Source organism: Miscanthus floridulus, chromosome 15 (assembly GCF_019320115.1).
Source record: "Miscanthus floridulus cultivar M001 chromosome 15, ASM1932011v1, whole genome shotgun sequence".
Lineage (NCBI taxonomy): Eukaryota > Viridiplantae > Streptophyta > Magnoliopsida > Poales > Poaceae > Miscanthus > Miscanthus floridulus.
Genome location: NC_089594.1, coordinates 3,171,281 through 3,243,369, shown reverse-complemented (window position 1 = coordinate 3,243,369; position 72,089 = coordinate 3,171,281). Strand labels below are relative to the sequence as shown.

Genomic DNA, 72,089 nt, shown 5'->3' with positions numbered 1-72,089 from the left:
AACTTGACTCCACCTACGTCCAACCTATCAGCGAGGGGCTTCACCAACTACTTTGGTATCGTCAACTATGCCTTCACCAACATATCGACAAGGGGCTTCGCCATCGAATTTGGCAATAAACAACACTGCTTCCTCCAACATTTTGGCAAGGGGTTTCGCCACCGACTTCGAGGTCATCGACTAAGCCTTCGCTAACATTTCGATGAGGGGCTTTACCAATGACTACGACGTCATCAACAATGCCTTCATCAACATTATTTTGGAGCAGGGGGGTCATCATCGGCATCTTAAGATAGTGTCACAGAGGTTCGAGAGAGGGTTGCCACTGAAGTCTAGGTAAAGATAAAATCAACCATAGACTATCTTTGTATAGACGTGAGTTGTGTGCTAGGGTCTAAGTTGTAATTGGGCCACACTTAGTTGCATTTGGCTATTAGGTCTTGTGCTCTTGAGCAAAACTGAATAGCTGAGGGGTTACTATTGGGGGTGTGTCATATGTTAAGGACCCCCATTTAGCGTGTTTGGGGCCCAATTATATCGCCAAGGGGTTTGTAGATAATGTTTAGTGCCCATTTGTAGTCCCTAGAGGTTTTTTTAACACAAGCCCAGCCATGGGAAATAATAAAAACCTCCCCTCCCACCTCTCCTATAAAAGGGAGAGAGGGGGAAGGTGGAGGGGGACCTTGGGCCATGACTCATATGGCTCCACTTCTCATTCTTCACTCCCTCTCTCTATGTTCAGTTGTAAAACCAACCATGTCTATCTACGTGCTTTAGAAGATATTCTCGATCTTCAATTTGTAATCCTGATATAAATAAAGAAACAAGTAATGTTTCTTTTTAGAGAAGTAAGAATGCCAAAGAAAACATTAATCATATATAGATGTGATAAGTTATTCCTCAACCATGATGTGTTCATGATCAAAAATAAAATAAAAGTCATATTAATGCAGTAGCTATTAACATTCACAACCAACCTATAATGTACATACTTACCAGGTTGAGCATAATAAATAGTACTAATAGAAATCATTCTCAAGTGATCTGCTAGTAGGCGATATGTCGTATCAACTTGGCAAGTATCATCATTACTAACTTTACCATAGTAGTGATCAACTCCATCACCAACGCCCTGCATTCACATATGCATTTAAGTCATTATAACATGTTATTCACATAGTACCATGGGAAACAACAGAAAAACATAACCAGAGATATCATAAGAATATAATGGCTTGTTTTGCTCTAAAGGATAGAAGCTAAACATTCAACATTCATCCCTATTATAACATGCCTCATATGCAAAGGTTCTAAAACACTATCTTCCTACCAATTGAACTAAAAATTAAAAAAATACATATGTCAGTACAACAAGAACATTGTGTAGCTATAAAACTTAACAATTGATTATACATAAGAAGTTCATTTATGTATGCAAAAGATCATAATCATTAGCAAAAAATAAGAGGATAACCTACACAAACACAAGAGACCAAATCTCAACAATCTATCATCATTTATGTTTGGAACAGAAGCGGTATTGTCTTCGCTGTCAGAAAAATAAAAAAGAATTCTAACACTTGGCCCACATGGACCAATGTCACCAGACATCCAAAAATCAGTCTATTCAACAACGAAATATAGAACATGGTAGTTCAATTTCCACATAAATTAAAAATTAAGATTAAAATTTGTCTGTTCGCTTGAATTGGTTCAAGCAGGTATGAATAAGTGGCACTGTAGAGTTGTCGGCGTCGATCAATAGACTAGGTGACAACGGTGTGTAGTGATTTATTTTGAAATGGGAGAAAAAAGTCTCATGAATACGTTTCACCAACCAATCCAATGACGACGCCATCGCTTGAGAGTTGGAGGATGGGAGGCGTATGGAGGGCAGATCGGAGGCACAGGGGAGGTTGGTGATGTAGGATGGCCGGAGGCGGTGGTCCTGAGAGACGCAGACAGTGGTAAGGCAGGCGTGACTGCGCAGGGGGCCTAAGGACTTCCACAGTGTACTATTGAACCGATGTTCGAAATGACTTTTGGGGTTTCAAAGATCACTTCTACCTGTGCAAGAACACTACAACCACCGATGCTTGAAAAATATTCCTGGCTTATTAAACAATTTGTTGCAGGTGTTGAAAAACTGGAGTAGTACAAGTAGACCAGTGAGTGGAAAAGTTTTAATCATATATTGTGGGTCCCACTACAGGGGAGAGTGATGTTTCACACTATAGCATTTACTAGCGAAGCTTTTTCTAACATAAGTCAATTGTAGTGAGGCTACACGCTGTGGAGGGCCTAAGAAGCAGATCCAAATAGGGCTAGTGGCGAAAAGGCGGATGGAAAAAGGCAACCCTAGTTCGGGAACAAGGCCGCATGCACACTTGTTCGCATTGTTTTAGGGCTTTTTCCATTTATTTTAGGTGGGTAGCTTTGTTCCTTTGTCTCACTCAGATTATTGGACCAATAGAAACGTGCGATAAGCAATAGAGCGGCTAGGGAATTTAAGGGCATGTTTGAATTCATTATGATTATAATAATCAATTAAAATAATCTAATTATGATACAAAAGACTAGATTATGAGGTAGATTATTATATTCACACCGGATTACAATAGTCCTATAATCCACCTGAGATCCACTTTTTAGAGATTATTATAGATATTTCTCAGTTGAACTAACACTTTGATTATTATAATCCATAATCCATATAATCATATCTAGAATATAGATTTTAGTAATGCAGTTGTAATCCAAACATACCCTAAATTAGTCCATCACTAAAAATGATTCAGTAAACCAATTGGTAGTAGCAATTGTGTGTAAGTGTATTGACATGAGCAGTAATTTAGTAGCAATAACAGTCTGTCTATACTGCTACTACTGTAATTAGCTATCCCTTAGTCTTATTTTTCCTTAGTTGTAGCAGTCTGCTTGTTGTATGTTGGTTTCAGTAATTGTTCTCGAGTTAGTTAGCTTGTAATAGTGTGCATGTTAACTCTAGCTTGCTGATAGTTTTTCATTTATTAGCCTTGCCTTATTTTCTTTTCTCGAGTAAGTTAGTAGTCTGCTTGTAGCAGTCATTCTGTCCCGCTACTTATTTTCTTTTGTGTTTTGTTCATTTGCAGGTTGCAGCTTTGCAGCGAGCAAGACAAGTGAGGGACATGGTAGCTTGGCCCTTGCTGACAGATTTTTTCGCGAGGTGCAGTTCTGCTTTGTGTTGGAAATTAGGATGAGACAAGCAACTAGAAGAGATGGTGATTTTGATACCACTGATGAGATCAATACCCTTCGTCCTTTGCTTTTTAATGAAGGAGTAGGTCATTCCTTAACTGTAGTTACCTTCAGAATGATTAGGTATTTTGGCTTCAGACCATATGTTATTATGACCTGTGATTTAGTCGTGTGAGTACTTCATGTAGAGTATCCAATGGTACTATGTTGATTCTATCATGAATGTAAACCGTATGTGTTATGTGCGTGGCCTATAATCTACATTGTATTTGTCCGAGATGTTGCTTAATGTAAAAATTGTATGTGTTATGTGGGCTGAAACAGGATGTAAATGGGCTGAAAATATATTGCAAATGGGCTGAAAATAGATTGAAAATGGGCTGAATACAGGTTGAAAATGGCCCGAAAATAGGCTAAAAATGGTCCATCTTTGATGTTGGACTGTTAATAAATGGGCCAGGGTGCCCACGACATCATCCACATAAGCATCCATGTAAGCATCCATGATGATGTGTCAATTCATCCATAATGGTTATTTTTTGTCATAGGAAATGGTTTTGGGCTGGGCTAACTAGGCCTCGGGATCTACCGTGACTGATTTGAGACCGTAACCGATTCCATTAATCCGTGATGGTTTTTGGTAAACCGTCACGGGGTTTAATCCATGACGCTCAATCCATGATGATTTTGAAACCATCATAGATGTTGTATAGTGACGGTTTTTTTGTGATCTGTGACAGAAATTTTCCATCATGGATTAACAACTGTAGTGAGAACTCTAATTTTACATTTTCTCACTTGGTGATAAATAAAATAGATTGTAATAGTAATTGCTTAAAGTAAAATAACGAAAACAAGTTAGCCCTGTTCGCTTAGGCTGATAAGCCATAGCTGAAAGTACTGTTGGCTGATTTGTTGCGAGAGAAAAATACATTGTTCCGGCTGAAAACAAACAAGCTAAAAAGTACAGGATTATAAGACAATCGAACAAGGCCTATAATCCTCGAAGTCCTACGAAAAAGATATAAGAGCTATACCAGAACTCACATAGGCTTCTTTCGGAACTCCAAGACTAGCTTGACTCGACTAAAACTCCCAACTAATCTATCCTAAGAGAATGTCCACCAGGATCTCTTATCCTACATCTCCTAAAACAAGATATACGAGATTTTTAATCCGCCATCTATCCTATTTCATTCACCCACCATCCAAACTATTTTACTAGTCTCCTCCAACATATCTCTTACCCACCTCTCCTAAAAGACCTCCTCTCATACATGGTCCACATGGTAGCTGAGTGAAGTCTTTTTTTTCCATGGCACGTAGGAACCAGTACTAGAGTGAAGCGAGCAGTAACTGAGGGTGCCCTCGAGAAACAGAAGTAGTTGGTCAAAGGATCTATAGATGGTTAGAGAGGGTGAATAGCCTACTAAAATTTCTTTCGATGACACAATACTTGCCAAGTTTATTAGAATAAGAGATGATCCTAAAAGCAACCACATGCCTAGCATATTCACTTCAAAACAAGCCTTTATTACACAATTCTAGTAGCAAGGTTTTCTTCTACAATTAAGCACATAAGCTACTAGAGGCTAACAACTACAACTAGTGAGCTACACAAGTAAAGCTACTAAACTACTCTACTCACTGGGAGAGCTACTACTAAAACTACTCAAGCAATTACACAAGCACAAGTATGAATGTAAAGCACAAGTGTAGGAGTGATGAAAGGTCCTAAATGGCTATAGGGGATGAATAGCCTAATTAAAAAATCTACAAATTCACTAGAGCAAAATGGTTAGTGAGACAAATAGCGATAAATACGGTTTTGCTCTAGCTCTAATTGAAAAGGCAAGCTACCTACCAAATATCTAGTTAGCTTCAATCTCTATGGCACACAATCAAGTAACTAGGCTAAGTTGCTACTTCTAACACTAGTGAGCTAGCAAGAATTAATTTTACAACTAATTATACTAAGCTACTCAACTAACAAGGCTACCAACAAGCTCTACACAAAATATGAACTAGACAACGTAAAAAGCAAGTGTACAAGTGTGCAAACCGAGCCAGGCAAGCGTCAATCAAATGAATACCAATTGACACAATGATTTATCCCAAGGTTCACTTGCTTGCCCGCAAGCTAGTCTCCATTGTGATGGCCTATTCACTTGGTGGTTCACGCGCTTATAGGCATGACGCCTAGCCCAACACTTGGCCGCCGTAAGAACCAACACAAATGAGGGCACTCAACGTCACGAGCAATCCACTAGAGTACCTTTTGCGATCTTCCGTGGGGATAAGGTCAAGAATCACTCACAATCACCATGATCGGAGCTAGCCGCAATCATTAATAGCCACTCAATGATCCCACAAACTCTGGGCCAGTTAGGTGTCGGCAAACACCAAGAGTAACAAAAATTCCACCGGCCCAATACGCTCTTCTAGTGCCACAAGATGCAAGAACACTAAACAATACACTAGAGGCTCTCCAATCTCATTCAAATTATGAAATCAAGTGTCAAAGTGAGTGGAGTGAGTTTTCAGCTCTCAAAGGGTTTGGACAAATGTAAGGCCGGCCACACCACACCATCTATTTATAGCACAGACTCCAAATAGAGTCGTTACACCCTTGGAGCAACTTTCTGTGTGGTCACCGGACAAGACGGTGTCACACTAGACAAGATGGTATCACATCAGACAGCCTCTCTGGTGACCCTAATGGTCGAATTTCAACAGCTAGTTGCGCCAGTGACACCGGACAACTTATCCGGTGCACTGGACAACCTTAGTGGTGATCCTAGTCTAAAAAACCAAGCCTCTAGAAATTTAGGGCAGTGCCCTTGGCGGTGCTCATGAAGTCCCCGAAAACACATCTCTCTAGATTTTTATGGTGGTGCACCGGACAGCCTATCCGGTAAACACCGGTCATGGCGGTGACTAGGCCGGAACTTGGGCTCACTTGGTAGCGCTATCCGGTCCCACCAAATAGCTTGTCCAGTGCCACTCAGGTGGCGACACCGACAACCCAAAACCCCTTTTGCAAGCGTCGCTAACTCTAAAATGTTTTCACAAACATGTTTAGAGCCACGTTAGCATTTCCAAAATATTTTTCATAAATATTTTCACTTCCGACATGCACTAGGCCTATATGCAATGCATAATATTCCAACACCTAGTGGCACTAGATGACTGAATTGTCTAATGGAGCTCCCCTCTTAATAGTACAGACATCTTTTCTAAATCCAATCACGCACTCTATTGCGTCTTGATTGGCAAAATAAAATCCCTATTTATAACCTTTACCTTGATCTCCATAGGATTTTGTTTTTCTCTTTCCTCTTTTCCAAGTTGGAGCACTTGATTATCATCATCACATGTGGCCATCTCCATCATCCTTGAGTGCCACCGAGCTCCATCACTTGGTGTGAACCAACCTATCTCATGTCACTTAGAGCAAAGGATTAGTTCACTTAGGTTTCATCGATTATTGAAAACAAAACTAGGGCTTTCAGGTGTGCAAGCCGACGAGGACAAGTGACACAAGATTTTCCTCAAGGTTTGGTTGCTTGCCGGTAACGTACTCCCTATTGAGGCAAGTCCTTTAGACTACCGCTTAAGCCTCGTGAGCACCCAAGCTCGGCCATTCGACGTGGGCACTTGTGTAGAAGCTGGCTCGTCGATGTAACACCCCAATGTTAAGCATGTGCAAATTTGAAATAAATCAAATAAAAAATAAAAAATAGGAAATCCAATTTTGTTGAACTCCTCAAGAACAGCTCTACATAGTGAACATATAAAATCACATGCTTTTGTATAGAGTTATAGGTGTACTAATAAATCTAGGGTTTACTATGTTTAATTAGTAGAACATGTTTTATTAGTCCAAATGATGTGAATTTTTTTGGTAGCCTACTCTTGGTGTGTATGGTCTGTAGTAAAAACTTCATGTTCAATTGATGTCATATGACTAAGTTATGATTTATCTTACAAAATGCTTGTTTAAAGCTTTATACATAATTAAAACTAAAAATGGAAAACATGTGTCCTAAGGGTAGAATTACCGTTGTAGTACACTATGAACACATAATATCATTGTAGTGTTACAGAAAATGTTGAGATTATGATTATCAAGTGTCACATATTTACTTACCAATTAAATATTAACTAAATATTCGTGATTAATTGGCTTATCTAGAAATTATGAAATTCAAACAATAGCTTTAATTTGTTGATATTTTTCACTCGTAAAATTTCTAGCTCCAAAAGAGATATTTGGATAGGATCTTTTAATTAGGGTTTATATTAAATAAACTAATTAGGATAATAGATGATTATGGTAAACATGGGTTTAGGTTTAATATGAACAAATGCCTAGTTGCATGTTCAGTGCTGCTACCAAGGCTGCATGTCTAAGATCAGGATAACATGTTATAAGAGAGTGAGATATCACCATTATGCCTCAAATTAAACCAAATGTCTTCCATAGATATGTAGATCAATGTCCACACATGAGCCTGGTGTGATGCCTATATGTGTATATAACATACATGTAACATGTTAATGGTTTGTGTATGAGTGATTGAAGGACTGAGTAGGTAACCGGAGGGTGGGGTGAATGGGCACCAATTAAAATTCTTTCGCAAGAACTTGGCCTATGTCCCAAACCGAACCCAAAGCACTTTTCTCTTCCCTTGCAGGTCACACAAGTCAACTAGTGACAAGATGAACCTAGAGGTGACCAGCGTAAACCTAGAGAAGCATCGGAAGCAAAGCTGGAGAGAAACAAGCCATAGTCCCAGAAAAACTCCAGACCGCGGAAGTTTCCGGCATGGAGGTTCTTCCCAAGAGTGCGGAAGTTCTCCGTTCTACCTGAATGAAAACAACAGCGCTGAAAAACATGGAAAACTTCAAAAACTCATCCAAAACAAATCCGATCACTCCCAAATTTTGCACACATCTCTACTAGGATACTACGAACTTATCCCCAAAGATCTCCACAACAAGCTCAAAGCTTGGGCTGGAAATACGAATGTTTATATTCAAATGGGGTTTTAAAATATTGTAGAGAGGTTTTGGGGATACTCGTTGGAAATTAATAGAGACATGGCCTAATCATGTTCCCAAAGATTCATAGCACCCAAGACACAATTGAAACAAGTTCCAAAAGCTCAGTTCAAAGATTTCTCAAGAAACTCACCAAAAAGCAAGAATTAAGAAGTTTTGGGGCCTGGAACCAAGAGCTTTGAAGATGGGCTTCAAGAGATGATTTAGAAATGTTCCAAGGGTCCCAAAGACTCCTAAAAACATGCTCAACAATCAGTCAAAAGAGCCGGATGAAAGTCATCAAAAAAATGACCACAAAAAACATCACAACGAGAGAAAAAACTAGAGAAGGGAAAGGATGAACTCGAGATTTTAGAGAACAACTTGATTGAATTACTAAGAGATCATCTTTACAAGATCAGATCTAGCCTCCTCCCTTCATTCTCCTTCTAAGAATGGAAAACTAGAGCAACAGGTGCTTAATACTCTCTCTACTTCTAATCGCATCTAAACAAGATGCACTTGACTAGCCTAAGGAAATGAAATGGGGTGAGAGAGATGGTTGTGGGCAGCTACTACCCTATTTATAGGGCTATTAACCAATTCCAAGAGTGCCCCTAGGTTTAGACTTGAACCACTTAAGATAACCACGGGGTGAACTGGTCCAAATTGGTTTTCAAGCCGCAAACGACCATGGGCCCTTCAGGTGATCTCTTGGCCTCGATGCAAGCTCTCCGATGATGCCACGTGCTGCCCCAAGATCCTTCCCAAGGTTTTTAGGCCCAAACCTAGCAAACCAGTAGTCTACAGTTTTTGTTGTCCCAATGAGGTTGCTTGTTACCTTGCAGTTGCGGCTGTTGCTTGAATTGATTTTGCTGTTCGACTCTCCTGCGGAGGTCGTTGTCTGATCTGTAATATTTCTCGAACACGTTATAGAGGTCTTCGATAGACGAGGGATTTACTCTTGCTAGATGACCTACGAAGGGTCCTATGCGAAGACCTTTTATGGCTGCTTTGATAGTGACTTCTTCTGGTTTGTTTGGTGCCTTTGCTTTAAGATGTACAAATCTTTGGTAGTATTGCTTGAGTGATTCTTTGGGTTGTTGCTTGCACTAAAAGAGGTCAGAGGATGTTAGGGATTCGTTTGCGAAGCCTTGGAAGTTTGCCATTATCTTGTCCTAGAGGTTTTCCCATGAGTATATGGACTTGGGCTTTTGCATCGGGTACCATGCAAGAGCATCTCCTTTGGCTACGATGATGAAGGATTTGGTCAAGACTATCGCTGCCTGCTTGCGGAGGCTATTGCAGCTTCATAGCTCATGAGAAATTGACGGGGGTCGGTTTGGCCATTGTACTTTGGTAGGGATATGAGTTTGTAAGTGGATGGCCACGATGAAGTTTGCAGGCCTTCGGATAATGGGGATTTGTTGTCTATTGGTTTGGAGGGTGGTGTCGGGTTATGCAAGGTTTCGGAGGCTTGTTGAATTTGCGGGTTCGGCTGCATGGCGGTTTGGTTCTGTATGCTTGGCAGAGGATTGTTTGGGGTATTGGTAGACAAAGGTTGATTTGCTTGAATTGGGATCAGAGTTTGGATTTCTGCTTGCAGGACCGCAAGCTGTTATTTAACTTTCGGTTGCTTGCTGCGTTGCGAGGGTTGCTCTCTCTCATGGCTGCTGCTGCGGCCAGTCTGTCTCTTTTCTACTTTGCTCTTTGCAACTCAGCCTACAGCTGCTGGAGTTGCTGCTCTGGTGTGGGATCGGGGGCTGATTGCGCTACTGCGCTTCGAGCGAGCGGAGGCTCATTGCTCGGAGGCTAGGCCTTCGCACGACCGAGCATGATTACCAATGCACAGTTCTCTTGGTAATCGAGCCAAAAAGTGTTCGTCTTATTGATGCAAGAGCTCCCTTTTTATAGGGTATACATGCAATTCCTTATACATTAATACCCTCCGCCTTCTCCAGAATATGCTGGAATATTCCCGATTGTATTACATCCACGGTCACAAGGGCTGAACAGTCATTCTCTCTCACAACTGCCTCGCCAAATGGGCCCTTGTCGAGCCACCGTTGGGCCTGCTGGGTCGTCAGTTCTATCTATAGGATCCTTAACGCGAAGGCCTCCCGCGCCCAGTTATCGAAGGTCCCTCAAGGCCCCTTCAAGCCGAGGGAAGAAAGCCTGGGGTTCCGCAAATCAAATACACCGCTGCCCTCGCCTGCGCACTTGCCCTCGCCTTCGGCAGTCGTCCTCCTCCTCGCGCCCCACACTTGGCTGGCCTCCGTCGTCGCTATCGCCCTTGCAGTCCTGCTCGGAGCGCGGGCTACTGATGGGCCTCGACGACGATGGCAGCGGTCAAGGCAACGCCGCGCCCGCGCCGGAATCCCACGCCTTCATCGTCGTCTTCCACCGCGCCGCCGAGCCCTCGACTTGCCCACGCGGAGGCCGCCGCCGCCGCCCTTCGCCATGCCGACCTCAACACCCACAAGCAGCCGCAGCCAGGACCACCCTCGCCGCGCCGGACGGATCTGCCCCAACCGTGCCTCCTGCTCTGCCTGCCGGAGGCAGCGGTCAAGGCAGCGCCGCGCCCGTGCCGGAAGCCCACGCCTTCATTGCCGTCCTGCACCGACCCGCCGAGCCCTTGACTCGCCGACGCCAAGGCCGCCGCCGGCGCCCTTTGCCACGCCGACCCTAACAACGACCAGCGCCGCGGCTAGGACCACCATCGCCGCGCCAGACGGATCTGCCCTGGCTACGCCTCCTGTTCCTCTTCACCGCCTCCACAACGCTGAGCCGGTGCTAACAAACTTTGAGGTAGTTGACAGCCCAATCACCAGATTTTCGATGCATCTGCATACAGCACAGCACATCTTCTCCCAGCCAGCATTGCCGCTATTCAGAACTTGATTTTGTTTGCCCCTTCCAAAAAAATATTTGTAGCAGAAAAGGCTCCAACAACGTGAAGAACAATAAAGGTATTAAGACACATGAACTTGCATAAATTTCAGTTATTTCAAATAGTGCTGGTTTAGTTCCCAAAAAGTTTCCCAAAAAGTGCTACAGTAGCCATCACATCGAATCTTACGATACGTGTATGGAGCAGTAAATATAGACGAAAAAAAACTAATTGCACAGTTTGGTTGGAAATTGCGAGACGAACGTTTTGAGCCTAATTAGTCCATGATTGAACACTGATTGCCAAATAAAAACGAAAGTGCTACAGTAGACTAAACACGCACCTAGACCTAGGTAACAAATGCTTCTTGTTCTGTTAGGTCCTGTAGCACATAGCAGCTCAGAGTTACGGTTTGGACCAGGGTCTGCAGAAAGAAGACCGGAACATCCAAACTCTTCTAGGCGAAGTACTATTGCTGCACATTTGCTCCCTAAATTTATCTGAATTTTGGACATCCTCTGTACCTTTGCAAGAAATAATTTAGATAATATTTTGGACCATGGAGCACTAGAGATATGCACTTGATACCTAGCATGTAGTCAGTGTGGTTGAGCCATTTGCGCATCTGAATTTAATTTGCATCATGATAGGTGAAGATTAACTTTTCTAGGATCTGAAAACTTATAACTGTTATCACACATTTGTCGTATGTACATGGGCCTTACAGGATTCGTTTCATGATCTGACTAAAATATTATTGGGCATTAAACTGATTGGATTTATATTTAGAGATTCCTCATGTTTAGAGACTCGGAGATTAAGAGAATTGTGTGTCATTTGCCTTGGAGTCACGAAAATATGATAACAACTATGAATTATGTCAATTTACATGAAAAATATTATTGAGCGAGGTTTATTGGGCAGTAAAACAGGATAATTTTAGGTGATATGGTTGTGTTAATTACTGTTAACTTTTCTTCTATTTGAAGCCTTGCTTCAGGTCAGTTAAGACCTTCCCATCACATTGTTAGCAGCAGCAGAGAGGCAGGGGCCGTTGGGCAACGACGACAGCAGGACCCCGCTGGCCGCTGCACGCCTGCAGCCGTCCGCTGGCCGCACTGTGGCACAGTAGCGACGCTACATGATTTCTATAGAAGTTTAAGGCATGCATACTGGAGTTTTTGTGAACACAAGTGGAAAGGCCAGTGCATATTTGTGTTGGGCACGAGTAGATAACTTAGTTAACTACAAATTTGCAGTGTCATTTAGATATGTTTTGGCACATGTGCAATAAGTGAATAGTGAGCTGACTATTGTTAGAATTGATCTCATCCGTCTTGACCCAACGGTCAAGACGGACCCCTTGACCGCGTCCTGATCGGGGACGTCGAGCCAACTACTGACTGGTGGGCCCCCGTCGCACAGTGCCTATAAAGAGGAGGTGGGGCAAACGGCTCAGGGTACGAGGTTCACCGCCGCCACAGCCCCACTGTCCTAACCCTAATCCGATCCAGAGGGTGGCACTGCCAGCGGCGGGAAGCACCACCGGACCGCCGAAGCTCCACGCCGCCGGGACTCCGCCACCTCTACACCGCCACTGACACCGACGCCATGGACTCCTCGAGCTCGTCCACCAAGCCCGACGGCCTGTACCTCTCCCTTTCTCCTTTCTCACTCTCTCTGGATCCATGTGTACTAGAACGGTTTCATACCGAATGGAAGTCAAAATACCCACTGATCTACTCCTAGTCGACCCAAAAAGTTAACAATGGTATCAGAGCTGGTTTGCAAGGTGTAGGTCACTGCACTGGGCAAAGAAAAGAAAAGTACGGAGCTAGATCCGGTTCAGATCGAAAGAAAAGAAATACAGAGGGTTCATCGAACCCTAAACCCTAATCGGATGATAGAAAGAAAAAGTAAGAAGGGGATTCGAATTCGATTCGGATTACCCTAAAGAACCCTAAATCCGTGAAAACTCATGGGGAAGAAGAACAGTGAATCGAATCGGCCCTAACCCTAACTTGCCGAAACCCTAACCCTAATTCCAATCCCCGTCCCCAAATCGGATCAGATCCGAGTAGAAAAGAAGAAATACAGAAGGGGAAAAGGGGAAGAAGGAAACCCAGAAGGACTACCTCGCCGTTGTGTAGAACGGCGCGCGGGGAAAAGAGGGCCGGGCCGGGGGCTCTCCTCGCTGGGCTCCGGCCAAAGGGGCACCGCGGCCAGGCCACTCGACGGCGGCGCGCTCACCCGCTGGGGAGCGCGCACACCGGCGAGGGGGCCGGCGACGGCGCCGTTGCTCCAAAGCTTCGCCTACTCCTCACTCGGTGGCTGGCTCCGCTGCGCTGCGAAGAGAGAGAGAGGGCCGAAGAGAGTGAGGTTAGGGTTTCTCCAGGGGCGAGCGGCGTCGGGTTTTTAGTCTCCCGAAAATGAAGCTCGGCCGTTGGATCCTGATTGACGGCCAGTATTGTTTCGGGCCGAATAAAGCCCAGGCGGGCAAGAGGAATCCCGGCCCAGGCCCAGGTTGCGGCCTGGGCGCGGGGGAGAGGCGCCGCGAGCGGTGCTGCTGCTGGGCCGCACGCGTGGGCAGGCCTTCGGGCCGAGCAGGCTTCAGGCAGGCCGGATTACTGCTGCTGCAAGCCGGGCCAGAATGAATAGTAAATGATGTTTTGAAGTGTATTTATTTTCAGAAGCATATTTGAATGAATTTTGATCAATTTGAAGATGTAAATTTCTGGTAAAATTGCACCAACGTGTTAGATTTTCCAGAAAGTAGAAAAGTACAGTAAAATGCTTCTGAAAAGTATATAAAGAAATTTTGTCAAGTTTCCGCTGCAAAATTAAAGATGTTGTCTTCTTATTAAATTCGAACCAACGGGATAATTTAATTTGAAGAGCAGTTATAGGTATTCAGTAAATGATGAAAGGTTTATCCTCCAGTTAAAATTAGAATCAGCTGGAAAATTTTAATTGGAGGAATAGTCGGTTGATAGTTAAGATAAATTATAATATTGTTATTTTCTGACCAACGTTGATGATAACAATATTATAAGTTTATTTATGAGTTTAAGTTTAAAGTTAAATTATGGTATTGTTATTTTCTGACCAACGTTGATGATAACAATATTATAATGAGTTTTATGATTAAAGTTTAAATCTCTGATGAATTTTGCATCAAAGTGACCAATTTTCAGAGAATATATAAAGATCAAGGAATGCTCTTAAACTAGAGAAATGTATTTTCATGTTTCCGCTGCAATGAAGTTGATTGTCTTCTAATTAAATTCGAACCAACGGGAGAATTTAATTTTGAGGAGCAGTTCTATGTTTTCAAGATTATTGAATTTCTATACGTTAATTCTATTTCTGCCCAACGGTGATGTGGAATTAATGTAGAAGAATGATGTTTTATTCTATTTCTGTCCAACGGTGATATAGAATAGAACATAAAGTTTTCAAAGTTTAATGAGCATTATTGTTGAATATTTTTCAGACAAAAGACCTCCATGCTTTCATTCTTGAAGGCAGAAAGAGAAATGAGCTGGGTACTTGTGACTCAGATGATGAAATGCCTAAGGGCAAGTTATGTATGAAAGAATGCCATTGGTTAAGGGGCTGTGTTCTCTTTAAAGAATGGTTTCAAAAGAAAAGAATTTTAGGATATTGATCTAAGAAAAGAGATAGATTAATGAGAGTCTTCATTGAGAAATGTCTTTTATGTACTCTTTGTGAAGAAAAATTTATTTTCAGTTTCACTTATGAGAGTTGTAAAAGTCATATATATGTTTAATTTGACTAACATTGGATTACACATGTGTGTTAAAGAATATTAGGATTTATTTCTGAATTTGATGATTGAACACGAGCCAATCCTGGCAATTATGTCTGTTCAAGAGAACTATCTCGCATGGCGGGAAAAAGTTTGTGATAGTACCCGTATGGCGGGAAAAGTTTGAGAAAATACCCGCATGACAGGGTAAAGTTGGCTTAGTATATATGTTAACCAATCCTGCATGGCGGGAGAGTTTGGCATAGTACTTATCCCGCATGGCGGGAGGAGGATGTGATGATTCATATGCTCTAAAGAAATATCCCGCACATGGAGAGAAGTTCGGGATAGCTCTTATGCTATTCTAGTATTTACCGTACACTCTGATTGTGTCATGGTCATAAGTACTCAATGAGTTTGTGAACCAAAAGATAAGAATGATATGCAAGTGTGACTTGCAGAAGTATCGACAATAATAGACTATGTTGAGTTTTGAAGTGTAATGAGGAAAATATACTCCTATACGAATTTTGTTTGCATGATGTAATCATGTGGATGAAGTAAGTAATCAAAGTTTTCTCATTCACAAGAGTTCTGAATGTTTCGAAATTGTGGTAGAAAAGTTCATACCATATTTCGAGGGGGAGAAATGTAAGACAATTAAGAAAGATACTTTCCCCATACTTCAGATAATGCAATGCATACTATGCATTGAAGGTAAAAGTGATCTATAAAAGATGAATGTGATCGTTGAGGGAGTAAGACGGTCATAATAATGATACCCCTAAAGTAAAGAAATAGCTAAATTCCTGGACTTTTTATAGTTCCGATGGGAAGATAGCATAGTCGGCTAGTATTCATACTGGACGAGTTCAGAGTTATCAAGGCGGTGCTAAACGCGCCGTATGAGTTTTTTTTATAGATTAAACCCAAAATAAGAAATTTGAAGATACACCATCTTTACAGAAGATGGAGTAATCTGGGGGAGCATGGTATGTAGATACCTAAGGCTTGAATAGAAGTGGGATTACATATCCACTACAGTGTTTTTTAGAGCAACAAATTGCTTTATACATGCTGATGTTGTATGACATATACAACACCAGATGTTAGCTCTTAAAGAGGATGAATAAGTAAACAAGGATCTTGTGATACAGGAGGCTATAGAACAATTGCCTTTTGGCAATGAAGAGTAACAATAGCCCCATATTAAAGAAGTGCCACGAGGCCCTAGAAGGTCTCAAAGAATAAGAAAATCAGATATTTCTGGTGACTAAGAAGTAAAAGTTAAGAAAGAAATTCAAATAGAGAGTGATTCCACCTCATTTGAAGAAGCCATAAGAGACGTTCACTCGTCTAAATGGCAAGAAGCAAAGGAACATGAAGTGAAATCGATAAATACCAACGATGTTTGGGACTTAGAAGAAATTCCTAATGGAGCCAAAACAGTAGGCTATAATGGGTCTACAAGACAAAGGTGACTCCAAAGGGAATATAGAAAGATATCGAAAGGGAATATGGAAAGCTATAAAGCGCCACTTGTGGTGAAATGATTTACATAAAGAGAAGGAATAGATTATAATGAACATGCAAGGATTCTTTAAGAATCATAATGGTATTAGTGGCACATTACGATTTACAGTTACATCAGAAGGATGTAATTTGTATGGAAAAGTTTACATGGCATAACTCAAAAGGTTTTGTCGTGGAAGGAAAAGAACGTAAAGGGATGTTGCCTAAAGAAATCCATTTATGGATTAAAGTAAGCTTCAAGATAGTGGTTCTTGAAGTTTGACAGTACAATAAGAAAGTTTGGGTTTAAAGGGAATATAGAGGACAATTGTATTTATGCAAAGTTTAAACATGGGAAATTTATTTTCCTAATCCTGCATGTGGGTAGCACCTTACTCGATAGTAGTGGTGTTAATCTACTGTTGGAGAAGAAGCAGTTCTTGTCCTCAAGTTTCAATGAGAATGGTCTTGGTAAAGCATCATTCGTTCCAGGAATTAGAACTTACCGAGATAAAAGGAAAAGGGGTATTAGAACTATCTCAAGTGTATACTTAGAGAAGATTCCAAAGAAATAAAGTATATATGTGAATGCACCTGCGCCTGTTCCTATAGTCAAGGGTAATAGTTTTTGGAACTTTCAGTGTTCCAAGAATAAATGTGAGATCGATCAAATGGACGTCCTATATGCTTCAGCTGTTGGAAGCTTACTGAATGCTTATAAGCAAGAACTTACCCTTACACAGTTTATGTATCCGGGATGTTTTTGGCAGAAGTCCAGTCCAGATATAGATCACTGGAATGGAGTTGAGAATATTTTGCAATTGTGCAAAGATTTATAGGTCTCATGGTGAGTAAGAAAGAATAAGTACTCTCAAATAGTTGTGGGTACAAATGTTAAATTTTGGCGAGATGTTTAGTGAAACCCACATAGTAGCTAACACTCGCAGTTGGAGTTTTATTGTGGAAAAGCTCCAAAGAAACAGTTGTGGTGTCATCAAAGATGCATACCCATGGTATAGCTTGTTATGAGGCTTAAGGACAGGCGAAGTGGTTAAAAGAACTTACACCCGGAATTGATAATGGTATTCAACAGCAATAACCATTTAAGTAGCTCGCTCCTATAACAACGGTCAAGTGTGCTGCCAAACACATTGACGTTAAAGTTATACGTTGTGAAGGAGAAAGTCCGGAATCATACTAAAAGTATTGAACATAAAAGTAACAAGCAAGTGCTTGCGGATCCGCGTACAAAAGGCTTACCACCCAGTGTGTTTAGAGAACACACAGTCGACATGGGTTTATGGTATAGCCTATGATTTCCGGACAATAAAGGGCCCAAAAGATGAAGAATCTGTTTCAGAACAGAGACGTGCATTGTAGCTATTAAGTCTATCGGCGATTGACCGTGACGATGAAGCATGCTCTATGCACTAATCCGTGATGGAACAAATAAAAGTGAAAGGGATTAAAGTCAAAATTTAAAGTTAAAGTATGAGTTGAGATCAAGGGGAAGAATGTTAGAATTGATCTCATCCGTCTTGACCCAACGGTCAAGACGGACCCCTTGACCGCGTCCTGATCGGGGACGTCCAGCCAACTACTGACTGGTGGGCCCCCGTCGCACAGTGCCTATAAAGAGGAGGTGGGGCAAACGGCTCAGGGTATGAGGTTCACCGCCGCCACAGCCCCACTGTCCTAACCCTAATCCGATCCAGAGGGTGGCACTGCCAGCGGCGGGAAGCACCACCGGACCGCCGAAGCTCCACGCCGCCGGGACTCCGCCACCTCTACACCGCCACTGACACCGACGCCATGGACTCCTCGAGCTCGTCCACCAAGCCCGACGGTCTGTACCTCTCCCTTTCTCCTCTCTCACTCTCTCTGGATCCATGTGTACTAGAACGGTTTCATACCGAATGGAAGTCAAAATACCCACTGATCTACTCCTAGTCGACCCAAAAAGTTAACAACTATGACTAAGGGAAAGCATTTCAACGAGTTCATGTTGAGGGGCAGCAACATGAATAACACACAGCAGGTTTGTTACTATGTCTTGGTCTTATTTGTCAAAGTTCAGTTGAAATAAGTTCTTGGCCACACATATTCTTGGGGTAGGGCAAACCGCTTCCTTGTATTGTCGGTCTTTTGTGCCATCTTTGATGCAATGCGCATCGATGGTTCAGGAGCAACAGAGTATAAGCATTGAAAGGAGCCTGAGTGCTATATTTGATGCAATCCGCATCGATGGTGCAGGAGAAACAGAGTATGCGCATTGCAGAGAGGAGCCTGAGACGATGTGACAACAGGAGGGTCATTGCATCGATGGTGTGCATCCATTGACCTCTCACAGGAACAAAAATTTTCATGATCCTATTGCCTTGAAATTTTGTCGATCACAGTACATGTTATCCCATGACAATTATGTTATCCTATAACAATCCTTCCTGGTGCAACGCACGGCACTTACCTAGTATAATACTCCCTCCGTTCCTTAATATAAGCCATATAGTTTTTAGCACCAATATTAATACACGGCTTGAGGAAGGATGTGAGACCGAGGAAAAAAGAAAAATCAGGTCATCTTCTCTCTCCCAATCAGATTGCTTCCTAAATCTAAAGGATTGGTTGGGGCATGTGCTATGTACGGTGGAAAAGTTTCCAAACTAATCGGCGTGGGAGCTGATACGCACCTATATTTTGGAATTTTCTTTAGAAATCTGTATGGCTTATATTAAGGAACTGAGGGAGTATAAATCTAGATGTATAACAAAAATAATATATCTAGAAAAGTGATAATAACTTCTTACAATTTAGTAAGTAGAACGCACACACGCCCTCTTCCTGGCATGTGGGCCATTTGCTACTTTTTTAATTACAGTGATTAGGGTGATGTTTATTAACACGTACATGCAAAAACAGCTCACACAGACGTGCATAAGTTCATTCTCCTCTCTTCTCACTAATTATTTTTTCTTCCCCTTTGCATTGATCTAAGGCTCTAAGCCACCAACTATAATGCTTCTTTGCTTGAATTGTTCTAACAGAGTTGTTCCGTTTGTGAATAATTTTCAGTTGAATCATCATGGGAGCAGAAATTGCTTTGCACTTTTCCGTGTTGCTTTCTTGAGCAGATCAATTGCATAACGTCTTTGTGACAATAGAGAATCCCACCTTTCTCCTGCTTAACCTGAATGTCCAAAAAATATTGAAGTACCATCAATTTTAAGGGCGCTCAGTCCTCATTTTTTGTGTTGACACGATGTCACTGGCCACTGGGCACCAGTAAAAAAGTAAAAAACTGAGCATGCGTAACAACGTCAGAACCCAATCAAAACTCCCTGTACGTCCCAATCAGGCAGTTTGTGCTGCAACCCATAAAAGTTAGTCCAATTAAACAACAGAGAACACGAAACCTACAGCTTCTTTACCTCTTACAACAGACGAAACAAGCGATGAAAACTATGTGACTGAAAGAGACATATAGCTGTTATATACTAGCATAATTCCTCTTCTCTTCGACACATTATCAATCAAATATAATACAAAAACGCCAAGAGCGATACACACAAGACACCATTAAAGTATTGATGTGCCAGATGCTACTGAGGAGAATATCCAGCGAAGTTTGCTAAGGAAGAGGGGCAAATAAAAGGTTGGCTATAGGGGCCATGGCAGAGAGTTCTTTGGACCTCTGTAACTCGATCGATTTGGAAGCTTCAAAGAGAAAAGCATGGAGAGAGGGTTGTTTCGGCTGATTCTGGTTTTGGTGATGGCTGTACTTGGCTGCAAGGCTGATTGTGATTTTGTGGCAGGTTCGCTACGGTTCACTTAATTATCGAATACTCTTTCAGGCATCAAATAAATCATGTTTTGTAGTTGTGATCAACTGTCCCAAACTTGTACATTGAGTTTGAATGTAATGAAATCTCTCTTAACCTTGCAGATGGTGAATACATCAAGGTCAGACGTAAGTCGATCCAAGCCCTTGTTTTATGCATCCACGCTGCGCACCTCAACAACATTCATCGACATTAAAAAGTCTTCACTATACATTACGTGTTCACAAATTATATTTCAGGTAGCACATTTGCAGTCCTGATAGTTTTTGCGTTCCTAGTAGTCGGCATCGCCATCATGATCACCAAATGCCTGAGGAACAAGAAGAAAGAAAACGAAACCACTATAGAATCATCACTAAAATCATCACAAGGCAACTACAGGGTACATAAAGTTGAGGTGAACAGCAAGTGGTCAGGCTTGTACAAATTCACCAAGGAGGAGATCGAGAGGGCGATCAACTACGCGAGCAGCAGGATCTACCTCGGCTCCGGTAGCGCAGGTCTGGTGTACCAGGGGGTGCTACCCAGTGGCCAGCTTGTCGCGATAAAGCACATCCACAAGACGGCGATGTCGGGATCCTTCATGAGGGAGGTGGAGCAGCTGTCCAAGGTGAGGCACCCCAACCTGGTGTGCCTCTTCGGCTACTGTGATGAGGAGGGAGATCAGTACCTGGTGTATGAGTACTGTGCCAATGGAAACCTTGCCCAGAACCTACTGAGTAAGGGAAATAGATATATTAGGTTATCATCTAGTATAGCGCTCTCAATCGGTTCATTCTGAAACTAACTCATACAACAATGTTCTGTTCATGATGATTGGCATGCAGGAACTGACTCTGTGCTACCATGGGAAACAAGAGTGAAGATCCTGAGGGATTGTGCATCTGTCCTGAGGTTTCTTCACACACACCCTGATGGATGCATTGTCCATAGAGACATCAAGGTGAAATAATGCTGGTTGAAATTTGCAGGCATAACAAACTGAGGTTGCTTCTGAACCATAACGTGCTATTGCTATTGGAATTGTTGCAGCTCACAAACATCTTGCTGACAGAGAACAAGGCGCCAAAGCTGGCTGATTTCGGGCTGGCAAAAATGCTAGAAATGGAGGAGACCAAGGTGTTCACAGATGTGAGGGGAACCATTGGGTACATGGATCCCGAGTACATCACACACTCCAAGCTCACTTGCGCCAGTGACATATATAGTTTTGGTGTTGTCGCTCTGCAGCTTCTGTCAGGACGGAAGGTCATAGAACTTGACATTGTTGCGCGTGATTCACTTACGAAGAAGGTAAACATATATGATCTTTTATTTCTCAGATGGTATATATGCCAAGCATGTGGAAATGATTCTACAACTTCAGAAGCAACATCTGTTTTTTTCTTCTTCCTTTGTTCATGTTTACTGAGCAAGACCCGGTTATGTTGACGGTATTATGATCCCTTGTATTATCAACACATTTCCTATTTCCATTAAATATTTGACAATATTAAGTTTTCATTTTTTTTGTCTGAAGGCCAAGGATGTAGTGAGTGGGAAAAAGCCACTGGAGGAATTCATAGATCCACGTGTTAGGGATGATGTTATCATAGAAGATTTCGTGTTAATACTGAAAATCGCAGTCCTTTGCGTTGCGAGTTCAAGTGTAGGGCGCCCCACCATAAAGGATGTGTTCGAGGAGATGGACAAAGCCTTGAGAAATACAACCATAAAGGTTCAAATTTTATCATCTATTGCACACTCTTTTAAACTGGTCTGTGGTGGATCGATACTCTTAACTAATGTATATCCTTTTTATTTTAATAACCAATCAATTTACAAACTCAATGAATTTTCTTTGGAAACAACACTACTCTAACCTTTGACCACACAAATCTCATATTACTCCCACTGGAGTTACACTGTTGACTACAAAATCCTTGCATTCTAGCTACGATGGGCCGTATTAATATTGTCATTTTGCAGACTAAAGCAAGGAAGGAGATGAATGCAGCAAATTTGATCGGCCAATATGCAAAAGTGTTGGATGTATAGATCGCATTATGCCTTCAGATATTACAACAACCGCATGGAAGTTCCAAGGCCATACTTTCGTCACATGGGTAAAAGGTTCTGACGAAGATGCTCGGCGGTGAACAGATTTGACAAAGGTGTGGTTGCACTGTGGTGACTGATGTACCTGCAACACTATTAGTTCTATGATAACAACTGCCTTGCGCGGTTGCCCACATGTTGATACTTAAGGTTCTGTATAAGCACTTGTAATTAAATGAAGTGAAGAACCTATATGTAAAATTCAGTCAAATTTGGGCTAGGTGGGTGGAAGTTAGTATTAACAGTTTTTTATAGTTACTTTTAATGATTAATAGAAGAGATTCCAGGAACATTAGATTGTGTGTAGTGTGCATGTGCTCACTCGAATTGTGATTATTTGCGAATGCCAGCCGTTTCTTTTTCTCAGAGGAGAATTGCAAATGTATCGTTTATTCATGAGAGAGATCTCTCTTTAGTTAGCAACGGCAATATACACGGAGAATATGGGGAACAAGTGCCATAAAAATCTAAAATGAAGTACACTACAGTCCAGGGCGATAGATGTATTCAATGCATATTATATTTGGCATCATCAGAGTTCATTCTTCGTTACCAGAAAGTGTACAACCACTACTTGCCTTTGCAGCTTCCTGAAGCGCACTTGATTATTCTCTTGCACATGGCTCTATATATATCTCAGACAAGGTGACAAGAACGTACCTGCAGTATTGTAAATCTCCATAGCCGTTGGACTGACTCTCCTTGGACTTCCAGGAAGTAGGGAGCCATGTGGAGCAGCAAGCATTAGGTTAACTGTTATGAGGTACCAATAATCCATCCAAGTTAGCCACTGCTGTTTGCTACAAAAAATATGATAAAATGTTGCCAACAAATTAATACAAGTGGAACTCTGCAACCAAGCCAGACCATGCACTGCACCTCCATGAGAAATAGACCCCCAATGGTTTTGACAGGATATTATATATAGCAAAATCAAGCACAGCAAGCAGCACCATCAAACCCTGTATTTGGTCTTTGGAGTCAATGATCTAGCCATATGCTGTAACAGGACAACTATTTAACACCTAAGAGGGCATCATCTAAGATTCACAACCAAACCAGTTTGATGCATGCTAGAATATGGTGATTTGTATATGATCTCCCACTAAACTTTACACTTTATCCATCATCATGTTAAAAAAGATGCATTTCTCTGAACTAAACCATTAACGAATATTGGATTTCACACTAAATTAATTAGAAAAATGTCACGTGATGGTATAGGTTTCTGCACCTTTACATACTAAACAACCAGAAATTGCCTCCCAGGGTTAGTGTTCAGCTCATTGCTTGATTACAAACAAATCTGAGCACTTATCCATGTGCAAAAGTGGTGCTCCCATTGTTAATATATAAGGAGGTGCACAATAAAAGAGGGAGCCATGCACTGCACCATGGTTTTCTGAAGAAGAAGCATAGCCCAATCTCCCCACCACCACCTACACACACAGAGATGACGAATCTCAATTCTCAAGTTGGAGTACTGAGGAGAGGCGTCATCAACACCCTAATCGCCTTCTCTGTCATTGTCAGCTTCATCATCTTGTTCTACAAAGGCCAGGAAGTACATGTGGCAATCGGGGTCAAGCATGAACACCAAGAAATGCAGGCCAAGATGGCAGCTTAGCACCATGAACAACTGAGAGGAAAGCTCCCAGTCCCAGACGCCGGCAGGGAGGAGTGCAATTGGTCCACAGGACGGTGGGTCTACGACAACGTGTCCCAGCCATTGTACTCTGGACTCAAGTGCACCTTCATGTTCCCCGAGGTTGCTTGTGACAAATATGGCAGGAAGGATGTCATGTACCAGCAGTGGAGATGGCAGCCTCATGGATGCGACCTTCCAAGGTATGATAATCATAAACTTTCCTAGTAGAGTTGGAGTATTTGTAGCTCAATTTTGTTCTTCTAAATCCAAAAGTTCCACCAAATATAAAGTTGCAGAACTAGAGAAGCTGTGTCAGTGTCAGGATTTTTAAATAGTAACCTTTTTTTTTTGTTGAAGCAGAGAAACATTCAGATGCTCTATAACTGGAACAGAAAACAAAGGATAGTATTGCAGAGGGAAAAAATCTGTAATGGTTATTTCTTTCAAAAAAAATCTGTGCTAGTTAAGATTGGAAGTTTTATCTAATTGCGGTGGATAGCTGGGTGGCCAACCAGAAACCAACTGCCATGAACATACTTTAGCTGGCCATCACATAAGGATACTAATTGGCAGTGAAATACCAAAGACGAGGAAAACTACATCTCTTCTTATTTTATGATTAATTACATTTGGTAACCCTGGAAAGCTAGAAAGGGGATCAAATCAAGCATAAAATCCAGTCGTTGACCAAATTAAAGAGTGCGTCCAAAGTTTTGAAAAAAAAGGATATGATGCATGGTATTTATGACACATCACCTGGATTTGGGTTTGAACAGATTTGATGCCATCAGGCTACTTGAAAAACTGAGGAACAAGAGGTTGGAGTTCGTGGGTGACTCTCTCAATAGGAACCAATGGGCTTCCCTGGTGTGCATGGTGGAGTCCTCTATACCTGATGCTAGGCACAAGATGCACAGCATCAATGGCTCACTCCTTTCCTTCAAGGCATCAGTATGTTTTCCTTGATAAACCTACAGGTTACAGAAATCAACAATTTCGATTAGCATATTATAAAACACTATTAATTTATCATTTTTATAAAAGGGAATATATTAATATCCCAGTTTCTGCATCGACTAATGCATATGGTTGTTCATTATTACAAACAGGCATAAAATGGTCCAGGGAATCTCAAAAACAAAGTTTTGAGCCATAAAGACAACAAAGTTTTTAGAAGGAAAAACTAAAGAGCAATTCTGTTGCTAAAACTTCAGCCGTGTCTTGCGAACACCTCCATCGTGGCTGTCTCAATAGTTCTGCAACCCATCTTCATCGTATGGCGATCCTCCTCCTTCTGAAGTAGGGACCAGTACTTGGTCCAATAAGTCCCCTTGAAGATAACTTGCAAATAGGATGGTGCTGGGGCCTTGTCAAACACAATACCATTCTGGGTTAACCAAAGCGCCCAGCAAATAGCACTTGCACCCACAAGAATTTGAGATTTTATTTTCCTGTTTAACCCTTCCAACCAACTTGTAAACAAATTGTGTACACTATTTGGAGGTTTTAGGTTAAAAGAAACATGAACAATTCTCCACAAGAATTTAGCATAATAACAGTCAAAGAATAGATGTTGTATGGACTCGTTGGAGGAACAAAAACAACACTTCCTATCTCCTTGCCACTGCCGCCTAGCTAAATTATCTTTCGTTAAAATTACATCCTTGTACAAGTACCACATAAAGACTTTAATTTTGAGAGGTAGTTTAAGTTTCCAAATTAAAGTGTTATATGATAAAGCCTGTACACCTAACAAAGCTATGTACATGGAATTGACTGAGAACAACTCATTCTGATGCATCCCCTACACAAAGCAATCTCTTTGGTTTCTTAGATGTACATCTGCAACCATGGCCACCACATTGTGCCACGCTTGCAAATTAACCCCCATCAGAGGTCTCCTGAAAGCTACATTTAACGGTGTTGTAGACAGTACATTCCTAACATACGCACTTTTCTTTCTCACAATGTTGTATAGTGCCGGCAGAGCGTTTTCAATGGGCGTGGCGTTATCCACGAATCCTCCCAAAAACGCACCTAGGACCCGTCACCTAGATCAAACCTACCCATCGAAAGGAACTCATCCTTGACCTTCATGAGGCCAGTCCAAAACTGAGTCCCCGGGCATATATTGAACCTATGTCAAACTTTTATCCCTTAAATATTTATTCTTAAGCAATTGTTGCGAAACCCCATCTCCATTTAACAATTTGAAAAGCCACTTGCTTAGGAGGCACTTATTATGAACATCTAGATTTAGGACTCCCAATCCTCCTTGGTCTTTAGGTGTACATACTACCTCTCACTTTGTCAGTCTATATTTTTTCTTGTGTTCATCACTCTGCCGAAAAAACCAAGATCTAAAATAATCCAACTTCTTCAAACCCCTCTAGATATTTCAAAAAAAGACATCATGAACATGGGAAGACTACTTAGAACCGAGTTAATGAGAACCAGTCTCCCTCCTACCGACGGCATCTTACTCCTCCAACCGCTCAATCTCTTTTGAAATCTTTCTTCAACATGTTTCCTATCCTTATTCACGAGCTTTCTATGGTGCATAGCAATTCTTAGGTATCTAAATGGGAATGATCCTGCATTACACCCAAAAATTTGTGCATATTCATTTTGATTATTTTTGGCTGCTCCATAACAAAACAATTCACTCTTATGGAAATTAATCTTAAGTCCTGATAGTTGTTCAAAAGCACAAAGTAGGAGCTTCATGTTTTTGGCCCTCTGTAGATCATTGTCCATAAAGATAATAGTGTCATCTGCGTACTGAAGGACTGAGAGTCCTTCATCTACCAAATGCGGAACCACTCCTTGGATTTGTTAGGCCTCATTTGCTCGTGAAATAAGAATTGCCAGCATGTCAACCACTATATTAAGCAAGATTGGAGATAGCAGAACCCCTTGGCGCACTCCTTTTCTTGTTTGGAAGTAATGGCCTAAATTTTTGTTCCCTGTCAGTTGTCACCAAGATACGGTCTAACTTTTCATAAGTTGGAATTTTAGCATAATTAGCCCATGTGAATTTTCTACCCGTCACCTCTAGTTCCCTTAAATTCAAAGTTTCAATAATGGCATTGAAGAGAAGTGGCCACTTTGTATTATATCTTGAATTTTTTTTCTGACGGGTTCCTAACTATAGTGAAATCCCCCCTACTAGGAAAGGTAGATCCCCGCAGCTGATACATGCTCGTACTAAGTCTGATAAAAAGTTCTCTTTGTGCTCTTCTTGTGCTGCTCCATATACAGACAAAAGGGCCCATCAAAAACCGTCTATCTTATTTCTTAAGACAAACTGGATATGGTAGTCACCATCGACAATATTTTCTACTTCGAAACAATCTTGATTTATTCCCATTAGCATCCCCCTGGACATAACCCGAGGACACCACAAATACCAAACGAAATCAACCCCTGCACAGAAATTTTCCAGACACTGAGTCGAGAAACTATTTCTGTGATAAAGCTATAAAATCAAGTCTATTATCTTCGGCCACATCATGTAAAAAGTATGTTTAGCAAGGTCACGCAGACCTCTACAATTCCAAAATATCCCTTTCATTAGAACAATTTTTTCTTTGCATGTACCTTCCTATTGAGGAGCTTCTTTATCTTCCTATTTTTGCCACCTTGATGGGTATGTCAACAAGTACTCCATCAAGGACTGCAATATTATCGTCCATCACCTCCTCCGTTAAGTCGCCACAGAGTCGACTGATAGTGGAAAGGAATACAATGCAACCATAGACTTCTACTGGTCACCACTGTTGTTGGAGTCCAATGGCAACAGCCCTACCATCCACTGGTTGGAGTACAAGATCATATGGGCAGACAGGATTGAGAAGCATGCTAGCGCTTGGAGAGATGCTGACATCATAATCTTCAATTCTTATGTGTGGTGGAGGAAGCATAAGGCTGACATGAGGATGAAGGTTATGTAAGTTCCAACAAACTCAGAGTTTTTGCTTGGCTTCTTCTCATGGATAGGCTAAATACAAGGATCATTCTCAAAAGGAAAAAAACACAAGCTAGAAGGCAACATCTACAATTGTATCCTATGCAATAACAATGTTGAAGAGACGACTTTTCACCTGTTCTTTAGCTGTTCTTTCAGTTAGGCTTGCTGGAGATTCCTACATATTCATTTATCTCTTGGAAAACCAATTGTTTGTGTTAACACAAGAGACGGCTTTCCACCTGTTCTCTTGCTGTTCATTGGAACCTTACAAGTGATTTTTTTCCAAATGATGATGCAAGCAAAGCTACAGCTTCGAAACCTATCGACAAAAGATGCTCGACAGTCCTTCGAGGGGTATCCCACGAAGATAGATTGATCGACAGAGGTGCGCGTAATCAAGAACAAGAAGGCAACAGAGACACAAGAGTTAGACAGATTCGGACTGTCGGCGCGACGTACTACCCTACTCCTATGATCTGTTGGTTTGTATTGACAATCGTATGATATTGTGTGTGATCAGATGCCTTAGGCTAAGCCTAGGATCCGTATAGGGATATCCACTAGGGGACCCCCTGTCCCTCCTTATATGCTCTGGAAGGGTAGGGTTATAAGGAAAGTATCATATTTGGTATTATGATAGGATTACAATATTTGTAGGAGTCCTAATAAATCATATCTTGCGGTGTACGTCGACCAGTGCCGTGCGTCGCAAGTCTTGATGTCGTGGGCTGGACCGTCCTTGATGGTGCGGCCCATGTCCATCGTCGTGGGTACCTAGGGTTATACCCCCACTACTAGTCCTCGAGCGCCTTGTATCCTTTGAGCAGCGTCGTCTTGAACAAGTCCGACCAGTTTGTTGTGAAGCCGACCAGTTTAACTAGTGATCCGAGCAGTGGAAGTCAAAGCCGACCAGTTTAACTGGTGACCTGGGCAGTGAAAATCAAAGCCGACCAGTTTAACTGGTGACCTGGGTGGTGAAAGTCAATGTCGACCAGTTTAACCGGTGACCTTGGCGGTGAAAGTCAATACCGACTAGTTTAACTGGTGACCTGGGCGGTGAAAGTCAATGCCGACCAGTTTAACTGGCTAGGAGACCTCGGACTTAGCCAAGTAAGGCTTGCCAGAAGGATGTAAGAGGCTCAAGATAAAATTTAAAAAAATTTCTCCTTAGGAGAAGTGTAGCCACTTAGACTCCATGAATAAGGAGGGCAAATCAAGAAAAGAGCACTACATTCACCGCTAGATGAAGTGTGGCCACTTAGTTCCCGAGCCTGCTGGAAGATGAAGAATGAATCTTGTAGCAGGATCCAAGAAAAAAGTCTGAAAGCTTGCCGACGTCATCTGACATGCGCGTATCAAGACCCCAGACGTGCTGCCCAAGATCAGCACCCTGATCCGAACAACATGGAGCAACTTGATAGCACACCAATGAGACGTAGCAAGACTCGGCCGCCAAGAGAGTCTCCAGCCTTAGTTGGCAACTCTTGCACGAAGAATCCGAACGCGGAGTCCCCAGCTTAGCTGGCGATGAAGCGACGAACAATCCAAACGCCGAGGAGTCCCCAACTTAGCTGGAGAGCCCCAACATAGCGGACGATGAAGCGACGAACAATCCAAACGCCGAGGAGTCCCCAGCTTAGCTGACGAGCCCCAGCATAGCGGACGATGAAGCGATGGACAATCCGACCAGTTAGTTGGTAAAGAATCGAGCACCGAGCAGCCCCAACCAACTGGTCGGCGGCGAAGTGAGCGCCAAGTAGAAGTGAGCGCCGAACAGTCCGACCAACTGGTCGGCAACGAAGTCCATGAACCTAGCGGTCCGACCAGTTGATCGGCGGAGAAGTCCGAAGGACAGGTGGTGCGACCACCCGGATGATGATCCTATAATAAATATGTAGAATGAGTAGTACATGATGTAAAAAGAAAATATATGAACTCCGGAGAAGAATCAACAATGGTGATAAAATAGCGTATGCAGCTTGGTGATCAGTTGGTGTGAACACTTAATGTTATTCTAAAGATGTGTTTATATTTAATATAAACCGTCCCACTAGTTAGTGTGTAGCTGAGTCTCCAGCTCTAGCTAGTCTGTTAACCATAACGCGTAGCGCGGGGCCTGTGTGCGTGTAGGAAGAACAAAGCGTTGCTAAGGAGCCGCTGCCGACCACCCGTAACGCAGAGGGCAGACGCTCGTGCACGTGTAGGGAGAAGCCGGAAACAGGGCCGTCTTTGGGAACATCCGAGCGTCAACATGACTGTTCGGGAAGTTGCCTTAGGTAAAAACATATGTCATCTTTAAGATGGTATACATGGACGAAAATCGTTTAGAGAACAAATATGGAGAAAACAGCTCGGAGAAATATCATAACAATATACGAAGATTGGATAATATTTAGAAGAATATTAAAACGTGACTTAGCTTAATTAACGGGCGAGCGGGATGTTGCTGACGAAGTAAACCAGTCAGCCGCCAAACACTTGGAACTTGTCCTTGACCGGTTCGTCGAGTCCGAGCAATCGAAAGTTGTAGTCGAGTAGTGGATGTAGTATCCAAGTGGACAGATGTACTGTGCTGCAGAGGGACAGATGTACTGTGCTGCAGAGCACGTGCTCATGCTAGCCCAACCAATATTGTAGTGGGCTTGCATGTTGCTGCGGTTGATCCTTAATTTGTTTGCTATTTGGATAGCCGTACAGCTCCAAGACTTGCCATAGTATTAATATGCCTGATGGATGCGTACAGCGTGCAAGTGCCTTAGCTTTCTGTAGTCGGTTTCCATATACGTATGCCTTCCTTATTTGCTGTTGATCCGAGGAAACATCGCCCAGCATTGCATGCATGTCGTGATTCCGAAACCTTGCCGTGCATGTCCTGCATGCCTTCGTGGCCTCCTTGCTAGCTCGTGATCGTAGCACGTACACGATCGGACACGGTGCTGATGCATCAGTACGTAAACGATCGTAGTGACGGGCATTGGCGACTCACGGAACAAATCGATTTGACACCATCGGAGAGCTCGGAGCTCTACGTACGCCGATCCCAGATTTTTCGGGTCCAGCGCAACCGGAGTGGTCAGATGCGACGTGCCCGCCGCCGCCGCGTAGCACCTGCATGTACCTCGTGTACGAGTCATGCCCTTGAAGCCTTGATCGTCTTCGAGAGTTACTCACTACGACAACGGGCGAGCACGTCGGCCCGCAACGGTGATCAACGAGTCGCCGGCTTGCCGTCGTACCAAGTTGATATTGAGATCCATCTAGTTCACCATGGATCAGCGCACGCACCTTATACCTGGCACGTCAACTATCGACAAAAGATGCTCGACAGTCCATCGAGGGATATCTCACGATGATAGATTTGTCGTAGAGATGAGCAAGATCAGGAGCGAGATGGTGACAAGACACAAGAGTTAGACATGTTCAGGCCATCAGCACGACGTAATACCCTACTCCTATGGTCTGTTGGTTTGTATTGGCAATCGTATGATATTGTATGTGATCAGATGCCTTAGGTTAAGCCTAGGGTCCGTATGGGGATGTCGACTAGGGGACTCCTGCCCCTCCTTATATGCTCTTTAGGGGTAGGGTTATAAGGAAAGTATCATATTTGGTATTATGATAGGATTACAATATCTGTAAGAGTCCTAATAAATCATATCTTGCGGTGTAAGCCGACCAGTGCCGTGCGCCATAAGTCTTGATGTCGTGGGCTGGACCGTCCTTGATGGTGCGGCCCATGTCCATCACCGTGGGTACCTGGGGTTATACCCCCACAAAACCCCTTCTTCATGGAGATCTTCATCATTGCCTCGTGGCATATTTGGAAGGAGAGAAATAACTTCATCTTCGACAGAGGACGCCCCACCTTTATCTCTTGGAAAACCTCCTTTTGTGAGGAAGCTAAACTTCAAGCCTTTAGACTTAGTGAAGAAAAATGACATGCTTTTCTCCTCTATTTAGACCCCCTCTCCTAGTTCTTTCTGCTTCTCTAGAGTGCAGTTTCTCCTGTCCTCTTGCTGGTTGTGTGGCTTAGTTCTTTTAGCCCCTCCTTACTTTGTACAATTTTTTCCTCTTTTTGAAAATTAATAAAAATCTCTTACAGCGGTCTCCCCAGCTGTATTTTTGGGTAAAAAAAAAGGTTATGTAAGTTCATTCCTTTACTTCCTACTCATATCTAAGTAAGGTTATGTAAGGTTACACAACCTCATCTTCACATTGCCACTTTGAAACAGTTGAAAACTTATCCATTATGTAAAAAAGAAAAGTTCAAAACTTATTAAATACAAGCAAAGAGAAGTTTTCGAAGGCAATGAATACAAGGAGCATATTTTGTATGGGCAGGTATGGTTCATTTGAGGATGGTGATGCAAGGTTAAACGAAGTGGAAATGATAGATGGTTTCGAGATAGCTCTCAAGAAACTGACTGAATGGCTTGGAGAGAATGTTGACAAGAACAAGACTAGAATCTTCTTTGCAGGATCATCACCTACACATTCATGGTGAGAGAGAGGAGAGCAATACCCTTGCATCTTGTGTTAACACAAACAATGACATAGTGAACACCATCTCCATCAAACATGAAAGTGATACGTATGCATATATGTTTTTCAGGGCTAGCAATTGGGGTGGAGAAGACAGGAACAAATGTCTTCATGAGAAAGAACCGATCTACAAAGTCGGATACTGTCGGTGTTTCGAGCTACCAACTAGTAAATTTCTAGATTGCGCGTCTGGCTCGGATGGTGTGCTTAGAGGACATGAGGTTTATACTAGTTCGGGCAGAAAGTCCCTACGTCCAGGTCGTCGCAGCTGCTCATGTTACTAGCATTGAAGGTTTGTAGTAGGGGTTACAAATGAGCAAGAGAGGGATAGGTCCTAAATCTCTGATGTGTGAGTGTGCTGCTAAGACGTGTTAGGATGTGTGTTTTTATGTCTACCGCCATGTAGAGTCGTATACAGTTGTGCCCTTCACGGGGCATCCTGCTTCTCCTTTTATAGACGAAGTGGAAGAGCGGGTTACAGAGAGAAAGGGGGAGAAGAGCCAAGGAGAGGAAGGCTTCCAGGACCACCGGGCCTTTCCCTCCTTTATGCGGGTCCCGCTAACACTGCAGATGGTAACAGGGATGGCTTCACGCCGACCGCCTATTCACCGCTGATGCCACGCCCCAACGTTATCAGCGAGTCATGGCATCCCATTCCATCCCGGCGGGTGACGCGGTGAACCAGCGTGCTGGTCAGCGGCCGTATAGAGAGTAGGAAGCATAGTGACCACGCGTCCGTCACTGTTGGTGATGTGAATTCCCTGGAGCGACATGTCGCGGGCATGGGTCAAGTCGAGATGTGCCCGCTCCATGCACGGTGCCAGAAGTTTGACCTTAGGTTGTACTTTCTGGCACGTAGTGGTTGGCGGCGATACAAGCATCCATCAGGAGCTGCGCCTGAGGGGTCGGGCGAGGCGAAGCCCCTGACCCAGGGGTTGGGCGAGGCGGAACCCGCCCCCTAGAGGTCGGGCGAGGCGGACCCCTAACCCAAAGGTCGGGGAGGCAAAACCCATCCACCAGAGGTCGGGCGAGGCAGAGTCCCTGACCTAGAGGTCGGGCGAGGCAGAACCCGCCCTACAAAGGTCGGGCGAGGCGGAGCCCGCCTAGGCGAGGCAGAACCCGCCCCCTAGTGGTCGGGTAAGGTGAAGGTTGTGCGCCTGGGGGCCGGGCGAGGCCATAGTCACGCACGTGACTGCTCGGGTGAATCAATGTTGATGACCATTGGCTCCTCCTCTTCGGGTACTCTAGTATTGGTCCCCAACAGTAGCCCCTGAGCCCCCAGGTGATTTAGGTAGAATCACCTGAGGGATTTTTTGACTCTCCAGTGGGTGCGCGCGAGCACACCCAGTGGGTGTAGCCCCCGAGCCTATGGAGGAGTGGAATACTCCTTCGGAGGTTTTTCTGGATAGGAGGACTCTGAGGGCCTTGGCCCTCTTTTGTCGCCCATGGCATGTCCTGGTGGGACAGCAATTCCCTTTCATCGTGATTGCACCTCTTGGGGGTATAGCCATGAGATTCGGTGGGTCAAAAAAAGGTCTCTCCTAATTCCGACCACTATAGGGGTCTGATCGATCTACCATCGTTTAGCGACCACGTGTTCGGTCTCCTTATGAGTACAACTTTCCTCGAGCCCCCGCATGTAGTAGGGGTCCAGTCGAGGGTCGGCTCGTCTTTGTGATCGTCTTCCCTCAAGCGTTTTTCCAATAAAACGGAGGGGTAGAGCCGTGCCATGATTTTCCTCTATGGACAAATCACAGTGCTCGATGAGCTGTTAATGGGCAACTCCGAGTAGGGCCCTGGCATTTCGTTCATGGGGGTCTGGCTTGGGTCAGCTGGTGACCGACTCCAGACTCTCAGCGGTCAATCCATATAGTTCTCGGGTCCGTTCGACTAGTCTCGAGGGCTCTCTGCCTTTCTTCGAGGAAAAACCATGGATTGTGTCTGGACGAGACTCGAACATGGGTTGGGATGCCCATGGCACCCGTGCGCCCGGATACTAGCCGCTAGTGGGCCCATCCCTTTCCACCCCTCACTCTTAAGGCTGCCCAGAGTGGTTGTCGAACCCATCGGTGGGCCAACCTTCAAACTCCTAGGCCTAGACGGGCAGTAGGAGCATTTTCAGCTCCATATCCCTCTTACCTGTGACGGGTCATGGCCCATTCGAGAAGGCAAAATGTCCAGCGCATTTTTCGAGGGGACAGGCTAGAGGTTGTGTGCGCATGCCCCATGACGAGACAGGGTGATAGGTCGTGGCAGGCTTAGAGATCCACGCGGGTAGTTGGTTTTCAAGCACCTGTTGCCCCTATAAAACCAAAGGGTTAGCCCTCCGTGTTTCATACGCACACCTGCATCCTCACCTCTATAATTGCGCCGCCACCACCAATGCTAGGGTTCCTTGCCCCCACATCCTCGTCACTGAGCTCGCCTTCATCCGCCCTAGCTTTCGATGGATCCGTGGTGCCGCTCTGACATCACCTTCCAGTGCATAGAAGGCCTCATCCATCACGGTCTTCTCCACGCATGGACCGCATCTGAGGAGTGGTTGCAGGCTGGCAATAAGGATTTGCCATCGCCGCCCGATGGCTATGTGGTGTCATTCGCCCACTTCCATGAGCGTGGGCATGTGATCCCCGCCCACAAATTCCTTCGGTAGCTGTTGCACTTCTACAAGATTGAGCTGCAGCATCTCAATCCTTACAGGATCCAACACATGGCGGCATTTGCCGCGCTGTGTGAAGGATTCCTAGGGATCAACGCTCACTTTGACTTGTGGAGGTACTTCTTCGCCATCAACCTCCAGAAGAAAAGGGAGAAGGACGGCAAGCAGGAGCTGCACATGCCGATGGGGTGCACCGGCATCCAGCTTTGGAACAATCGAGTTGGCGAGTACCCGTCCATGCGGCTTTCGATGTCCAACAAGGGGTGGCACTCATAGTGGTTCTACCTCAAGAACGATGCTGCTGTCCCTTTGCCCGAGTTCATCGGGCACCTGATCGAAGAAGCCCCGGCGCCATAGAGGAAATGGGGTGTCCCGGAGAAAGACAAGAAGAGGATCCAAGACCACATCGTTGCCATCCACATCCTAAAGGAGAATGGCCTAAAAGGGTCAGGCGTCATCAGGGCTTACCATGCGAGGAGGGTGGCGCCGTTGATGACACGCGCGCTCCCGCTATACGCGATGGCGCCCAAGGCAGCGTTCGACGGAACGGCGCTCGCCGAGGGAACGCTCCCTAACTATGAGATCACGCAACACATCAAGGAGGTGATAGAGCCTCTATGGGATGATGCGGGTGCCATCCTTGACTTCATCTACCCGGTGTTGGGGCATCCTCTAATGTGGCCAGAACCAAGCTACATCGTCTTCATAAGTTTCCCTTTCTCCTGCCTCTCCTTCAGTTGATTTTCTAACCTCGTGAGACTAACTTTGAGAGGGGCAGGACCAGCCAAGGGACCTCATCCTCACAGATCACCCGGCGCCGCTACCGAGGGATTTGGCCATGAGGGTGGCAAATCACGCCGAGGGTGAGCGGCTATGGAAGGCAAAGGAGGACAACAGGAGAGAGAAGCAGCAGAAGCTGTGAGCACAGGAATGAGGGGAGGACACTGACGACGACGATGACGATGATGATGGCAACGATGGTGAGGTGATGGAGGAAGAAGAAATGGTAGCCGACGATATTGAGTGGGACAACCTGGAAAACGAGGATGCGCTGACAAGCATCGATTTGTCCTTGTAGGCATCGGGACCCTTCCCGTTCCACAGAGGGGAGGGCACATCTGGGGAGCCGGCAGAGGCGGGCCGTTTCAATGATGCCCCCCAAGAACCAACAGAGGTAGGTGGCTCCGTTGTCATGCCCTAGGAGCCAGTATAGGTGGGCAGCTCCGCCGATGTGCCCTAGGAGCTGTCAGGGGTGAGCCCCTCTGCCCAGGAGTAGGGGGTGGGCTTGAAATGGCCTTGTTTTGATGAGGCAGAGCAAGGGTCGGAGGGTTTGTCCCCCAAACACATCTGCCGTCCAACAGCACCAAGGTGAGTCGTCGACTCCTCTATTTTTTTTTTGTTTTAATTGGATTTCATCGTGACTTATGTTTGTCGCCCCTTGCAGTGTCGGCATGTATTGGAATCCTCTGGCACTGGCACCGAAGTAGAGCATCGCACTCCAATCGGGGCGGCAGCCATCGACTGGTGTCAAGCCTGGATTGGGCAGGAGCAACGCCGTTGTGACTGCGTCGATGGCCGGCGGGCAACGCTGGTGCCCACGGTGGGGTAGGCGGACATGGGCACACAAGGGGCACCTTCGGCGGTGGTGGAGCAGCTGGTGATGGCCGTGATACCGCTGCCTTTGATGGGGCAGATGGGGTTGCCGACCGTGCTTGTACCGACCATGGCATTAGTCATGCAGCCGGTTGTGACCCCGCCGACGTAGGTGGAGGGGGCAGCGCTAGTGGCAGATGGGTCATAGCCGGGCACGACTGCAGTGTTGCCTAAGGTATTGGTGCAACCCATGCCATCGACAGCCCAAGCGTCGGTATCTGATGCGGGTCAGATGGAGGGGGATGCGGCTGAGGGGTCCCTAGAAGTCATGGTGCTGGGGGAAAGGCTCGTGTCCACACCGCCAACTCCTTCCATTGCCAGAGAGGGCGTCCCGACAGAGGCGTCATGGTGAGAGGGATCAGTGGCACTTGGGGCTAGTGGGGAGTCATCCCTAACCTTGACCTCGGTGGGTGGTAGCTCACCCACGTGAGGTGCACCCCTGCTCCGATGGATGGACCCACAGGATCTGGCATCGACGCTCCTTACTCTCGATGATGCTGTAGAGAGCATGGAGTGGGAGAGCCTCGACATAGGGATAACGTCCGTGCTTGAGGCCCTGGACAACGCCACGGGCGCAATGTGCGACGTCGTTGTTCCCTCTGGCCGGGTATTGCTCGGTCTTGCTTCTTGCACTTTTCTTCCTCTATATATTTTTTGTATCCTGACCATCATCTCCCTGCAATCCCTTATAGCTCACAGCCAGGGGAAATCCTAGTTCCTTTGTTAACAGAAGGAAGCCTAGGACCGCCTCATCGAGGAGGCATGGTTACATGGGGAGGTGATAGCATAGCTCGCTGCCGCTAAGCAGAGGGTGATCGAGCTGACTCCCATTGCCGAGGAGGCAGCCAATCTTCAGACGCGGGTGGTCGAGGCCCATCGGAATGCTGACGTGGCCGAGAAGGCGTTCAAGGCCCTATCGGTGAGGTCACGTAAGGATGACAAAGAAGCCACCAGAGTCAGGAAGGAGTGGGATGAGCTGCTCCAAAAGGACGCTGAAACCTGCCAATGGATCCTTGACCTCCTGGGGAAGGTTGAGATGGAAAGGGATCTAAAGCTGGGGACCAAGGAGAAGCTCGTGGCCTTGGACAAAAGGGCAAGCCAGGATGCCACGACAGTCACTCAGCTATGCAAGGTGCGCGACTAGCTGTCCTAGACCATGGAGAGGCTTCGCTCGGAGCACCTCACGGCTCATGAGGAGCGTGACCAGGCTTTTCGAGAGCATGACCAGGCCTTCTAAGAGCACGACGATGCGCTGCAGAAGGTCGGCTCCCTCCAAGCCAAGCTCGGAAGGGAGAGGGACGATAGGCTAGAGGCCAAGAGCATCTCCGTTGGGCTCTCTATGGACCTAGCCCAGGCCAATACGAAGGCCTAGAGCCTAGAGAAGGAGCTCACTGAGGTGAGGACGAACCTCCAGGCGGCGAATAATGAGCTCAGTATGCTGACTGCTTCCGTCGTGGTGGTTTGCAATGACCTCAGTGTGATGCAGGTGGAGGGGACCAGCTCACACGCGACACGCATCACCCAGATCATAGAATGGATGTGCCAGCTCAAGAGGGGTGCTCTTCACATTAGCGTCAACCGATCCTTCATGGTAGCTTGTTCCCATTATGGGGATAGCATCGATCTGGAGGCGATGAGTCACGGCTATGCGCCCAGCTATGAAGACTAGGAGCTAGAGGAAATGGAGATGGTGGTGGCCCCCTTTCGCAAGACCAGGAGCCGGAGGGGTTAGTTAGTTAGGTGGATTCGGGCCGTAGAGCCATCAACTTGTAACGAACAAGTATTTTTTCGTCATTTTAAACATTCATCCCTTTTTAATGGTAAAAAGGGGTGTGATGCGAACTTGTGATGAACAAGTTTGTATTTCGAATGTAAAGCGAGTCGATGCGACCCGATCCCTTCCGATGTTGAGTCGATGCGAGCCGAACCCTTCTAACATTGAGTCTGCTCAGCTCAAGCCATGGGCGAAAAAGAAACTTTGATCATGCCGGGGAGCAAAAGTGTCGTAGCCGTCGAGGCATAGGTCTTTTAGCAGTCCGCCTAGTTTTACTCAAAGTTAGTTTTTGTGACTTTTACTTTTTAGGCCTCATCATAGGAAGGGGTCGGATGCAAAGGGTGTTTCTAAGTAAGAGTATTCCCCTATCAGCCCCCGAGTGAGGCTCAACCCCTAGCCATTGCTGGGGTCGGGTGTCATTAAAAACCGAGGAAGCGATAATGAAACTGATAAAGGAAAGTGCTTTTTATTTTAGAAACACGATTTTACATAGGTATGTGAATGACTTGGAAAGGAGCTAAGGTTAAAAGCGACGTAGCTACTCAATGTTCCATGCGTTGGTGAAGACTTGGTTGTCAATGGTTTTGAGCTTGTAAGTGCTCAGTTAGAGTACTTCCGCGATGACGTATGGCCCTTCCCATGGTGGAGATAACTTATGGGGGTCCTTGTTGCTCTGGACGAGGCAGAGCACCAGATCCCCAACATCGAAGGCCCGGCCCCACACCTGATGGCTATGACACCGATGTAACGCCTGCTGGTACTTGGCCGAGCGAAGCAGGGCAACGTCACGCACTTTGTCGAGTTGGTCCAAGGCATCTTTGAGGAACTCCTTGGCCTCCAGCTCCTTGTACATCATGACCATCGGTGCCCCGTAGTCGAGATCGGTTGGAAGGATAGCCTCAGAGCTGTAGACCATGAAGAAAGGCATGTAGCCGGTCGCCCGGCTAGGGGTTGTCCTTAGGCCCCACAGCACCACGGGGAGCCCTACTACCCACCACCCACCAAACTTGTAGAGTTTGTTAAAAATCCTAGGCTTGATCCCCTGTAGGACTATGCCATTTGCACGCTCGACTTGCCCATTTGTGTGGGGGTGTGCCACGGTGGCCTAGTCGACACAAATGTGGTATTCATCGCAAAACCTAAGGAATTTCTTCCCCATGAACTGTGTGCCATTATCGATGATGATGGAGTTTGGCACCCCAAACCGATGGATGATGTCACGGAAGAAGAGCACAGCTTGCTCGGATTCGATCTTGGTGATCGGCCACGCCTCTATCCACTTTTAGAACTTGTCGATGGTGACAAGCAGATGCGTGTAGCCCTCGGGTGCCTTCTTGAGGGGTCCGACCAGATCAAGTCCCTAGACCATGAATGGCCATATGATGGGGATCATATGGAGCGCTTGGGCCAGCAAATGGGTTTGACGAGCATAGAACTGGCACCCTTCACAGGTGCGTATGATTTTCTCAGCGTCAACTACGGTGGTTGACTAGTAGAAGCCTTGCTAGAATGCGTTTTTGATGAGGGTTTGTGGTGCGGCGTGGTGTCCACAGGTCCCACCGTGGATATCCTCTAGTAGCCGCCTCCCTTGCTCTGTTGGGATGCAGCGCTGCAAGACCTTGGTATGGCTCTTTTTGTAGAGCTCTCCCTCGACGATGACAAAGGACTTAGTGCGACACGCGAGCCATCGGGCCTCCATCTTCTCTGTTGGGAGCACCTCATGGATGAGGCAATCGAGGTAAGGGATCCTCTAGTTAGGTAAGGGGTCAGACCGTGCCATTGGATCTCCGTGGCTTTCCCCCGTTAGGTCTTCGTCGACCTCCATGACCTTGGGGTTGGGTGGAGCCAATAGGGGGTCAGCCTCCAAGCCTAGGGCAGGGAGCACGTCGCTGGCCCTAGACCCTAAGCCCAGATCAAGGGGAGTGGGATGAGTCGATGGTCGCCCAGCCCCCGAGCCCTAGGCGGAGGGGTCAGGTGAGACCGATAGCCTGTTGTCGACCTGCTCTGACTCTTCGTCGAGAACTGAGGGCTTGTGCTGGTCACTGGCAAAGACGCCAACTGGGACTGGCTACTGGCCAAATGCCATCTTCACTAGCTCGTTGGCTGCCTCGTTGAGCCATTGGGGGATGTGGTTGAGCTCGAGGCTGTCGAACTTGTCCTCTAGCTTGCAGACCTCTTGACAGTATGTAGCCATCTTGGAGTTGTGGCAGCTCGACTCCTTCATGACCTAGTCGATGAGTAGCAGGGAGTTGCCCTGGATGTCGAGTCGTTGGATGCCCAACTCTATGGCGATGCGTAGGCCATTGACGAGAGCCTCGTACTTAGCCATGTTGTTTGAGGTGGGGAAGTGAAGGCGGACCATGTATTTCAATCGCACCCCAAGAGGCGAGATGAAAACTAGGCCCACACCGGCCCCTTCTTCATCAGCAAACCGTCAAAGTATATGGTCCAGTACTCCTGATCAATGGCCGCTGGTGGCATTTGGATCTCGGTCCACTCTGCCACAAAGTCAACCAGTGCCTAGGACTTGATGGCAGTCCGTGGGCCATATGAAATGCCCTGACCCATCAACTCGAGTGCCCATTTCACGATCCTTCCCATGGCGTCTCGGTTTTGAACAACCTTGCCAAGGGGAAAGGACGTCACGACCATTACTGGGTGCGATTCAAAGTAGTGGTGCAATTTCCATTTGGTGATGAGGATGGCATAGAGGAGCTTTTGGATCTAGGGGTAGCAGGTCTTGGAGTCAGACAAGACCTCGCTGATGAAGTACACGGGTCGCTGTACCTTGAGGGTGTGTCCCTCTTCTTCTTGCTCCACTACCAGTGTAGCACTGACCACTTGTGTGGTGGCCGCAACGTAGAGCAGGAGTGGCTCCTCGACGGTCGAGGGAATCAGGATCGAGGCCTTTATTAGGAGCTCCTTGAGCTTGTCAAGCTCCTCCTAGGTCTCAGGCGTCCACTCAAAGTGGTCGGCTTTCTTTAGAAGTTGATAAAGGGGGAGGCCTCATTCGCCAAGATGGCTGAGTGCGATGAGGCACCCTATGATCCACTATACCCCCTTTATGTTCTGTATCAGGCCCATCTTCATGATGGCCGAGATTTTTTTCTAGGTTGGCTTCGATGCCGTGCTCGGAAACGATGAACCCAAGTAACATACCCCTCGGAACCCTAAAGACACATTTTCGGGGTTGAGTTTGATGCCATTCGCCCGAAGCTTCATGAAGGTCAGCTCTAGGTTGGTCACAAGCTCATTCGTGCACTTGGATTTGATTACAATGGAATCCATGTAAGCCTCAATGGTCTGCCCAATGAGGTTATCGAAACACTTGAGCATGCAATGCTGATACGCCATGATCTGATGGTACCCAGAGTATGCATCAATGAAGCAGAGGGTTTCGCACCCTAAGGTCGAGTCGACCACCTGGTCTATGCGCAGTAAAGGAAATAGATCCTTTAGGCATGCTTTGTTGAGACCCATGTAGTCAACACACATTCTCCATTTCCTACTCTTTTTTCTTACAAGAATGGGATTGGCTAACCACTTAGGATGATACACTTCCTTGATGAATCTAGACACTAAAAGCTTCGCAATCTCTTTGCCGATGGCCCTGTGCTTCTCCTCGTTGAAGCGGCACAGGCGTTGCTTCACCGGCTTGGAGCCTGGCCTGATCTTCAAGTCGTGCTCGGTGACTTCCCTCAGAATGCCCAGCAAGTTTGAGGGTTTTCACGCAAAGATGTCTCGGTTGGCACAGAGTAAGTCGACGAGCGTTCTTTCCCATTTGGAGGAAAACGTGGTGCCGATGCAGAGCACCTTGCCGTCGGGGCTACTGGGATCCACTGGAACCTCTTTGATGCCCTCTATAGGCTCAAAAGACACAACCAACCGCTTGGAGTCTAGAGCCTCCTCGACGGTCTTCCCCTGGATGGTCGCGAGCTCGGCGGAGGCGACGATGGCCGCGGTGTGCTAGCAGCACTCCACCTCGCACTTGTAAGCGCGCTGGAAGGATGTGCCAACGATGATGACCCCTCGTGGACCCAACATCTTTAGTTTTAGGTAGGTGTAGTTGGGGACAGCCATGAACTTCATGTAACATGGGCGTCCGAGGATGACGTGGTAGGTCCCGTGGAACCCGACCACTTCGAACATGAAGGTCTCCGTCCTATAGTTGGTTAGACTCCCAAAGGTGATGGGTAGGTCGATCTGCCCGAGTGGCATGGCCTGCTTCCTATTCACGATGCCATGGAAAGGTGCCCCGGCCGATCGGAAGCGTGATTGGTCGATGCCCATGGCGTCAAGCGTCTTGGCGTATAGGATGTTGAGGTCACTGCCGCCGTCCATCAACACCTTGGTAAGCCACTTCGTGCCGACGATCGGGTCGACCACGAGTGGGTACCTCCCCAGCTACGGGATGTTCTCTAGATGATCGGTTCGATCAAAGGTGATGGCGGACTCTAACCATTGGAGGAACATGGGCATAGCTGGCTCGACCACATAGACCTCGTGCCGTGCTAGCTTCTAGTGTTGTTTGGAGCCCTAGGCAGCCAACCCCCTGAAGATCATGAGGCAGCCATCCGGCATCGAAAAGCCACCATCCTTCCCCTCAGTGTCATCTACCACCGACTTGGGGTCCTTCCTCGACTCTCCCTTGCTAGAGCCGTCGGACAAGAACCGCTTCATGAGGACGCAGTCCTTGTACAGGTGCTTGACGGGGAAGATGTGGTTCGAGCATGGCCCCTCAAGTAGCTTCTCAAAGTGGTCGGGTGTGTCCTTGGTGGGCTTTCGACCCCCCTTTACGGTCGGCAGCAGCTACAAGTGAGCTCTCGCGACACTGCTTGTTTTTCTTCTTGTTGGGACGTTTGGAGGCGCCTTCGCTGGCGTCATCGTCTCGCTTTGCCTTGCCCCTGGAGCGGTCAAAAATCACTCCGACCGTCTCCTCACTCGAGGCATGACTAGTGGCAATGTCGAGGAGCTCCTTGGTGGTTCATGGGCCCTTGCATCTCTGTTTGTGAACTAGGGACTTGTAGGTTGTCCCAAACAAGAAGGCTCCTATGACGTCGGCGTCGGCGATGTCAGGCAGTTCATTGCACTGCCGGGAGAAGCACCGGATGTACTCGCGAAGAATCTCTCTAGATTTCTGTCGGCAATTTTTGAGGTCCCACGGGTTTCCAGGGCGTGCGTAGGTGCCCTACAAGTTGCCCACGAAGATCTCCTTTAGGTTCGCCCAACTCTAGATGCGATTGGGCGGAAGGTGCTCCAGCCATGTTCGCGCTGAGTCAATGAGGAACAGGGTGAGATTGCGGATAATGAAGTCGTTACCATCCACGCCACTAGCCTGGCAAGCAAGCTGATAGTCCTTGAGCCATAGCCCGGGGTTCGTTTCCCTGGAGTACTTCAGGACATTGGTCGATGGCCGGAATCATGGTGGGAAGGGTGCATTGAGGATGTGTCGGCCAAAGGCCTGAGGCCCCAGGAGGCTGGGGCTTGGGCTCTGGTCTTCACTGATGTCATAGCGTCCACCGCGACGAGGGTGGTAGCCATGGTTGGCCGCCTCTCCCTCGCTGCTGCGGGCACGCCTATGGGCGTCTAGAGTGTTGTGCGCGTCATAGTGGAGGCTTAGACGCTCACGCACTAGGACCACAGCGTGTGACCTACCGCCGTGCTGCACCTGGTGGACGGAAGCATCCCTGTCGAGTCGCTCTGAGGGCACACGCTGATTGGCGTCGAGCTCATGTCGTCGAGACAGCGAGCTCTCCGCTTGCTATGCCGCTACACGCTCGAGCAGCGTGCGAATCTCGTGGTGGGCCCAATGATCTTTGGGCATCGCGGGCTCAGGGGTGAGTGGACGTGTTGTGCCATGAGGTGGCTAGCAGTCCACACAGCATTGTGCAGGACGAACAGGAATGCCATCACGGCACCCCAGGTGAGACGTTCTAGGGCAAGCGGCTCCCCTCCCACAAGCTACGTCATGACATTGGCGAAAAAGACGGTGATGTAGCGCAGGTCCTCCTAGGACAGTCGGGGTCTCAGGAAGATAGCGAACTGGCACTCAAGCCTCCCTTAGTCGAAGTCAAGGAGCTGGTCACTCCTAGGGGCACGGGCCTCCGGTGTGTGCAGCCGCAGCTCCTCAAATGCCTCGTCGATCGTGTCGAGGCTAGTGGAGTGGAGCGGCTGGGCGGTGGTGGGAGCTTATGCCAGCTCTCCCTCCATCATGATGGTGAAGTCTAGGCTCCCAAAGCGCACGTGCGCACCCGGGACCCAACTGATGCCGTGGCTAGCCATCTAAAGCCTGATGATGATGACGTCGAGACGCGCAAAAGGCCCCTACCTGGCGCGCCAATTGTCGGTGTTTCGAGCTACCAACTATTAAATTTCTAGATTGTGCGTCTGGCTCGGATGGTGTGCTTAGAGGACACGAGGTTTATAATGGTTCGGGCAGAAAGTCCCTACGTCCAGTTCATCGCTGCTGCTCGTGTTACTAGCACTGAAGGTTTGTAGTAAGGATTACAAATAAGCGAGAGAGGGAGAGGTCACAAGTCTCTGATGTGTGCATGTGCTGCTAAGATGTGTTAGGATGTGTGTTTTTATGTCTACCGCCATGTAGAGTCATATATAGCTGTGCCCTTCACGGGGCATCCTGCTTCCCCTTTTATAGATGAAGTGGAAGAGCAGGTTACAGAGAGAAAGGGGGAGAAGAGCCAAGGAGAGGAAGGATTCCAGGACCGCCAGGCCTTTCTCCTCCTTTATATGGGTCCCACTGACACTGCAAATGGTAATAGGGACGGCTCCATGCTGGGTGCCTATTCACCACTGATGCCACGTCCCGGCGTTATCAGCGGGTCGTGGCATCCTATTCCATCCCGGCCGGTGACGCGGTGAACCAGCGTGCTGGTCAGCGGACGTACAGGGATTAGGCAGCATAGTGACCACACGTCCATCACTATTGGTGATGTGAATTCCCTAGAGTGACCAAAGGTCGGGGAGGCAGAACCCGTCCAGGCAAGGTGGAGCGCCTGACCTAGAGGTCGGGCGAGGCGGAACCCGCCCCCCAAAGGTCGGGTGAGGCGGAGCCCCCGACCTAGAGGTCGGGTGAGGGGGAGCCCGTCCGGGTGAGGCGGAGCGCCTGACCTAGAGGTCGGGTGAGGCGGAACTCCCCGATCCAGGGGTCGGGCGAGGTGGAGCCCTCCCCCCAGTGGTCGGGTGAGGCGGAGCTTGTGCGCCTGGGGGCCGGGCGAGGCCATAGTCGCGTACGTGACTGCTCTGGTGAATCAATGTTGATGGCCATTAGCTCCTCCTCTTCGGATATCCTAGTATTGGTCCCTATCGACGAAAAATGGTCGGCAGTCTACCTAGAGGTATGCCCATGGTAGTAGATTGTCGGCAGACAGATGCGCAAGCCACAAACAAGATGGTGACGCAAAATAGACACGAGGTTTTATCCAGGTTCGGCCGCCAAGAAGGCGTAATACCTACGTCCTGCGTCTGATTGTAATGATGTATGTCAATGAGAGATGTTTTTTAGAGGGGGTCCCTGCCCACCTTATATAGTCCGAAGGGCAGGGTTACAGATCTGGAAACTAATCCTAGCCAGTTACAATTGCCATAGGTGGCCAAATAAGGATTCCTATTCTAACCGACCAGGATCTTGCTTGATCTCCAAATCTGCTTTGACTCCTTACGCGGGACTCCGAACAGGTTGGTCGGGCCACGCGTCGTCTTCTAGTGGACCAAACCCCCTGATCCGGGCTGGCCCAAGCCTAGCTGTAAGGGTATAGGGGTTAATACCCCCATAGCTAGTCCCCGAGCACCATGTATTATGCTGCGACACGCCGTTCGATCTCCTTCGACTAATGCGATCTGTCTTCATGTCATCTCCAACTAATTGAAACATTGACCAATCAAATGCGCCAGCATTCTGATCAGAACTGAGAGCAGTAGACCATGATTATAGCCGAAGATTCCGGTTGTTCAAAGAATGCATGGTGCTCTTAAAGAAAAAAAGAAAAAGATTTCTTTCCTTATCAAGTGTGCCCACTTGTATTTCTGATAAGAAATGTAAGTGACCCTTGGACAGTAGTAATCTTGGCAATCAGTCAAAGCGTAGGGGTCGAAAAAATAAACATATTCACTGCAAGGTGAAGTGTGCCCACTTAGTCCCCGAGCCTGGTAGTAGGTGACGTAGGCACGTGGTGCCAGGGTCTAAAAAGAATTTCCACTGAAGTTAAGAATCCAGTCATCGTACAATCAATACGAGATGCACCAGTAGGTGCATCATACTAATGTAGTCCCCGAGCTTGCTGGAAGGAGAAGTATAAGCCTTGTAGCAAGGTCCAAATAAATGCCTCTCGACTGTATGTGAGTACACGTCACATGTAGCCGAGGAGAGCAATCGCCGAGCATTCTTCAGAACAGTCCCCGAGCATGGTAGTGGTCGGAGCAGTCCCCGAGCACGGTAGTGGTCTAGACAGTCCCCGAGCACGGTAGTGGTCTGGGTAGTCCCCGAGCACGGTAGTGGTCTGGGCAGTCCCCGAGCACGGTAGTGGTCTAGGTAGTCCTCGAGCACAACAGTTGTCTGGACCATCCCTGAGCGCGAGACATGCAGCGAAGAAACAAATGCCACTTGTACTATTATTTGGTGTATTTATTTATCTTCTTACTCTGTCAAGTCCAATCTGACACGTCTGGTCAAAAAAGCAGATGGGTATAGCACGTCATACTGCCTTCTTGTCCTTTCAAGCAAACAGTCGCTTGGCACCTGTAAGGAGGTGCATCAGTGTGGGCCCTCTCACACTAGCAACGAAGAGGCACATACACTGATAACGAAGAGGCGCATATATTGGCATAGATCTCGAGGTTGTGAAAACAACCGTCCATGGCGCGTGCGCACGTCTCCCAAGAATCTCGGGCAGACGAAACGGTAGAACTCTTGGTTATTTATAATATAGAACTGGTAAGTTACTTTTTACCGATCCCCATTACCATTCGCCATCGTAGCCTTCTTCTTCCTCTTGCCAACCCTAATACCTCCAAAATAATCACCAATCACATTGACCGTATCCACCTTCACCAGCCAAGGTAGACTCATGGCGAAGAGTGACGCCCAGAAGAAAGCCGGAGTCATGGCGAAGGAGTGGTGGAAGTCAAGAAGCAACGAGCAGACCATCGAAGACCTCATCATCATGGGAGTACTCCACAACAAGGAACTCACCGGATGGCGCGTGCCGGAGGGCGAGGGGTACCCTGATCCACAACCAGGTGAGATTGTGGTTTTCGAAGATTTCTTCAAGCGGGGTTTCGGAGTTCTAGTGCACCCTTTCCTTCAGGGGCTCTGTCTGTATTATGAGGTTGGGATTTGCAATCTGCATCCCAACTCGATTCTTCTTGTCTCCACCTTCATTCATCTTTGCGAAGCATATGGTGGCTTTCAGCCCCATTTTGACTTCTTTCGCCATCTTTTCTGTCTATAGAAGAAAGGAAGCGGCAGCTTGAAGATAGCCGGAGGTGTGTACCTCAATCTGCGTGACGGGATGAAGGCCCAGTACTTGCACTGCCCTTGGAACACATCGCTGGATGACTGGTACAAGAAGTGGTTCTACATCCGTGAAGAGCCGAACACAATCACACTGTGCGACGTGGGGTTCATTCCGGAGAAGAAAAACAGCTGGTCAGAAAAGCCCGAGCACCTGGAATAGATCCAAGAACTACTTGGGATGATCCTGTGGAGGAAACTGGACGGTCCGAGCGTGGTTGGAAACTTCATCAGCCGAAGGATCCAGCCCTGCCAGAGGAGGGTACATCCTGGCTACAAGTACTAGGGTAGCGCAGACCCAACAAGGACCAGGCAAGAGGCGCTTGACAAGATCGAAGTCAAAGCCAGAATTAGAGAGCTATTTAACTTAGCTGATCCAAATTATGTCAGATTGAGCGACATCGAGCACGCTTTCAAGCTCGCCCGACCTCCCCCAAAGGTAAATCAGCCTACCATGTACCCGTAGTTTTATGTTATAACAGAAATTTACTGTGTTATCTTCTTTGTGTTTCCCAGATTAATGGTCATGATAGAGCAATGGTGTTCGTGTCTCCACCCCCTGGTGTAGATTGGCCACAAGTTGCCGGCCCAACCGCCCAGACCAGCGCTGGGATCGAAGACGTCGACTAGGCCGTGCTTGGAGTTGGGGAGGAGACAGCGACCAGAGCTACTGGTAAACGGCCGGCGGCCAGCAAGCGTCATCAGGCGATCTTTACATTGTCAGACGATGAAATAGAGGATGCAGACATCTTTCAACTCGTCCCTCGAAAGAGGAGGAGGCAACTAGAGTCGATGGAGTAAGGTGGCTCCTCTGTGCCAAATAAACCCGCATCGCCGACCACTGCAGTGCGGAGGACAAGTGGCAAAGGGGTCGAGCATCAAGCCCTGTCGCCGGTGCTGGTCTTAGAGGGAGACCAGGTGGCACCCGCAGAGCACGTGGAGCAAGCGTGGCTGAAGAGACACGCCTTCGCCACATCATTCCGTGCTTCCAAACTGTAAGTATTTATAACCTTGATGTAAGCTTACAATTTATATTGAATACTGTTGTCTTCTGAACTTATCTCGGATATATTAGGTCAGCGTCAACCGAAAATCCCGACCAACTAGCCGGGAGCAGCGTGGCTCCGCCAGCAGTGTCAAAGAAAACTGCCCAGCGGCCAGCTATGGAGAAACCTATAGCAGAGAGTCCGCCGGAGCCCCAGCAGACAAGCGGCCAGACAACAGTCCCCGAGCAGGTGGTCGAGGGGAGAGCCGAGCCAAGTACAGGTGCTCCGAGCACTAACCTTGCTGAGGGGGACACTTCAGCGCCAAGGGTAACAGACCAAACCGAGGAGCAGTAGCCGAAGGTGGCACAGAGCACGTTTGCCGATGCTACGGCCTGTGGGAAGGCCATAGTAATCGCAGAAGCTACAAACTCTAGACCAGCACCGCTACCCGAAGAAGAGGCCGAAGAGGACGAAGTAGAGGAGGTTCTAGGCCGTCCCCAGGACAAACGACAACATGTATATGTGTCGTGCTGGCGGAACGACCAATGGGTTGTGCATGAGGAAATCCCAGAGGTCGAAGAGACCATAAAAGTTGAACGAGCGACGAAACATCTGGTGACAGAAGTCCAGGTATGTTTTGCTTGACCACTTGATCCTGCTATCCAGTCAAACTGTCTGACTTAGCTTTTTACATGCAGGACTTAATGAAGACCGCAAGGTACCGAAAGAAGTGCTTCGACCACATTGAGGGGATCACAGCAAGCAATAAAGAACTAGCGGCCGAGGTGGAACACTTGCGCCACCAACTTGAAGCCGCCAACCATGAGAGGATGGAGCAAGAGGCATAGAAATAGAACCTGGTCGTCCAGCTCAGTAACAAAGAGCAGGAAAAAACAAGTAAGTTGTCACTTTATCACAACGAGTGCATGACACATGTTGTTGCATTGTTGGTAGTCACAGCTGTAGTGCAGGCTTAGAAGCCGAAGTAGTCCATCTCCAAGAGGAGAATAGCCGTGTGGTCTTTGAGTGTGGTTGCCTAAAGGAGGACAATAAGAAACCGGTGCACGACCAGTCACAACTCTGGGACCACACAACCAAGATGAAGGAGGAACTGAAAAGTAAGTGTTCTAGACCACCTTGTTCACTTTTGTTGCCCGCTTTATTATGTCTTGGTATGACGTTTTAATGACTTGTGCGGGTTGCAGTTTTAAAAGTCAATGCCAAGAAGCATCTGGAAGCCATGATGAAAGATCATGACGGCTGGAAGGCACGGTGCCTAGAGATCATCGAGGATCGGGACACATGGAAAAACCGGTGCCAGGAAGTGGCAACCGGCATTCTGTCGGTCCTCAACCTTATCGACCCAGCGCTTACAGAGGAAGTGCCAAGGACGCCACAGCTCGGACTGGTCGATAGATGCCGAAAGGCATGGGGATGGTTCCAAGAGTTCGTGAAGGAGGCAGGTGAGTACACAGGCGCACATGTGCTAAGCATGGTACGTGCTCACTACCCCTTAATCGATCTCAAGTGCCTGGAGGCTGGATACCCGAAGGAGGTAGATCTAGACAAGGCTGAGGAGCTTCAGATGACCCAGCTTGACTTGTTGACAAAAATAATTGGCGATATTAACCTGTGTGGAGGCAGGACAGCACCTGTACAGGGTATGCCATCAACAAGTCAGCTAGAAACGCCATCAGTTTTGAGCGAACCGGCGAAGCCTGCGGTCTCGACCAGCCAGGCATCGGTGGGGCCATCTTCTTCAGCTCGACCAGTACAAGAGTCTCTGAGACTCGAGCAAGATGTCAGGAGCAATGAGCAGCAGGTGCCACTTGCCCCGACCAGCCAATAGGATAGGCTATAGCTGTAGAAGAATATGTAGTTGTGTTATTGTAAACTTGTACCGTTTCAGGCAAGCTTGTAATAACGTAACTGTATATCATCATAAGCTTGTTTGTTTTGTATAAAACGCATTTAATCTTGAAACTCATGTTGGTGTAACTAAGTGAGAACATGTTAGTGTTCTGTTTAGTTGTACCAGTTAAGTCGACACGTCATCCTGAAAAGTTTGTACGGCCCTGGTTTGCCATGTGGTTGGAGTGTGAGGTGCGTGACCTGTGCACATGTAGACGCGGACAAGTCAAACCAGAGGGAACCTGCCGATCATCCGTAGCGTAGAGACAGGGCCTGCTTCGAAAACTCGGGAAGGAATGGTGGTCGGCTTTGACTGGTTAAGTTAGAATAACCGTAAAATTCAAAGTGACACATTAGAGTGGTCGGAGAAACCATAATAGCTTTATTGAATTAAATTGAAAGTACAAAAAGAGTACATATCTTAGTAGTTAAGCATAGAAACGCCTAAGCTTGTCGATGTGCCATGAATTGGGTACGTCCGTGCTGTCCAGGTGAGCTAACCTGTAAGACGTTGGTCGTGTGACTTCCTTGATCATGAAGGGCCCTTCCCATGGAGTTGCGAGTTTATGGACACCAGCCTGATTCGTCTTCCACTTTAGGACCAGATCCCTGACCATGAAGAACCACTCTTTAACATTCTTGTTGTAGTACCTACGCAAAACAGCAAGGTATTTGGCTGTACGTACGCAAGAATCGAACCGCTTCTCTTTTGCACTATTCACTTCTAGCTCCCGCACTTCATTGACCTTGCCTTCATCGAAATTCTCTACACGTGCTGATCTGAAAGCTATATCTACTGGAAGGACTGCCTCGGCGCCGTAAACCATAAAGTATGATGAGACGCCAGTGTTACGACTGGGCAGAGTTCTGAGGCCCTAGACCACGGCTGGTAACTCTTTGAGCCATCTTCCCGGAGCTTTGTCATTTTCTCTGTACATCCTCTTCTTCAATGCGTCCAAAATCATACCGTTTGCCCGCTTGACCTGTCCATTAGCTCTAGGGTGCGCCACCGAGACGTATTTTATTACTATGCTCCTTTCATCGCAGAAGTTCCAAAAAGCGTTCCCGGTGAACTGAGTACCCAGATCAGTGATGATGTTGTTGGGTATGCTGAAGCGGTGGATGACCTAGTCGAGGAACATGACAACCTTTTCTGAGGATGCCTGTACTAGAGGCATGTACTCTATCCACTTAGAAAATTTGTCAATCAGCACAAAGACACATGTAAATTTTCTAGGAGCCGATTTGAAGGGCCCGATCATATCCAGTCCCCAGCATGCGAAGGGCCAAGAGGCTGGTATTGTCTGGATCTCGTGTGTTGGTACGTGGATTCTCTTGGCAAAGAACTGACAACCCTCACAGTGGTGGACTAGCTTCTCTGCGTCGGCTACTGCTGACGGCCAATAGAAACCTGCTCGGAAAGCCTTGCCAACCAGTGTTCTCGAGGCCACGTGGTTGCCGCAGGAGCCAGAGTGGATTTGGTCCAGGAGATGTTCGCCATCCTCCTAGGTTATACACTTCATCAAGATTTCCTCCTTTGAGTTCTTGCGCCATAACTTGCCATCGACGAGCAGATACTTCTTACTGTGATGCATCAGGTGCTCGTTTTCTGTCCGATCAGTGTAACCGCTGCCATCTGTCAGGTACTTAATGAAAGGTACTCTCTAGTTGGGCTCATGAGTGGTCGAAGGTGGCCCGGTGGTGCTCGACGCCGGAACCGTAGCCACCAATTGCTGGTCTGGAGGCTTGTCGACCGTGGAATCTTCCTCTTCGATGGAAGGCATGAGCAGGTCTTGGACGAATACGCCATGTGGGACTTTGGCTCAGGATGATCCTAACTTTGACAGCGCATCTGCTGCTTGATTTTTGTCTCGGACCACGTGTGTGTACTCGATGCCATAGAACCTACCTTCCAGCTTTCTGATCGATTTGCAGTATGCATCCATCTTCTCGCTGGTCGTGTCCCAGTCCTTGTTGAGTTGGTTGATGACCAGAGCCAAGTCTCCGTAGACATAGAGATGTTTAACATTGAGCTCGACCGCAATGCACAAACCATGTAGGCATGCTTCATACTCGGTGGCATTATTAGATGCTGGGAAATAAATCCTGAGGACATACTAGAGCTGCTCCTTGGATGGTGACACGAAAAGGACTCCTGCTCCTACGCCGTCGATGTTGAGAGAGCTGTCGAAGTACATCTTCCAATACTCGTCGGGCCCCTGAGAGGCAGGCGTGCTTAAGTCTGTCCACTTGATGATGAAATCGATGAGTGCCTGAGACTTGATTGTAGTACGGCTTGCAAATTCCAAGGAGAAGGGGCATAGCTCCATTGCCTATTTGACGATGCGCCCGTTCGCATCCTTGTTGCGAATGATGTCTCCCAGTGGGTACTCAATCATGACCACCACGCGATATCCGTCGAAGTAATGTTTCAACTTTCAGGATGTTATCAGTATGGCGTAGATCAGTTTCTGAATCTGTGGGTACCTGGTCTTGGATTCATTGAGTACCTCACTGATGAAATAGATTGGCCGCTGTACCTTGTAGGCGTGGCTAGGCTCGTCGCGATCGACCACCATGGTAGTGGAGACCACCCGATTAGTTGCCGCGATGTAAAGTAGGAGAGTTTCATCTTCTCTGGGAGCAGCGAGGACCGGAGGTGATGTAAGGTATTGTTTCAGCTATGTGAAGGCAGCGTCCGCTTCCTCCGACCACTCAAATTTCTCGGATGCTTTGAGCAGTTTGAAAAATGGTAGTCCTTTTTCTCCTAATCTTGATATGAAACGACTGAGAGCAGCCATGCATCCGGTAAGCTTCTGGACATCCTTCACCTTTTTGGGCGGCTTCATGTCTAAGACAGCTTTGACTTTCTCTGGGTTAGGGCGTATGCCGTCGTAACTGACGACGTTGCCAAGCAGTATACCAGAAGGAACACCAAAGATTCACTTCTTTGGGTTTAATTTCCATTGGAATGTATTAAGGGTTGCAAAGGTGCATTCTAGGTTGTCAACAAGGGTATGTGCTTCCTTGGTTTTGACGACGACATCATCAACATAAGCCTCGATGAGGTCGTCTTTTATCTCGTCTTTGAGGCAGGCCTGTATGGCGCGTTGGTAGGTAGCCCTGGCATTCTTGAGCCCGAACGACATGGTCGTGTAGCAGTAGGCGCCAAAAGACGTGATAAAAGATGTCTTGATCTGGTCGTCCTTTTTGAGAGCGATCTGGTGATAACCAGAGTAGCAATCGAGAAAGGAAAGCAGCTCACAACCGGCGGTTGAATCTACGACCTCGTCTATGCGAGGTAAGCTGAAGGGGTCCTTAGGGCAGTGTTTGTTGATATCAGTGTAATCAACGCACATTCTCCATTCATTATTCTTTTTGTGTACAAGAACCGGGTTGGCTAACCACTCCGGATGATACACTTCTTTGATAAATCCGACTGCCAAAAGCCGTGTAACTTCTACCCTAATTGCCTCCTTCTTGTCGCGAGTGAACCGTCGTAGCTTCTGCTTGATAGGTTTGGCCTTACCATTGACATTCAAGGAGTGCTCGATCAAGTTCCGAGGTACACCGGGCATGTCAGCAGGTTTCCTTGCGAACACATCCACGTTGCTCCTCAAGAACCTGACGAGCGCGTCTTTCTATTTAGGATCCAGGTTGGCCCCGATAAGGGCCGTTTTGCTAGGATCACCGTCGACCAGCTGGATCACCTTGTGCTCCTTGGACTTGATGTTCTTGCGTGGAGCCTCGAGCTCTGGGATCTCTAGGTGGTCGGCCGAGGTCTTCTTGGCGTCGAGCATGGTCTCGGCCATGCGAATAGAGAGGTCGTGAGCCTCTGCTATTTTGAAGCTGTCGTCCTCGTAGGTATAAGCTGCGTATACATTGCCCCTGAGGGTTAGAACTCCTTTCTCGATAGGCATCTTCAGCACCAGATACCTGTAATGAGGTATGGCCATGAACTTGGTGAGCGATGGTCGACTCAGGATAGCATGGTAGGTGTCGTCGAAGTCAGCGACCACGAAGTTGACGTAGTCGGTGTGGAAGTGGTCCGGGGTCCCAAATTGCACAGGTAGCGTGATCTGCCTGAGAGGTGTAGAGCTCTGTCCGGGGAGAACACCCTAGAACTGTGCCTTGTATGGCTTAAGATCTGCCTGGGTTATCTTCAGGGCTGGCATACTGTTCTTGAACAGTATATCGATGGAGCTGCCGCCGTCAATCAGCACCCTGTCGAACTGAACCTTGTTGATACAAGGATCGAGGACTAGAGGAAAACATCTTGGCTCAGGTATTGCGGCCCATTGGTCCTTTCTGCTGAAGGAGATCTCGCGGTGAGACCAAGGAGGGAGCCACGGATCGGTGATGAGGTTGTCGGTGTTGGCCATGTTCAAGCAAGCGTGGGCGAGCAGCTTGTGTTCTCGTTTGGTCTCGATGGACACTTTGCCTCCAATGATGGTGTGCACGCGATCGGTTGGCTTGATGTACTTGTGATGGGGATCTGCGTCTTCATTGTCATTGTCCTTGTTGCGCTGTTCCCCTACGTCGTTAGGCTTGTCGGACGTATCCGGAGCCTGTTGACGCGTGTAGATAGACTTGAGAACGCGGCAGTTCTCCAGGGTATGGTTTGACTTGGGATGGAGCTGGCAGGGCCCTTTCAATGCTTTGGCGTAGTCTTCTTCGTAGTTACGACGTCCGCCACCTTTTTTGACGGTGTTGACCTTGCCGTCGTCTTCCCGAGCACGCATGCCCCTGTAATCGTCACGGCGGTTACGTCGCTGATTACGTTGGTCGCGGTGGTCACGGGGGTCGTTGCGCTGGTTGCGGCGGTCAAAATTGTTGTTCCGACCGTGGTTGCCACGGTAGTCGTTGTGGTGTGGGGGTGGTCGGAGCGTGGAACCCTTGCAGCTTCTTCGATAATTATCTTTTTAGCGTCGTTGGTGTCCGCATATTTCTTAGCGGTGGCCAGGAGCGCTGTGACCGATTTAGGTCTCTTGCGGAGGAGCTTGTCCCTTAGGGCGTCGTGGAAGCGGAGGCCAGTGATGAAAGCCTCGATTGCCTCGTTGTCGGAGATTGATGGGACCTTGATGCGCATCTCCGAGAAACACCGGACGTACTCGCGCAGTGGCTCATCTTTCCGATCTCGAATCCGTTGCAGATCGTATTTATTTCCCGATTGCTCGCAAGTTGCAATGAAGTTGTCGATGAAAGCCTGCTTGAGCTCCTGCCAAGAATCAAAGTAGTTTGCCGGCAAGCTGACCAGCCATTGGTGACCCATAATTCGGGGTTCTCCTTGCCGTTGTACTTCTGAAGTTTTTCGAGCTTGAAGTTTTTGGGCCATATGACTTGGCGAAGATGCGGAGTAAACTGCTTCAAACCCGGAGGGCCATGGGCAGTATCGTATTCCATACGGCGATAGCTTTCGTGGGATGCACGATCGTTAGCTCTTTGGTTGATGCGATCGCGCAGATCGCGTTCTCCGAGGTAATGGCGGAGATTGTTATTGCCATCACGGCGATCTCGGTTGCCCCCCTCCCCCGATTATCCCTGCGACCGTGGTTATCACGGCGATTATCGTGGTTGTCTCAGCGGTTGTCATCTCGGAAGTCGCGACGGTTGTCATCCCAACGGCGGTTGTCATCCCGACCACCATCATGGCCACCGTTTCCGCCTTGACGGTTGTCTGATGGGTCGTTGTTGCGCAAGCCACGTTGGTTGGGTGGCTGTGAGCGACTTGAGTACTGGCGACTGTGGCTTGATTCGACTGATACGGATGGAGCCTGGGCTTGATTTACAATTTCTGCGGTCTGGGCCATGGCAGCCGTTAGGTAAGCTTGTATATCATCACGAACTGCCTGAGTTTCCGGGGTGTTGGGTAGTCATTGCATTGTCGCCATAGCAATGGCTACGTTGGCGCTTGGAGTCCTGAAGACATGCTTGTCCCCCACCCTATCAAAGGCGTTGTTAAGATCACGTGGCTGGACCCTTATGCGTCGGGCCTCCTCATCCGCCTCGGCTTCGATTTGTCGGCGATTAAACCGATCAATATTGCGTGCTTCGCGTGCCAGCCTTTCTTGTTCTGTCTCACCGACTGCCGGCGGTTCATCATTACTGACAACGTTGATCAAGTCTCCCCGCCTTGGTGGGAAGGACGGGAATCGCGGGAATCCCAGGGCGTGGTCTGGGATATCCAGATCGTATTCGACGACTTCATCGTCGTGATTCTGGAGCTTGGTGCGAACAGAGGCATTAGATGCGGTGCTGGACGAAGAGCTTGAGCCACCCTCTTGAACTGTGTGAACCGATCCTTCTTGACAATCCTCAATCCAGACCATGTTGACGAAGTTGCGTAGCTTTGGCCGAGGTCAAAGTATAAAACACAGATCCGAGCAGCGTTGTATATTGTAAGCGTAGTTGGAGGCAGCGTTTCGCAGGCCATAGGGCTAGGCCTGGTAGTTCTCCATCGAGGCTTCGTACTCGGAGAGCTAGAGACCCGTCGCGGAGGCTGGCTGGCGACGAGCGGAGCGCCCTTCAGGAGTAGATATGACCACGAGATCTGTACCAAGTCGTGCAGGACGACTGGCCCGGGCTGGTCGGGTAGATCTGTTGTGGGGAGCGGTTACCTGCTCATTAGGTTGACTTCGAATTGAACTTACCAGAGCTAGGATTTCAGCGAGTTTGGTGCCGACCCGATCAATGGAGTCGAGCAGGTCGGTGTTGTCGATCTGCTTCCCTTTGTAGCGGGGAAGCGGACGACGGGTTGTCGGCGTGGCTGAAGGCGATGCGGACGTGGTCGGAGCTAGATCCACCGTGGTCGGAGCCAGGTCCACCGTGGTCAGAGCCAGATCCCCCGTGGTCGGAGCCGTAGTCGATGTAGGTGAAGCAGTGGTCGACGCGGATTGAGTCCGCGCCTCCTCCGTGATCATGGCGATGAAATCGTCGGAGCCAGTGGTCCAGGTGATCTGGCCGATGGTGAACGTGAGGCCGTTCGGCGTAGCCACGGAGCTAGAGATGATGACCATCTTGTTTGCTTGGAGAGCAGTACGCACACCCCCTACCTGGCGCGCCACTGTCGATGAAGTATGGTCGGCAGTCTACCTAGGGGTATGCCCAAGGTAGTAGATTGTCGGCAGACAGATGCGCAAGCCACAAACAAGATGGTGATGCAAAATAGACATGAGGTTTTATCCAGGTTCGACCGTCAAGAAGGCGTAATACCTACGTCCTGCGTCTGATTGTATTGCTGTATGTCAATGAGAGATGTTTTTTAGAGGGGGTCCCTGCCCGCCTTATATAGTCCGGAGGGCAGGGTTACAGATCTAGAAACTAATCCTAGCCAGTTACAATTGCCATAGGTGGCCGGATAAGGATTCATATTCTAACCGATCAGGATCTTGCTTGATCTCCAAATCTGCTTTGACTCCTTGCGCGGGACTCCGAACAGGTTGGCCGGGCCGCGCGTCGTCTTCTAGTGGACCGAACCCCCTGATCCGGGCCGGCCCAAGCCTAGCCGTAAGGGTATAGGGGTTAATACCCCCACAGTCCCCGATAGATACAAAACGGCAGATTACTTGTTCGAGGAGGCTTGCTAGTCTCGTTGGCACCTGCGCAATTGGTTGCACAACTTTCATATAATGTTAAGTTAGGTTTATTTGGGTTGTGCTGGAGAAAAAAACAAAGCGGCAGATTACAGTATGATGGAGAAGGCTAAGTTATATTTTGGGACGCTAGAGGAGACGGGCATACACATTCTGATACTGAACATCACGGAGTTGTCTGACTACCGTAAGGATGGGCACCCTACATTTGGCACGTGCAAGTCTGACCTATTTCCAGGGACACTCCATCGATCGCCCTACATTTGGCACGTGCTATTCAGAGGTTGCAATAAATATATTCTTTTGGAACGGCTCCGGCCGTCAATGTTCTGTAAATGTAATCAGTCAAAGTGTTCAGCAAGTAATTAATCTAGCTAACCTATATATTAGAAAGGAATAAATTAGCTGTGATGTATTAGACAGAGAGCCCAGCTGGTAAGAAAAAAATGAATTGCTTCATTCCTATCTGACATGTTGTATACAAGTTTATCGTTCTTTTAGGGAGAGCAGAGGAGACAGGGAATGGCCCATGGAAGGGAGAGAGGCCCCGGCGGGCCTCAAAGGAGTGGGCTGACCAGGTCCATGAAAGTATCTCCACGTTTATCAGCCCACAACAAGAGTCATCACTATCACACCAAAATCAGAAACGTCCCATACAATTGCTCCTTTGATGCAAACGAATCTGAATGCAGATCGAGATGTCTAGCTCCAGACATGTATGCAAGTATTTCCATAGTATATTTGCCGACGGTCACTGTCACTGAAAGTAGCAGCCTGTTTAAAGAAAAAGCAGCCTCTTGTTATTATACTCCATATATAGACCATACAAACTGGAATGTCGTTCATTCAGCCTCTTTAAAGAGTAGTCATCCAGTATGTACACATATTTCCTTCGGTTCATGTTCAGACCTAGAAGACAAAGATCATTAGTTACTAAAAGAATCTTTGCAAGTTGAGAAATTTTTTTTTCAAATTTTCTGCAAAAATGGAAGCTGTTTGATGAGAGTCCAAATAAAGAGATTGACCATCATCAGGAGGCTGCTAACGATTATAATAACAACTCTCGTAAGTCGTAAACTATATACCGGTACTATAAACTATATATATGGTTAGGGTCAACTAACATGCATGTGTAAGTACAACTGTACAAGATGTACAGAGTAGTAGATCTTGATGTATGACGTAGGAGTATATGGTTAGGACTTAGGACTGCCAGTCAGGACTTGATGTATGATTGAGCCGCCGGCTGCTTGAAAACATGCAGCGGTATACGCAGCTGTTTTCAGGTTAATTACAAATAAGACAAACGTATGTAATTTGGTCTGAAAAGCTAAATAAATTTGTAGTCCTATTGTCATTTACTCCGCCTCATGGGATATTTTAAAAATTTGTCTGCACTCTGCTTAAGTATTATATATACACGAGAGGGACAGAGACGGCAGCTAGGGGAATTCAATCTGCATGTGCATATCTGGTTTTATATGCTTTCCGGGACGCTATACGCTTAGCAATATATATATGGCTGATGCCTGATTTGTAAATTTCAGTGGTTACGGTTCATAGAATATATACTCACTCCTGAACTATAGATGCTGATTTTGATTTTGATTTCGATTTGATTGCATATGTCACGTCTACTCCTAGTTAACAAATAATCTGCGTGTCTGCCAGCTGTTTGTAATAAGGCCAAAACAAAACCCTGGCCGTGCTCTGTTCTCTGTGTGCCATCCATCGATCCAAGATGGATGCCTGTACATTAATCATAGAGCCATTTCCATGCATTGCATGATACAAACAATCCAACCAAGCTGCTCTAGTAGCATCTAAATAATGGGCACATGCATGCAAGCCGAGCACACAGCTTATACATAGCCTGGATTAGATTCGTATGCATGTTCCGATGTTCCATTCATTAACCAGCAGCCACTTGATGAATTAACTCTCTACAGATAGATTAAGGGAGTGTACAATACAAGTGCTTGGACGTGCAATACAATACAAATACTATTAGATAACTAAACTAATAATAAGGATGTTGACAATGATTACGTGCTGGTAGGGGCTAGATCGTCTAAGGCCATACACAGCCTAGATACGTAGTGAAGGGAGAGACCCCAAGGGCGATGCCGACCAGCAGGTCAATGAGGCCGATTAGATGCTCTTTTTTTGTCCGTGAACCCCACGAACGTCTCTCGGGAAGACTCGTTGGGGAGAGACATGGTGGGGTGTTTCAGGACTGGCAAGGCCACCTAAAACGCCAGGAAATCTCATCGAGAGAAGTGATGGACCAACAAGAGTTTGGAAGAGCTGTGTATTGGATGATACCTCAATCGGTCTTATCCGAAAAGGAATCCTTCAAAGGACGCAATCAGCAAGTTAGTTTTCCACAAGATCGAAGAAGTTTGGATTGAAATTGGGAATAGCTGGACTCATAGGGAAAATAGAAACTTCTGACGCCCAACCCAACTCCAGAGACCTAGGACTAATAGTCTCGCGCAACTTGGAACTTTCAGCCATCGACATCTCAACCTCCCAAGTAAATATAACCTCATCTTACCCTTTTTGTTGTCAACGTATGCCCCTGTTTTTAAAGCGGTGCATATGAATGTTTTAAAAACATATGACAACAAAGCAACAATGTAAGCCATCGGCTATTTTGTTCTAAGAGACCGATGCATGCATCGACCATCTGTTAGACCGTTGGACCGTGTACCGTGTACCATGTTGCCATTTATATAAAATCAGCCTATTTCCATTTAAGCCACCATTTTCTTTCTCGAAACGAATTAAACCCACCATGGAATATGTCTATAGTATTGTACATTTATCTTGTACATACCGTATATGATAATATATTTGTCTACAAACTTGGTCACATTTTTTTATAAAAAAGCTTGAGTTATAAAACAAAACTGAAACCACCCATAGTATATGTTTTAAAACGAATGGAATAGAAATGGACTTACTATTACTAAACAGGAAAGGTAATGCGTATAAATATAGGCAGCGCGATCGCTCGAGCAGGTAACTGGGCAGGGGGGGGGGGGGGGGGGTGCGGAGGAGGGGAGCGGTTGTCACGGACGGACAGGAAAGCTCACTGTGTTTCGGTTCATAGAATATGCACTCACTTCCTACGTTAGATGTTGGTTTCGATTTGATTGCACACACGTAATACGTCACGTCTCCTAGTTAACAAATAGATCTGCCTGCTATACATGTATTATTATATATGCATAGCCCTTTGTATTACTTTGTAATAAGGCCAAAACAAAACCCTGATCGTGTTCTGTTCTGTGTGCCATCCATCGATCGAAGACCGATGCCTATACAGGGTTCAAAATTTCGGCTTGCGAATTTTGCGGTGGGCGAAAGAAAAATCCGAAATTTTGTAATACACTAATAAATATGCTATATAACTCTAGACTCATATTTTCTATTGTTTATGTTGCATAATCATAAATCATTCTAATATTTACCTAGATCTATTTTTTTTTTAGAAAAAACATACTTCATGTGCAAATCTCAACCAAAATTTACGAATTTCGGTAATTCGGGGGTGGCCATAATTTTTTTAGTACTGGAATCAAAAACCCTGTGCCTATACATCAAGCATACAGCCATTTCCATACATTGCACGATACATACTACATCCGTCCACAAAAGAATGCAATTCTCGTTTCTCGAGAAGTTAAACAGTTTGAACTTTGACTAAATTTATATAAAAAAATACTAACATTCAAGATGCAAAATAAATATCATTAGATTCGTTATAGAATATATTTTCATAATAAATTTATTTGAAGACATAAATGTTAATAGTATTTACTTATAAACTTAGTCAAACTTGAACTATATTAATCGGCACAGATCCAATAATTGCATTCTTTTGTGGACGGGGGTAGTACAATCCAAATTGCTCAATTAGCTAGTAGCATCTAAATAATGATCACATGTATGCAAGCCGAGCACAGCGCGTATACAATAGCCTGGATTAGATCCGTATGCATGTTCTCGGATGTTCCATTCATTAACTAGCAGCCAGTTGATGATGAATTAATCTCTACAGATGAATTAAGGGAATGTACAATACAAGTGCTTGGAAGTACAATATTCTGTTAATATAAAACATGATGTTTATATTCGTCACGACGAATAATATTAGATGACTATACACTAGTAAGGTATTGACGCTGACTTTGATCACATACCAGTAGAGGCTACATCGCTTGAAGTCGTCACACACGGTCTAAATACACATGCAGTGAAGGAAGATCTCAACGGCGATGTCGACTAGCAGGTCGACGAGGCCGATTAGACGCTCCTTCGCCTGTGAAACTTGCAAAGGCCTCCAGGGAAGACCTAGCGGGGAGAAGCATGATATGAGTGTTCTAGGATTGGCAAGGCCACCTAAAACGCTGGCAAATCTCTTTGAGAGAAGTGATGGACCAACAAGAGTGTTGGGAGCTTGAGGTAGAAGATAATAGGTAAGATAGATTAATTTTGTCGATTGTGTATTAGATACCTCAATCGGTAGTGATCCTCCAAAATATATATTGGGGGTGTGGTATTCTCCCCGTAGAAAACCTTCCAAGGACACAATCTGCAAGTTTTCCATGAGATTAGAGGAGTTTGGTAGATCAGAATTGAGAATAGCTAGACTCAAATAGGGAAAGTCGGAACTTCTGACGGAGCCAACTCCCAAGACCTAGGAGTCTCGCGCAACTCAGAGCTTCCGACATCTCAACCTCCCAAGAAAATATAACCTCATCTGGCCCTTTATGCTGTCAACATATGCCACCTTGTTTTTAAAGTGGGGCATGTAACACCCCAGGTGTTTGCCACCAGTTAAGCAATGGGTTTGAGCTAAAACATGGTATATTAAGTGATGATGAAGATGTCAAGGTCAAACCTATAGAAACGAGCCCCAACCTAAACTTGGAGATTGCACCTTTGCTCGCCTATAGACACCTTTTCAAGATATATGATTGGCTGGTGTTATTGGAATATCTTCATGTGTCTCACATCAATACCCATCTATATTGGGCACTCGAAAAATTTCATGAAGTTTGGAATCAAAAAGTCACATGAAATGACGAGTTATGTCCTTGCTTGAATTAATTTATAAAGTGAATGGAATTCTCGATCGTCAACCAAATCTTGCAACCATGCCCAAATGACTCTAGATGAACTCTACAACAAAAGTCATGAAAGGTTCATGTTGGGAAAATATCAAGAAAATGCTCCAATGGATCAAAAAGGATAATTTAAGCTTCATCGTGATCCTACTTTGGTCAAAGTAGAACAGCAGGTTCTATACCAGTTTTGAGGTTGGACCTTAAATGAAAGTTGTAGTCCATATCATGTAGAACAAACTTTGTTTTTGGACGAAGAGCTAGATCATCTTGGAAGTAAGTCAAATCGAGGTCACAAGATCAGATTTGCTGCTGATTTCAGGACTTAGAAATATTCTAAGTCTGGAGTTTCGCTAAGCAACGACGTTGGCATTCCGCGTTCTCCGAAATTCGTTAAGCATCTCAAGTTGACCCAAAAGTGAAAGTTGGAGTTTACATCTTGGTGAAGAGCATACAAAAAGTTGGATTCAGTTTGAAGAAGTTTTGACCACCGAAAGCGAGTTTCCGTGACTGCCGTCAAGGTGTTGACACTGCTGTTTTGGCGTACATTTATCTTCTAATATGTTTTGCTAATGGCTGAACCCCCTTAATGAAAAACGTAGAGCTTCGTGCGGGCTTCGATCTTCGTATTCGGCCCATGTCCTGATTCGGCCCTGATCCAGCCCAAAGCGCGGCCCACCATGCCCCGTTCGTCACCCGCCACGTGCTCGACGTAATGGGCGCGTGTCTAGGGTGTGGCCACCATGCAGGGCAGCAGCGCCCCACCTCCCTGCTCCTTGCCAACGCGCGTCCCAGCGCCTCTGCGCTCTCTTGAATGGACGCCCGAGCTTCCTCTCACTCCTCCTCGCTCCACTCCGCGCCTGAGCCGCGTCCGCCATGGCCGGGCCGGCCGAGCTTCCATGGCCGCCGTGCGCTGCTCTCTCCCTTTCGCCTCCGCCCCAAGCTTAGCTGTGCCACTGCGTGTGCGCGTGCAGGCCCAGGCCATTCACGCCGCTGCCACTCGGTCGCCGGGGCGCGCCTCAGTGCTTCCGCCGCGGCAAAGCTACCACCGTGCGCCCTGTTTGCGTGGCCAGAGAGCCACGGGCTGTCGCGGGCCACGCTGTGGGTGTCCACGGGTGCGCCTCGCCGCCGCGCAGCCCCAGCACTGCCCTCTGTGGCCGCCAATGCCCTCTCCAGCCGGCCCGCTGGCCTCCTCTGTTCTCCACCCTGTCAAGGACCTCGTGCAGCAATTCGACTAAAGGGAGGGGTGTAACTGCAATGATATAGACTTGAGTGAATAGTGCCAAAAAGGATCAATTTGTTCGTGTTTAATTCGTGCTTTCCGCAGGGACCCCGATGCAAGATTTCGATCCCTTTTTCTCTGGTTTTTACAGATTTGAATGCTCCACTTTGAAAATCCGTATTAATTAGTAGAAAAATCCTAAAATAACAAATGTGGACTTTTTGGAATCCTTGTGAAATTATATATGTACTAGATCAATAATATTACATGTTTTAGTTTAAAGGTTTAGCTATAAAAATAGATTTAGGCAGTTAGGTTCTTAATACTAGTCATGTCTTGTTCTTTTTATAACTGCAGCTATTTTACTCAAATAAATGTGAAATTTTTATGGAGTGTTACTGATGTGATTAGTGATGTCTAGTAAAAATTTCAGTATTTTAGGCTTCATAGTTTAAGATCTATAAAAATAACAAATTGCCTGTATTGCCTTACCCCTATTCTGAATAGGCCTGCAAGATTAAATTAATTGGTCTAGTTAGGTTATGAATCATGACTTTGTGATAATACATGAGTTGTAGTACTTTTATTAAGCTTTTCAAAAAGCTAAATATCATGATTTTTGGTTAAGTAGATCTTGAGCTATACTTGCTTAAATATCAGTGGCTGTTTCTGCCCAAACTCTGACAGGGTTACCTTGTTGGTATTGTGGGGCCTTCTTAATAGTAGAATTTGCTTTAGGTGTTTACAACAAAGTTGTTTAGAATTTTATAAGATTTCTAAAAAGTCTAGAACCACATTTATTGGACCTGTATAACTCCATTTATAGCTATTTGAAGTGGCATGTCAGTTTCTGTCTATGTTTTGGATAGAGATGCAATTATTGGATTAATTGACCCTTCTAACTGTAGAATCATCTTAAGATGATAATAAGAAAGTTGTAGATAACTCACCTAACTAGCTTGTGTTAAATTTTCATGGCATGTGGCCAAGAAGTTTGTGAGTTATGACTGTTCTAAGTTGGTCTTCAGAAATTGTAGCTTTCTGGAATTTCTGGACCAGCCTTGATAAATGTGCCTATTTAACCTTGTTAACTTTGGAATCATGCTGATAGGTTTAAATATGAATTGTAGACAATTTCATAAGATTTCCAGAATGTCTTCTTGCAAGTCATTTGGATTTTTGTAACTCCAGTTATAGCTAAAGTAGCTGCTGTTTGCATGTCCAGAAATTGGCAGATTTCAATTATAGTGTTTGCTTGTATATTGTTAAGTGTGACTTATGCCTTGAATGATGACTGAGTTAGAGCACCTGAGATCTTGGGAAATTTGTGTCATTCTTGGTGTTGTCATCTTCTTTGCTATCGTGGGATGATAAATTGTGCGATATTTAAAGTAGACAATGCGAAGTGCTTGTGCATGTTAATGTAACCTCGTGCTTGTCTTACTTACTGCATGCGATGCATTGTCTATTGCACTTCCATGTATTCATACACTTGCATATTACATCTCATCTAGGTACGCTAGATGCACCACGTGAAGGATGCGATGTTGGAGCCAAACCCGAAGATTTGGTTTAGTGGATCTATCCCGAAGATGGAAGGACTAAGCAAGTGCTAGGACCTGAGATGTCACCAGGACGATGCAACCTAACTGAACTGACTTGTGTCGGATCCCAGGCAAGCCCCGGAGCATTCTAAGTCTCCTACTTTATAAAAGCAATTCTTTCTATATACAAGTTATATATATTGTTGCATTAAGTTGTAGGAGTTGATTGAAACCGTTGATGCATTTATTACTATCCTTGCCTACCTTATTACCTTTTTACCCTGTTAGGTCCGGATCGAATAACTGCTTAGCCTTGCTTAGACCGGTAGCGAGCGGAGATATCCGGTCACCTACATTATAGGTGGTTACTGGAAGAGTTTAGCTATGGAAAGAATGATATCCTGGAATTAACCATGTGTGATGGATAATTGGAGACCGGACGGAAAAAGTTGGAGGCAACCAGACAGGGTTCTGAGGTGCTGTTAGTTTCCGTCTGTGTCGATTAAGGACCGACCGTTGTTGGCCCTCGAGTCATGTTGAACGCATGCCTTACATTTAGCTGGCCGGATAAAGTACCTTCCGACTGCGAAGCTGGGAGATTATTCGGGCCGAGTAGATTGCCCGCAGCGCACTGTGCCGGAGCAGGTGTGGTAGGACACGGGGGCGAGATGATAAGACCAAAGTGCAGTCGGTCGGCCCCCGGGTACATGTGGTTCCTGGCAAACTCGAGATTCCTGGATAGTTGACTCGGTGATCAATATCTCACTTTAGCGGGTGAGTGAGGTTTGTGTAAGGAATAAATCACCAGCTGGTTAGGAATCGATTCGAATCGCCATCGCTCCTGGATAGTGAGCACTTGACTTGAGTTACTGCATCGTAGTAATTATTATGGAACAATGATGGTTATCTGGATGATATGGGATATGCTAAATCTAAATTGATAACTGGATGTTATTGGTTAATTAAGTGATTACTATAGTACAGGTGCTTACCTAGATGGATAGGTCATAATAAAGATGATGCAAAGTACTTAAAATGGTTTCTTCATGATAGCTTATGCTTTTCGCAAACAAGTCAGCTAGCCCACTAAAGAAAGCCATGCATAATCATTGGTGTCGTTTTATTTTGGTTTAAGACGGGTAAGTCTGGCTGAGTACATTCGAGTACTCAGGGTTTATCTCACCTTGTTGCAGGTGATGTTCTCGACCTATTGATGATGGTGGCTAACCACCGGTGGGCTCGGTGATTCTATACTTACTTCTCATCTATATGCTTTTGTCGAATGATGTCACTTATGCTAGCAATATATTTGTAACTTATATTAATGTAATCATTTGAAAGCTACGTTGTTTTCACTAATCAGTTTTGAAACCCAAACTTGTACTATTATTTGTTAACCTCTTTGTAATATTATTTCCGCTGCAACTCGATGTATGTGATGTGTATTTGCTTAATCACACGATCTTGGTTGTGATGTTGATTTACCGAGGTCTTTCGGGACACTCGGCGGACTACCGGGTTTATATGAGTGAAAGTATGGGTGTGTCAACGTGTTAACGGGGACAACCGTACTTGATCTTGTATAAATTGGGCGGTTCTGTAACAGGGCATATGGGAGTTTTAAAACACATAGCAACAAAGCAACGATGTCAAGCTATCAGTTGTTTTATTTTATGGGCGATATTGTATACGGCTGTCTTTCAAGAAACTCTAGGCTTCTTGCTCCATTTTTCTTACAACGAGCGCGCTAAAGTTTGCATCGTTGCATCTTGGTCAAGTCTGAAGGACGCCACCTTGGTTCGAAGTACTTTTGCTCCACTATTCCCAACTTCATTTTTTACAGACAGTGGCGGATCTAGAATTTTATCGTAGGGTATGCCGTACAAAAAAAAATTCTTATACAATTCGGTAATACCATTTACGAAATCTGTAAACAATTGTAAATCCACAAATATAATTATACATACATCTACTAAACAATATGACAAGTCTTAAATTCAAAGATTAAATCAGAATTCAGAAACTATTTCACAAATTGTGATGACATAAATAGTTCAAACGCTATAAAGATATAGTTAAAATTATAGGCATAAAAGAGAGTAAAATACTTACACCCTCCGTCCCAGAATATCTATCGCTTTCGCTTCCCGAGAAACAACTTTGATAAAATATATATTACAAAATATTAATATTTATGGTACATAATTAGTATCATTGGAAAGATCTTTGAATCTAGTTTTTTAATAAATTTATTTGGAGATACAAATGTTGTACGTATTTTCTACAAATCAAGTCAAACTTGTGGTACGAAAATCGGAAACGACAGATATTCTGGGACGGTGGGTGTACAATGCTAGTTATTTGACTTTTTTAGGTGATTTACAATGATTTGAAGCGGTAGTAGTAGCCGTCGCTGCCTTCTTGGCTGCGTGTTTCTGGAAAAGAGATAATATCTCCGTTTCTTTTCTTGAACAATTCTAAAAAAATAATGTAACTAATTATGTATGTTTAGAGATTATAAATTATAAAATAATTAAATATGGTAAACCTGTGCAAGTCGTCGGGTGAATTCTCGAAGTCTTTGCGAGTCTGCGTACTTTACCAATTACAAGTACAGCGGTGGCAGCAGTAGTCAGGTAGCTACTGAATGCTTTCAAGGCCAGAAGCCCAGAACGCCGGCAGCAGCAGTAGGCCAGCCGGCCAGAACTGCAGAACGTAGGCACCGTTGTCCGCGCTGTCTTCTTTTCCAGGAACGAAATGGGACGAGATCTCCAGATCGCGCCTCGCGAGTTCGTGAGGCAGACCATAGACGAAGCGAGAGCGGCGCGGCGGCGGCTGTTGGGGATTGGGATCGTGACTTCGCAACGCACCCAACGGACTTAGCGGGAGGCAGGCAAAGCATCGTGTGTTTTTTTCTTTTTCTTTTTACATTATATACACAGATGTATTACTCGTGTTGGCCGGACCACAGAGTATGCCGATACATACCCGGCATACCCTGTCGATCCGCCACTGCCTGTAGAGGCACTATTGCTCCACTTTTTGCATAGTGGATTGAGCCTGGTTCTCAATGACAATCGGCTCTTTGATCTCTTTAACCGAGACCTCCATAGAGCCAGCTACATATAAGATACTCTTGTTTGATGCCTTGCATAGGTGCGCAGGAACCTCTTCTTGTTAAGCACATAAATTTGTTTAGGAGGTGACTAGACTTCTTTTTTTACGAGTCGATTCATCGAGACGGTCCTTTGATTGGTATACTTATTCAAGAGTCGGTGATTGTAATTGCATCTCGTTAGTAAAATTCTTGACCTTATTTATCTTCCACGTTTTTCTCTCTAGTTGCCTTGGTTTGGAGGTGCGCGGGGGTCTTTGATCCACCTTTATTAGGCCCATTTTAAGAAATCGGTATTACTGTTTTTTGTTGTTTACTGCCGTAGACAGCAACAATTCCATAAACGTTTTGCTCTCTATAGCGGGAGTTTTCACTTGCCCTCCGAGCCCAGAAGACTTGACAGTGATTTTGATATTCTCCTGACCATCCAAGGACCCCTTGAACACGATTTCATGCCCCGAAGTCTTTTCAATTTTGCTATCTTTCATAGGATCTATCAAGGTGTTACATCATCATTTTTTAGAACGGGAATTGAACCGTGTGTCGTGTCGGGCATTTATATAGAATCAACTTATTTCCATTAGAGCCACCATTTTCTTTCTCAAAACTAATTAAACCCATCAGTATTGTACGCACCGTATATGTTGATATATATTTGTCTATAAACTTAGTCAGATTTTTTTTCAAAAAAGGTTGAGTTATCATAAAATAAAGTTGAAACCACTAATAGTATGGGCCTGTCTGGCACACTCACAACAGCTCGCTGTTTTTTTTTATCAAACACTTATTTTTACAATCCTCCTCTCACAGAGACATGAGTTGGGATGAAGCTGAAAATAGTAGCTTATCCCAGCTCTCTCCCTCATGCGCTGTTGGTGAAGCTATTTTACCAAACACTTTTTTCAAAACAGCTTCATAAAACAAACTGCTTGTGAAGCTGTTTATAAAAAAAAAAATAGTGAACTAAGCTGTGCCTAACAGGTTCTATATATTTTAAAACAAATAGAATAGATCGAAACGAACTTACTATTACTAAACAGGAAAGCTCATGTGTATGTATGTATAAATATAGGCAGCGCGATCGATAGAGCAGGTAGCTGAGCAGAGAAGAAAGAGGGAGGGGGGGAGCGGTTGTTGGCACGGACGGACAGGCAACGCGCGCGCTTGTCCGCGCGGCGGGAGCGCGCGCGCCTTGCAATCATCATTCCAGAATCAAACAAGCATGGCGCAACCAGGCCGAGGCGGGGAGGAGGGCGCTGGAATGGCGGAGGTGGAGGGGCAGCGGCATGAGCGATGGAGGAACGGCGACGGCGGCCGGGACGAGGCGTGGCGGCGGTGGGCGATGCTGGCGGCGACGGTGTGGATCCAGGCACTGACGGGGACCAACTTCGACTTCTCGGCCTATTCGTCGGCGCTGAAATCCTCGCTGGGTGTCTCCCAGGAGGCGCTCAACTACCTGGCCACGGCGTCGGACCTGGGCAAGGCGCTGGGGTGGTCGTCGGGGCTGGCGCTGCTCCACATGCCGCTCCACGCCGTGCTCATGGTCTCCGCCGCCATGGGGCTCGCCGCCTACGCCGTGCAGTACTACTGCCTGGTCGCGTCCGTCGCCGTCCCCTACCCTCTGGTACGTGCGTGTCGTCGTCATTGTCATTGCTTGGCGGCGTGTCCAGCTGATGTTCGATCGTTGAGGTTGGGCCGTGGTTGGCAGGCAGTGCATATAGGAGTATATGTCAGTCACCCTCATCGATCAATTACCAGCCGTCTCGATCGTTTCGTTTAGTCTATGAGAAAGAAAGAAAGAAATAACAAAAAAAGAAGAAGATAGGAATGGACGTAGACGACGATGGAGATTGTAGAGTCTGATGATGGGGAATCAGGGACGGAGGCAGCGAGCAGCAATATAATGGCCAATGGCCAATGGCCGCCGGAGCAGAAAAGGACGCCGGCCCGGGTAGTGCTTGTGCCGCGCGTCCTTCCGTCGTCGGTCGCGACGACCATGCCGTGCCGGCCGGCTCCTATTCGGACGCCGTATTATCTTGCTGTGCTTCTATATATTCGGAGGGTGACGGACGGACGGTGACCAGCAGTCCAGCACCAAGCAAGCACGCTACTCCACTGTGGGCTGTTGTGGATGGGAGATGGCTCCATCTGGCATCTCCTTTCCTTTTCTTGAAAAGACAAAGATCGTATTTGCTCAGCTGCACCCGTCGGAACGGATCTCCATCTCCTTCCTTACGTTTATTATCCGAACCAACCCATTCTCACCTTACCTCTTCTTTGTTTCCCCTCTCCCTTTTCTTCTTCTTCTTTGTTGTTATTTTACCGCGCGTGTTTATTACAGAACACATACTTTCTTTAGCATTCGTATTTCAAAGCTTTTCGTATGGTGCTGATCGATTTTCTTGTCATAAACTATACAGTCCTG

General features: G+C 46.3%; 1 protein-coding gene and 2 pseudogenes across 1 annotated transcript in view; all 3 read left to right on the top strand.

Moving 5' to 3' along the window:
• The first annotated feature begins 20,119 nt into the window (after nucleotides 1-20,119).
• Nucleotides 20,120-22,578, top strand: LOC136506568 (probable serine/threonine-protein kinase PBL28; annotated as a pseudogene).
• A 1,262-nt stretch (nucleotides 22,579-23,840) lies between these two features.
• LOC136506840 (xylan O-acetyltransferase 12-like) lies at nucleotides 23,841-59,225 on the top strand (annotated as a pseudogene).
• Nucleotides 59,226-70,793: 11,568 nt separating this feature from the next.
• LOC136508683 (protein NUCLEAR FUSION DEFECTIVE 4-like) overlaps nucleotides 70,794-72,089 on the top strand; it is a 5,989-nt gene continuing 4,693 nt past the window's right edge. The window contains exon 1 of the mRNA XM_066503432.1: nucleotides 70,794-71,288. Within this exon, the coding sequence (XP_066359529.1) occupies nucleotides 70,887-71,288 (402 nt within the window). The 5' untranslated portion in view covers nucleotides 70,794-70,886. The remainder of the gene's footprint in view (nucleotides 71,289-72,089) is intronic.